Here is a 64579-nt window from a genome sequence, read left to right on the forward strand (position 1 = left end):
ATACTGGTATGTATGTATGTATGTATGTATGTATGTATGTATGTATGTATGTATGTATGTATGTATGTATGTATGTATGTATGTATGTATTTATTCCGTTATTTATTTAATTATTTAACTAATCAATCATTACACTTTTGTCTTTAACTGTATTGTGACTGCCACCCTGCGGTTTGACGGAAAAATACAAGTACCTGTTACTCTTAGATCAGGAAGTCCCACTCTGATCCTTATTTCAAAATACTAAAATGCATAAACAACAAGAAAACGACATGACGTCTCTTTCAAGGCCTACAATTTTAATGTTAAGATAAGGTGGTCATCTATGATGTCGAGCTAATAGAAGAACATTTCGAGAGATTGTGTGTTTCTGTGTCAGAGGGAAATTGATACCCTTTTTTACTAGATGTGTGTGACATCTTAGTTGGATAGACGATTGTTGATTGCGGAAATTGACCCGTGTCCTAGCAACCTGTAGTAACTTTGACATTGTGTAAGAAATGTTAGCTGAGCTTTGTCCAGGTAACAGAGGTATACATCTTGTGCCTGCCTCAGTGGCAAGGCGCAAAGCCTACTATCCTCGGAGCCCGTTTGTTTTATTATTTATTTTTTTATTATTATAATTTTTTTGGTCGCGTGAGTCCCGCACTGTTGGGAGCGCGGAGGCAAAAAGAACACCAACACGTGCAGACAGTTCAGAGATCTATGACCTTATACATGCACAATGTTTTCAGGAGTTTTCTAGTAATACCGATGCATTTATGTGGCAGTGTGACGGACAGAAATAGAGATGATTGAGAAGTTCAAGGTGGATTGTGAGAAACTGTTGTCACACCAGCAGGTGGCCTGTGATCACTGCTATTTTAGCGTCCCAGTGCACAGAAAGGACATCCAGGTGTACAGCAGAACGGACCTACTGCAACAGGTTGGATTTTTTTAAAAACAACATTGCTTTTATTGACACTGCTATCAAAAAGCCACCCACATTGTTGGCAATAGTCAACTGCACTTTTTTTTACAGAAGTTAAAACGTTTAACAATTTGCTGTGTGGTTTACGTGACTTTATTTATTCTTTTATCAATTGCTTCGTTACTTTTCTCTGCTTGTTGTTCCTTGATCCTTTGTTATTTATTTTCTTTCTCGTAATATTTTCTTTCTCGTAATACCTTTATGGTATTACACCCCCCCCCCCCCCCCCCCCCACCCCCGAAAAACAACAAAACATTACTAAACATTGTTACATTACTATTGTCATTTGGGATGACAAGTAAAGAATAGTGTTTCAGGGATGCTGTATTTATAGACAAACAGCTCAATAATACTTCCCATTGTTTACAAACAAAACCGTCTGTTAACACGACTCACTTCAGTATAATCTGTTTCTCTGATTTACTTCCAGTGAAATCTATTTTATGTGAACTTATTTGTCCACAGCCTCTGCTGCTCACTGGCCATCATGGAGAGATCAGCGCCATGACGTTTGGACGGGGAAACTCTCCAGTTCTCCTGTGCTCGGCCTCTGATGATTATATTATTGTCTGGGATATTGAACTGTGCAAGAAGAGAATACAGGAAGGTGAGTGAAGTAGCTCTGGGAGTCAAGTGTTTTACAATATTCACCTGTCAGAAGCAAACCCAGAATATCTTTTCGGGACTACCACAGAGCAATAATGTTGCACAGCTCATTGTCTGTAATTCTTCAGTGAAAACCTTAACAAGCCTGCCATCTAGTGGCACAATACTGAATTAACTTTCCATGCCCGCTCCCCTCCAATGCACCATCTTTCCTTTGAATATAATCAACCTGGTTTCTTTTGCAGGCCAGATTGCATCTGGAATAGTGATTGGGACTTTACTGGGAAAGACTGTTCACCTTTCGTTCTGTTTCTCTGATGAACAAGTGGCTGCTTGCGCAGGAGAAACTACATACATTCTAAGTTCTAAGGTACAAAATAAGGCTTACTTGTGTCTTAGCTTGAAAGTCCTGATATGTAATACAAATACAGGTTTTTTTTGCATCCTAGTTTAATTTATCTTCTGTTGCCTACTGTTTCATAACAGTTCTTTGTTAAAAGGTGTTTAGTGTTGTCAGAATACACGATACAGTAAATTGGTAGTTTTGTGTATCCCTGTTTCACAGATGTTTTGTACTCATTCCAGATCGTATCTTATCTTACCCTGTCTCATCGCGTCCTACCGTACCATACCTTACCTTACCTTACCTTATCTTTTCTCAGAAAGAAGAAGTGATATGTACCTTGGTTAGCCACCAGGGACCTTTAACATCAGCAGAGTTTTGTCCTTGGAATGAAAATCTTCTTGTCACCACGTCAGAGGACCGGACTTTTAAGGTACTCTTTAAAGAGCCATATGTTTTTATTTAGTGTTTGAGGTATGCATTGATTTATGGAAGAAATATCAAATAATTTTGCAAACACTGTAAAAAAAATTGTGACGCTTCATCTGGCCTCTTTTCAGGTTTGGGATTTACAGACTAAAAGTCTTTTCTACCAGTCATTTGTGCTCTCAGGTACCTTGTTTTCCACCTTCTTTTCTGTTTCTCAGTTGATCACAATTCATAAGGTGTAAGTTATATTTATACAATACAGTCAAGCTCAAGTGAATATATTTAAAACAACCTAAATGTTTCAAACGCTACATTTTAATTGTCTTGTTGGGGAGTCGAACCTTGTAAAATAACTGAAAATATAAAACGTTTTTTAGCGTGTCCACTGCTCACTGCCTTTTTCTTGGAGAAGGACAAGCACCTCATCGTTGGCTCAAATGGCGGACAGGTTGGAAAACTGTACACAGATCATTCGAAAGCTTCGAAACTGAGAGGCAAGAGTTAATTATTCTGAAGTTGTAAGACAACTGTTTGTGTTAAGGTGTGGTGCTTTTCTTTTAATGATGACCACAAGTGTCACCTGGTGACCAAAATGGACCTTCACAAGATGGAAAAGAGACATAAAGTTTACCAGGAGGCAGTGAACCGTCATCAAACAGGTGAGATTTCAAAATGTGACACCGGACAGCCGCGTGAACTATATGATTAAATGCCTTTTTCAGCTGCTTGAGCGGCAAGACGTAACTCAGTTGCTATAATATGTTGTCTCTCCCTTCTTTCAGGTGTCGCTGAAGACCCAGACAAAGTGGAAACTTCCAAACCGGTGCTCAGAATTGCTTCATGTAGCCCATTGACAGACACGAATGCCGACCAACCAAAGTAAGGAAAAAAACAGCAGTGGAAAGAGTTTTTTTTTTTTTTTTTTTTGAAGTTGTCTTACTTTTTGACCTACATAAACGATTAAAGAGGTGACAGTGAAGTAGGTCACATTCTGCTTTGGAGCTTTGCTTCACTCAATTAGTTGCAGGAAATGAAAAACTCTGAGGTGGATGTTGTAATGTCAGGATTGAGACCAGTCTGACTCATTCGCTCTCACACTCCACATGCTTTCATGGACCTTATTCTTTCGCTTCACAAAAAAGGAGGAACTTATATATATTTTTTTGTATGATACTGCCAGTAATGAATCAAATTTAAAATGGTTTAGTTTGTTTATATTTCCACAAAGTACTCCGAAGCTATCCCGGAAAATAGTTGCACACTTTTTGCCATTGATGTGTCATAGATGTTAGATTGCCACAAAACCCTGGAAGAAATCCTCGAGGTAAATACCATATCTTTGTGGACTAATTTCCCCACATTGTGCACAAAAACAGAAAACAAGTCACAGGAAGCTTCAGTCTCATAGCTTAGCTGTGTTGGGCTGTCCAAACATTTGATGTTATGATGGGCAGTGGGCACTTTAAGAGCACAGACATAACTCCCTTTGTGTTTTTTTTTTGGACCACTGAGTTGAAATGGACTGTGGTGAGGAAAAGCATGTGATTTCATAGTACTCTCTCTACACCCTCTTTACAAGTACTGCAAATGGTAGGTTAAGTTTAGAGTTGGTTTAATATACTGTTGAGACGGCTGTCCGTATTCACTATTTTAATAGTTTCCATTGGAGGAGCTTTAAGGAAGACAAGGCAGTTGAGTCATGAGGGGAATAAGCAGGTAGACCAGAGGTTCTCACAATGTGGTGCAAGCCTCCCCTTGGGGGCACCAGAGAGCTGCAGGCTGAGGGGCGCAGCAGAAGGAATATTATGAGATCAGGGGATGCCTTTTGTCAAGCAAGAGTTCTTCCCTTTTGATTTTTAAGAAGAAATCTCAATTAAAAGAAGAACATTTGGATTGTGATTAGAGAATTAAAGGGATCATGGTGCTTCAGGTCTGTCACTGATTTTCACAATAACAATTTTAGTAAATGGTAACGTCTGGAAGCATACAGAATTGAAATCACACCAACAGAAATGTATATATTTGAATAATTAGAACAATGCAAAAGTCACATTAAAAGTCCTCATTCACTGTAATGGTTTTAATCTTGCTCTTGCAAGAAGGACACATTGAGCATGATAGTGAAGCACTAAAATGTAAGTCTTTAATCCTCCACAACACCCTCAGCATGCAGCTGAGAGCAAGAGGAGAGATTGAAATAAATAAATAAAAAAGCCAAACTGTGTGGCAGAAGCAGTAGTTTCCATAGTGCTGGGTGCATATAGTGTAGACTACTATCAAGTCAAAGGAAACTTGAATAAAGATCTACAGGCTTTTGGTGCGCGTGCCCTACCTCTCCATCATATCACTGTGTTTTCCTTTTGTATGTGGTTTCATTGTGATTCCCCAAATGATCTGAAAAAATGCTTTTAAGGGAAATCCTGTAACACAGTTTTTCCATATGTTTCTGTGTGCAGGAATGACAGCTGGTTTTGTATTGGAAGCTATGATGGCTTGTATGTGGTGGATCTGGCTACTTCAGAACTCCAAGCAGCACTTTATTTCAAAGGTGGGCTGCTGGTAGAGTGATTAACCCAAGTGTTTTTTTTTTTTTTTTTTTTTTTTAACTGAGTGATTTATTTTAAACTCGATTGGAAAATCACACATTTCTCCCCCAAAAGGCTGTAAAACGTTTCCCTATAGCATAAAATTCGACGTCGGACTGTTTTAACAATACTATGCTTGTATACGTTGGAGCTTTTCTACTCGGTCCGTTCAGGAGCAACGAATTGCCCAAGTAGGGAAATCCTGTGGATGCTTTCCTTCCTCCGCGGAGAAATTGATGGCTTGATATATTTTACAAAGATCTTCAGGAAAAATGTAACGGTGTACAACTCCGGCCCTTTAGATACCACGTTCGATATTAGGTTCATAAGCAAATCCTTTAAAAGTGAATTAAGGATAAAATATCTCGTGCTGTCAGGAAATAGCTTAAATCTGTGTAATTACCCGAAGCATCGTTTATATGCTGTCTCATTTAAATTCTGTATTTTTCAAACCCACCTGACCTACACCACCAGTAAACTAGATCTTGATTACATTTTCCACTTGAACTAGAAGCCTGCTATATGATTCATTTGTATTCTTCTAGATCACCCTGATCTGAGTTTATGTATGGTTGGCTCATGGTCAGTCGCTCCTGCGTGCAACAACAAAGTGAGTAATTTCAAAAATATCTTGTTAAACCAACTTCAACAAGCTGCCATGATTTTGTCCTTTTAAACTACGTAACTTCAATAGTTCAATAGTTCAATAGTTCAGTTTGTCTGAATACCAATTAAGAGATTATGCTTCATCTTTTACAAAATCTGTCCTGAAAGCCTGTATAAAGTCAGATATTTAGGTTCCTACAGGGAGGCTATTCTTATACAATAGCGCAGCATAAAATGCTTCATTCTGACTTATAAATCTTGAGATAATCTCTGATAACAGTTGTAGAAGTATCTTTAATTCCTCTCTTTCTTGCTTGAACAAGCGGGTCTTTTCATTCCTGTAATCAATGTATTTGTTCCACAGATGGTGTTTTTAGTTGGCTCTTTGTTTACTCCATGTGCGGTCCTGCTGGAACTTAGTCTGAGCGATCTCTCCAGGGTCTCGGATTGTGCTCAAGGCTTTTCAGTGTTTTCAAGGTACATTTTAATGGAAAGTTGTTGTTTTTTTTCTTAAAATGTCCTTGCGTGACAGACTTTCCTTTTCCCTTTCCCCTTTTTTTGTTGGTTTTTCAGTTTTGAGTAAGAAAGCAAAACCCATGATGCTTTTGTCTTTGGAAACCATTGTTTTTTTTTTATAGACAGTAGTCAGCAATTTGCCTTTATGTGGAGCAAAAAATATGTTTCATTTGTTTATTCGGTTGGTGTCATTTTTGAGGGGAACAGTCTAAATGCGACACGGATGACAGAAACTTTTCTGTTGCTCACGGAATCATCTGGTTTAAGCCTCGAAACGCTCTATTTGATGACTGCATTTTTCATGTGTCCAAATTTTTACATTCACTTAAAATTACTCAAAGCTGTCAGTTCTGGGTACACTCTTAAACCAGAAAATTAAACCTATTATCCTTTCAATAATTTGATTTTAAGAATGCCATAAATTCACAAATGTCCATCGGGGGAATAAACTCTATTCATTTTGAGGATTACCTGCACCTCCATTAGGGATTACTTAACTAAATCCAGTCGCACAAATAAGTGATAATTTCATTAATTTAATGGCCTTTCTACTTAAACAGAATCACAATTAATGGGCCAAACATAATCATCTCAGCTTGTTGTAACCTGCAAAAACAATGCAGCCATAGAGATTTGTTACTTACTCCAAGCCACTGAGATTTTTATTAGATTTTTGTCTAACTCGCAGAAGAATACACGAGTGTGGCCTGTTTTTCAGTCTGCTGCCTATAATGCTTTCTGACTCTGGCATTTCCATACTAACTTTCCCTATTACAACCATTCATGCCATCTGCCTTTTTTCATGAGTCGACACTATCGTGGTACTGAGAATTAGAAAGCCTAATAATCCATAACGGTGGAAAATGTTGTGCTACTCCATTTCCAGTAACTCTTTTACCCTGTTTCACCCCTCCCTTGTTTTCAGTTCCCCTCCACTGCTCAGATCTCCTCTGAATGATGAGTTAAGGAGGAAGGAACCCAACCCTCCTAAACAGAAAGGTCAGAATTCCAGTTGTTGTCTGAACACTCACCTCTCGCTCATGCTCGTGGAATCAGACTAGAACCACTGCTGTTTGATGACTTTGGGTTTTATAAGTTTGGCCTCTTTTACGGTTCACTTCATGACCCCCTTCTTGTCGGTTTTGTGTGACCTGAGTCGGTGCCTTTAAATTTTGTTTGTAGATTCATAAAACGTAGTTTGTTTATCATGAAATCTTCTGAGAACGTCGACATGATCTGCAAAGATATGGCTGGATAGGATTATGAGCTTTGCATCGTAGCAGGCGCTGATGCATTTGTCTTTCGACGAGTGTCAGATCTCATCTGCCAAGTATATGCCATTGCGACAGGTACTGCAATACAGGTACTCAGTGAAAGTGCTGCACATTTGAACTAGCTCCACGCAGTAGTGGATTTATAGGTAAACTGAGTTTATTTGTGTTTCTCTGGTGTATTATTGGGACTTGACAGCATGAAACTATTCTACTGGAGACACACATTATGCTGAGGTTGACATGTTCCTCTTACATAGGGTGCTGTGAAAGCCATTATTAACTGGATTCCCCACAGTTGGAATGAAAGGATTTCCTGTGCCAGACTATGCAGGAGATCTCATGCGGAGTCTGGAGTTGCCGTGTGCCTGCAACGTCAAACCACAAGCATTTACGGATAACCAACCATGTCGGCCCCATGCAACTCTATGTTCCTAAAGATATTTAAAATATTGTACACAAATTACACCATAAACCCCCAAGATCCCTCAAAAGGAAAATGTTCCTCCATTGTGAGTGTAGCACAAGTCTGAGGGGGCGCTTTCAAAAGAGCTGTAATTGCAGAATAAGTAGGTCTGTTGCCATATGACATTGCTATGTAAAATCATCATGAAGTTAACCAGGACAGCTGGCTGTGTGAGATATTCTGCATGTATTACTTTTCGCGTTATTTCTGCTGACATTACAGATTGTGGATTAAATGATCTTACTGTCAGGTTATTAACTGGCCAGTATAAAAGCAACAAGCATTGACCAACCCTGTATGCATGTTTGAAACTCACTCTGTGTATTTGTAAAGATATAAATAAGCTTTTATATTTGTCCTTTTACCTTTTGGGGTTTTTTGCACGTTTTGTGCTCGCACTGGGATGGATTGTCAACCTGCCCTGCTTTTAGACCAGTTTTAGCCCATTGTGATAGCTATTGAGGAAGCTTTAAAATTATTAATCAAATGAACCATAAATGTTGTCAGGCTTGCAAATAGTAATGGTATCGAGAGTAATGTCCACATGATCCGAGTCTGTTGAACCCGCCACAGATTGTTTCATGACTGATTATTATTATAAGAGACCTGTATCAGACTTTATTTATCCAGACGGTATTTTTTTCTGCTACAAATGGCACATCAACATCATGTAAAGACGATCATTATATTAGTAATACTGGTTTTCAGCTTCTTGCACATCATTTGCTCTACTGTTTGCTCCTCACAGGTCCAAAGTGAAGGGTGGGTTCAAGCATCAAGGGTCTTGTTCATGAGTAATACTAAGAGCGATTGTGAGATTGGCCATAAATTCAAATAGGCAGCCGCAGTAATGCGGTTGCTGTACTGGGCTGTTGTGATGAAGACGGAGCTGTCCTGGAAGACGAAGCTTTCTGTTTACCAGTAGATCTACATCCCCGTTCGGGCTGCACAATATGGGTTGATTTGTACATTTCTGATATGTGAATATAATTTTGAATCTCATGATAGAGAGGTAAAAAAGCACATACTTATATATATGATGTTTACGTCTGTGCTTCTGACTCTTCATCGGTTGCAACTGGATATGGAGTGAAATGCGATCTGTCATGTAGAAATTCAGTAGGGCTGTCTCTGACTGGAGAAATATGTTGACAGCGTGACTGCACAGTGCAGTTAAACACAGTTTATTGCAGTTCAGTCAGTCTTCTGCACTATGTATCCTTGTGAATGTTGATATCACAACGGCATTAATAGTCGTCTCTACTAGGTCATTACCGAAAGCATGACATGTCATATACAAGCGGCAGAAATAAGTTCCTCCCCCACACAAGCCCAGGCACCAAAGTGTTGGATTGTCGGCTGCTAACAAGACTCCATTGTAAAGAGTGCTTTTCCCCATTTGAGCTGCTGCTGCTGCAAAAGAGGCTGAACATCCTGATGCTTGGAGGCGAACCAAAGGACTTTCAGTATTATGAAAGATTGTTGTTATGAGGCTGAGGTACACATAATGAGCTATAAAAGAAGTACGAGGCCAACTGCTGTGATTTTATGCAGATATAACCTGAGATGGAAATTTGCCTCAGACTCTCGCTTCAGATCACGTCGAGTGTAAAGTCAGCGTAAATATCAGATTTTTATTGCCGTGTAAAAGTAAATGACTGTTATATATCAGCAGGGGGTCAATAGGGCTGTTGAGTAAAAATAAGTGATTGCATCTCAATGTAATTAGATCTCTGGCCTAAAGCGTTTAACTTTCTGATATTTAATTGAATTTGAATCAAAATCACTTCTCTGTCTGGTTTTTGTTGATTGAAATCATGATGCGTGACTTTTTCAGTGAAATTATAGCTATAATAAAGTTGATTTCATTTGCTGTTTTTGGAGAAAAAAAATAAGAAGAAGAAAGGAAAATGGAAGCGATTAGGAACCAGTTCTGTTCAAACATGATAAACAGTACAATATTAGGAGGAAAGAGCTGATGAATTTGGTGGTATCAACCTGCAGACATTCAAAATCCAAAGAAAAGGAACAAATCACTTGTTTAATCGTTGTCACATGTAATTTACAGGGAGAAAAAAAAAGTCCACACTCCAGCGAGTGTTGGCAACGCTGATCAAAGATGAAAAACACTCCAAGATAAGAAACAGTTTTGAAAATAACCAGATGTGTTTCTCTTGCACTGGGTGGTTTCAGTCAGTAGAATTTTCTGCGTACAATTCAAACCCAACTTTGTTTTAGGAGCTTGAAAGGATTATTCAAGATGAGGTGGCTCTGGGTTTTTTTGGGGGGGAGTTTGATGCTTTTATGACTAAAATGAATGAATTGAATCATCAGTTTCTGATGCTATTTTCTTTCAAAGAATTTGGAATGAGTTTTTTTTCTTTAAAGCTCTGTAATTACATAAGTTATTTATTCTCTTGTATGTATTTATTTAATTTTTCTTTATTTTCCGATGCACCTAAAGTTGTACATTAAAGTTTGTGAAAGTTTTTTTTTTTACTTAGTTTGCTTTCTATTTGACAGGAGAGTAGTTTGGAAAGCTTGACATGTTTTTAATGGATGTGGAAAAAGTGAGCTCAATGTAATATAGTAAAGGCACTGACAGGAAACAGGGAGCCAAATGAACCATCCCACAGTTTTTGGCTGATGCGCCTAATTTTTACAGCGCAGTGGTCTCCCTATAATCCTGAATCCTCCTTCGCTTGTATAATTTATGTACACCACCCAGGTGTCAGGAGTAGATGTATTATATAGATAATGAATAAATATAGTTTAGTTCACGCATGCCAATGACTGTTCTAATGTTGCATCTTTCCATTTGGGAAGGGTTCATTTCAATTTTGCACGTATACTCTTGTTTTTAGATGATCACTTATACGCTGGTTGGTTTGTGTTTCACCAAACTTCTTGTTGTTTTACAAAGGAGGTATAAAGGACAAGCCTCTGGTTTTCCACTCAAAAGTGAAGTCGTCTGGATTCACTTGTGCCCCAAGGTAAGTTACCTTTTTGCCAGAAAATCTAATTACATTTTATTAGATTGGCTGGATCTTAAGCAAGCAGCAAACTTTTGCGAATATTCGAGAGAAATAAGGACGGGAAGTTATTTTTTCCATATCTTATATTTCTTGCTTTTCTTAAGGGAGGGGGGGGGGTTCCACTAATATTATGGTTTTGGGGGCCTCCCTGGACTGGACAGTATATAAATATATATCACACATGTAAAACCACTTAAATCAAAAGTATCCACAAGATGCTCTCTATCATAGCTCTTGACTTTTATGGGTACTTAATACTTAATCCTTCTGAACACTCTACGGGCTTTGAAAAATTATCTTTTTTCAGTTACTTTTGAAAAAAATAAAAATAAATGTTGAAATAAACTCTGATGAATGATATAAACAGATGCATGAAAAATGACAGCAAGTAGTCCAGTTTGTCTGTCCTACATTTCAGAACAACTATGTTCACCCCCAAAACAAATGTGCCGAAGGTTTCCTCCTCCAAACCGACGAACAAAAAAACAAGGTACAAGGTGTTTAGAAAGTTATATATATATTTATGTATAGCTGTATAGCTATAATATATCTTTCATCAGCATTTGTGTTTTTATGATTTAGAGGTCCACTCCTTCAAAATTACCCGGTGGACAGTGCAGCACCAACTGTCCAACGTATCGAGCGAAGCGTTGTCAACAAACAAGTCTCGTGTCTTCAGTTTTCTGGTGAGTGAAGCCCTCTAATTCCTGATTTGATTATTTAAATGTATGTACACAATTGTCATATTCAACACGACTTAACACAGTCAGAATGAATAAACATGATTAGTTAACACAACCTTCAAGGCCTAATGACGACTAACAAGAATCGGTAGCATTTGAGATTTCCATCATCAGCTCTCTCTCCAACTGGATGTTGTGAGGCACCGAGCCAACCCCTTATGGGTGAAGGCAGTAGACGCTCGGAGTACACAGTGCAAACACAGTGAGGCAGACGGTCGGTCACATAGGCCACGCTTTTGGAATGAAAAAGGGAAAGCAGAGTAACCACCGAAAACTCGTGCAAGCACAGGGAGAACGTGCACATGCAAAGGAAGTCTCCTCACTAAATCCAGACTCAAACACAGGACATTCTTGTTTGAGGGCAAGAGTACTAACCACTACACATACATTAAATAAGTATTTGTCTCCAATTATTTCTTTAGTGATTTGACAGGGACGTGACTCAAAAATAGCCCTAACCGAGTGTAAAGTGTCTTTGTTCTTTGTTAGGCAAAATACTTTCCATATCAGTTGTTTGGTCACATAAAACAATTGGTTTTCTTGTCTCTCCCAGGTGATGGAAAACAAATCCTGTGTGGTCTTGGCGACAGTTCGGTATTATTGTACAAGTCCTGCCTCACTGGCAACCCCTCTGTCTACATAGGTGTGTGAAACTAACCTAATTATTTGTACTTCATGCTGTCCTTTAGATTTGACCTTACGCCCTCCAGTGTGTCTGTCAGCATTTGCTGGAATGTCTTAAAAAAAAGCCTCACAAGGTTAAGACCTTAAATAACCGTAAACCATGATGTTTTTGGGAGACAGGGAGGACATTTGTAATAAGAAGTTTGTCCTCAGCTCTGCCTCATTTTGAATAATCGAGTGAACTTTGATCGACTTTGAATAAGCTCTATGGCTTAAGATGAAAGATTCCATGAACATTTAAACTGACTCACCCAGCTATCACTGTCAGAAGTGTAGATACACACATGATTTCTGTTCCCAGTTTTTTAATCATTTTCCAAATCAGGAATTTGTTGCGTGTTGTTTTGTTTTTGTTTTTTGTGATAGGGTATATTGAAATCAAGACACATGATTAAGATATTAAAGAGTTGTTGGGAGCAGTGGCTCTGCTTTATTATCTACAATAGTGAAGCAAATAGTGAATGAAATAAGGACACATCTGAGTCGCATTTGATGACTGGAGCACAGCTGGAACACAGCCACCACAGGGGGGCAGCAGAGATAGGAAGAGAGGAGTTGAGGTGAGGTGTAGGTCACCACAAGTCCTCCCGCCTTCAGTCTGTCTTGCTTTCTGAGCTGTATGGTTAAAGTAATTACTGAACCCCACATTGGTACACGGGGTTCATTGAAAATTTCTGTTTTGGTACACAGGACATAACAAACCGGTGAGCCGTGTGAGCTGGAGCCTCAGCAGACAGCGGTGGTTAAGCGCCTCAGACGACCTGTCACTGCGAGTCTGGACCCACTGCGATTCAGAACCTGCCATTATCATGGTGAATGTCCCATGCTTATGCACATGTACTCCCATTCTGTTTTTTGTTTTTTTATCATCCTGTCATTCCCTGCCACTCTACTCTTCACCAACACCACTCCTTTGTCCTGCATTAAGTCTCAAGGAAACTTTCATGCTCTCATTCTTAGTCCAACTACTAACCATAAAAAAAAAACTAAAAAAAACTGTGAAATGAGGACCAGCTAGAGTGACCTCATATTGCAAAAATGTCCTCTCTCTGAAAGGGCTAAAAACTCAGATTGGTTTAGAAGTAAAACAAACTAACTACACACACATGTTGTACACATTTTTTACTTCCACTTGTGTTTTCGGAGGCAGGTTTGATTGCTTAGAGGATTTGGTTTCCCTGCCATTCAAGCCTGGTATTGTATCCACAATGTATCTTTTATCCATTTGTTGTTCGTGAGATTGTATTTTCTCAAGTTTTTTTTCCCTCTCTGAATTTGATGATCGCCCTGTGAGGTAGCTCATTTCAGCAGCTCACACAAGAACAGATATATTTAGGTTAATTAGGCACCTATAAGGGGCTACTGGTTGCTACTGACAAGTAGTTTCTTGCTTTTTTCCACCTACATGTTGTTTATACACTCATGGTATGGGACTTATTATGCTTTTTAGGACTAAGGACGTCCTCATTAGGAAAATCAATTCCTTTTAAGTGGAAGATTTATCTCTGGTTAGGGTTTGGATAGTGGGAGTTCCGTTTGAGTTTCAAGTGAGTCTGAATGAATGTAGGTCGATGCAATGTCTGCAAAAGGCATGAAAACACAACATGACTGTGTGTGTTTTTTTCATGCATGTATGTTGGAATGGCATGCATACATTTCAATGTAATGTTAAAAGTCTATTTTTGGCACGTTAGTAAAAAGCCAATTCTTTTTTTTCTCGTTCTGATCACAGTTACCACATCAAAAAAATCTAATTAATGCTATGATAAAATGTGTTTTTGGCCTGGTTATATCATCTTTGTCATTGGAAGCATCTGTGGGACTCAGAGCATCCAAACTTCTGATTATATGCAGGCACTGCTTACTTCACCGGGTATCACATTTAATGGGACAGTAAGAAGTGTGTTTCCGATGCCAAGCGAAAACAATGGTCTGTCCTTACGAACTAGGGTCTCCCCGTGCTGCTGATGCTAACCATCCATGCTTTCCTTCACTCAAGGAAATTGTTTTGAGCTTGGCTGTGTCTTCAGCCTTCGACTGCTTTTGGTTCTTGTGATACAACTTGGAAACAAATAGGAGTCTTTTCAAGGACAAGAGCTAAGTCGGGGTGAGCCAGACTTGCAAATAGCTTTGCGTGGGTATTTTTCAAAACTCAGTAAAAAGGAATGAGAACTGGCTTCCTGATATTCTTAAAATTAGAGTCCTTATTAATGACCTAGTTGTTGTAAAAACGTGTCTGCGATGTCCAAACTGAGCAAAACGGATCATGACATAGAAGGTGTGCAACACGAATGATACTAAAAACTGCATCCGGAGATTGCCAACTCTCATTTGAAATTTAGCAGGTTCCTTAACACATGTTTGTATGGTGCTAGTTTTGCAGGCTTGTATTGTTTTCTGAATTGAACTAATTGGTTAATTCCAGGTGATATGAACTATGCGGCTAGTCTATTTAGAATTAGTTTCGCTGTACAATACCTTATTGAAATAAAACGTTTGTTGACACGTTTTTTTCCAGAAAGAAGTTGATATTTTCCCTTTAGGCGTGTATGTTCTTACATCGCAAACGCATTAGTTCCCTCAAGATATCACTATGTTGTCTCTATCTTTCTTCCATTAGGGCAAAAACATGTTCTCCAAGCCCATCAGAGGGGCCCAGTTCTATTATCTCGACAAGTTTTTACTTTTGGCATCTGGACCTTCTCTACACCTGTACCTGTATCATGTGGACACCACCAAAGATGACCTAAAAAGGTAATCACATGAACCACACTCCAAGTTGGCCACAGCATTCAAAGCACTGACAGATGAAGAGATGAACTCGGATTTTCAGCATATTATACAAAATTTGTAATGACATCTTTCCATTGGTAATTGTCAGTAAGTGAGAATTCAGCTCAGGGGTCAGTGGTGGCCAAGAGGCTGGAAGCGGACTTGAGTATCAGGAGTTCACAGGTTCGATTCCCACAGCGGACAGATCATCACTGTGGTTCCCTAAACAAGACCCTTGACCCCCATCAGGTGCCTGGAGCGCCCTAATGTGGCTGCCCACCACATCCTAGGAATAGGATGCAGAAAAAATAAATTCCCCAGGGTGAGTTCAGTGAGTTTATTAGCTCATTTGGGTTACTTGGACCACACAAGGCGGTGACGCAAAGTGCAAACAGTGGGTTTGGTGATCCTATCAGATGGTTTTAACATTGCCTTCAGATTCACCATATCTCATCATAATGGACAAGAATTGGCAACAGTAATTATGAAATGAGAAATTAAGTAACAGGCATATAACTGAAATATTTGATATCTATAAAATTATATATTGGCTATTTTGACAATGTGATATCTAACCTGTATGACTATTGTGTCATTGACATATTAGCACAAGCACTACTATTTTAGAAAACAATTACCCGTGCTTGTAGGGTGGAAGGCATTTCTCAGGGATTTAAACCAGCTATTTTCAAATATTTAACTTTCAATAAAATAGAATACAAACCAATGTTATTGCAATTGCAATTTTCCAGATCAGGTACACGGATGGCTTGTGATGGATTCATTTCAAATACCTTCCGATGTTTTATGAAAGAAAGCATTGTTTTTGAAACTGGCTTTGTAACTAATTTGATAGGAAGCTGGATTTATTTAGTGGTTACCGCAGACAGTTATAACCTCTAGGCACCACTGCCCCAATTACAGTACAAACTGCTCGACATTTTACTATAAGCTGTCAGGCCTACTACTGTATTCTTTACATCCCCTTTTTTAGGAGCCTATTACATTCTGTTGTTTACTCCTTTGCTTATTTGCACAATCTATTTTGGTAACCTAAAAAAACACAAGCGATCATCAGTTGGGAAACAAAATAATGGGTGATGTGCTTTCCTTTATGCTTCAGCCGTGTTGCTCAGATGACTGAAAAGTGATTTGTTTTGTATAAACTTCATTTACCTGCTTGTTGACTTAAAACTGATGGAACCTGCTATTTTCCTTCTTAGATATAAGCAGCAAGGTGTCATCAAACTGGCAAGCCGCGTTACCACAACATCGGCAACAGACATCACCGCCATGTCTTCAATCAATGATTTCTTCTCGTGTATCCTTCTGCTTGCTGTCATTGTGATGCAGTTCGGATTGCTGAACAAATGAACGTATCCCCGTAGTATTTTCACTTGGAGCATCTGGTTGGACTAACTTCAAAGTGAACCACTGCAATCAGTATGTGCTTCATAAAAATCTTCACGTGTGGCTGCGGGGCTTCCACTGCTGATTTTTTACGTGTAAATGATCGAGGTGTCTTCTAATTTTTTAGGAATGTCTGCATTCCAGCCCCTTGTTAGTGTTTATGATGCATTTAGCTTCCAATAACCCACAGAACAGAGCTGTGTGGGAATGAGCGAGATGCTGTCAGACGATCCTCAGCTCTGTTGTGCTTTGCAAGGCTGAACTGAAACTACATGGGCAGTAAGTTTGATATAATGGAGTTGTATGAATATATACGTAATTACATTTGTATATTATGAAGAACAGAAATGCCAAGAACATCATACAAAAAGACCAATTTGAATAGAACTACTGTATTTAAAATGAGGTTATGTTATTTATAAAGTACAGTTGGTGGTAGTTAGATAGTGTTATTCCTTTAAATTTTTCCGGAAACCCAGTTTTATTGTGCAAAAAATAGAAATCACTTTGCTTTTCAAGATGAAATGATGTGTAGGAAAAACAGTGTATGGTTTTTCATATTCTGAGTTGTATTGTGGATTACTGGGAATTTCTGAGGTGCACTGATTAAGATAAAGGCTTTTGTAAGCCTACATGCATCTCCTGACCTTTAAAGCCACATACTTCTGTATCACCGCATGGAACGACAGTAACTGTCTGCCCAAAAGCAAACTGATGCATTCAGCAGTCGTAACAGCTCAACAACTCCTCTCAGTACCGGCCAATGAAACTTTGAAATCAAATCCATTATTTCAGTGTGGAATGCGGCCTCAAGAAATGAAAGTTCATGAAAAGGAATATGAATGTCACAATTTCCTATGATAACTTCTTCAGACATTGTCCTGGTGGCTGGCATTGATAGGTCCATGCAAGTGTTTGACATGAACAAAGCTGCAGTTGTCTGGGAGATGCCTGAAGCCCACAGCAGAGCCGTCCACTGCATCACACAGAATAAGGTGAGGTCAATACAGTGTTTCCATGACAAAAACAAAAGGGCCCCGAAAAGGAGTTAAAATGTTTCACGGTCTGTGTTTTATGTGATTTAGATTTTATTTGTCAGACACAATTGTATTGTGTTCAGTCATAATGTCAATAGTGACAACACATGTGGAATGACATATGATACAACAAATCAATATGCAATCCTTGATTTTTAAGTCAAGCGAAGCAGCAATTGGTGGTTCTGATTATTTTTCATTTTTCGGATCACAGTCTTTATTTCAATTTAATGGGAACTGGAATATCTGCAGCTGGCAGTGTCCCATGACTCAACAGGAACAGAATTTAGTAGTAGAATAAAAGACTTGAAACCAATGAAGAAGTTTTATGTCTGACCGCAGTTAGAAATTACAGAGTGTGACTGTTAGAACACAAAAGCATTGCTAAATACATTTATTTTATGCTTTTCCCCTTTTGATATTGGAAGTATGATGGTAAGCCAGGCTTGAATTCTGACAACAGGTCTTGTTAAGTCAGAAAAGTGGACAGCTGAGGTTCTTGTGATTGGGATAACCTTTTACCCTCTACGAATGGATAAAAGCAGTGACAGCACATCAGCCCATAAACTGAATGACATTAAGACCGAACCGACTCGGCTATGAATTTGCTTGGCTTGGCATCAACTGGTACTATGAGTTTCATCTTCCATCTTACTCGCGAAGGGTCTACTATTTGGCAGATGTTACAGCGTTACATAAACCATCGGAGTGTTTCGTGAGTTATATAAGACGGATCGACTTTTGGGGAGTAACAGTGTTAGTTTGCGGCGTGAATTAAAAAGGTCATGGTTAGAAGAATGTCCTGATTATCTAAAAGTTTCCATGGCAGGCAGACGTACAGGATCTACTATCATCAGTATCATTCATCTTGAATGTAAGTCCCTGCAGCATCAGGATTAAGATTGCCATAGGGGACGGTGGCAGGAGATTCCATGCTGGATGATGGCCTTGGAGTAATGCTGTTCCATGATGCAGTGTGGCTTTTTATGGCCTTCCTCCCACATCGCTGTCTTGATTCAATGTGGACCCAATTTGCTGGTGCCTAACAAGTAGACAACTTGGGCCTGGAGCTACATATGTGTGAGTTCTATTGAACACTATTGCATCACTTGAACTAAAACTATAAAAATCCAGTGACTGCAATTCGACACATGATTCGCATTTCTGTCACTTTCCACTTTACAGTGAAAAGCAGGTAATAGTTTCCAGCTTGAGAATGTTTGCCAGCATTGTAGTGACAATAAAAGAAAAAACCTATGTTTTGATTGCAAAAATAATGGAAATGATTAGCCTCCATACAGATACTCACGTAACGTGTTGGACGGCAAAAGGGTTAGGGTTGTCAGAGAGACTTGTACTTAATGACCCTAAGATATTGACTTTAGTCACTTCTGCATGTTGACCTCTACATACTCCACATTCAGACCAGCCTGGATTAGTTGGATAGACTGCAGCTAGTGGCATGGATTAGGTGCATTAATGCATTCAACTGTGATCCACTCTTGCACACAGCTGACTATATTCCTTCAGCCCAGAGGTGCCTGTTCTTTGTCACGCCAGCTATTGTGTGCTACTCATAGTGGAAGGCCTGTGGTGTGTTGTTTCAGCTTGGCTATTGCGTCAATGTGGGGTTCTCCGCCTGGGTGCCCGAGGGCCTTTTGGCTGCTGCTGGGTCAGTACCTGTGGATCAGAGGGATTGCCCCTGCCTGCAGACTGCACTCACAATGTCTCTTCCCTCCCCTGTCGCTGTCTCGTCCTGAGGCGGACCAAACATCAGGACTTGCAGCAAAAGAAAAGCAGCTTTTCCCACTTCAAATTTCCATCGGCCCCTTGTGCAAAAATTCACCTGGAACTCATCAGTGCAGAAGACTTCTCGGAAAATGGAACTGGAAATGCCCTCTCAGACTCCCGTTCTCACACTCTAAATGGAAATCTAAACAAAAAACACCCCCACTGCTGCTCTCTTTCGCTCTCTTTTCCTCTCCCTCATTTGCACGTTTTACTATATCGTCTGATAGTCTGATTTCAAAGTTAGATATGGAATTTATACACAGATGTGCAGTGGAAACTACAGGTTGGGCTGAAGCCTAAGTTTGGGTACAAAAAGCATGGAAAATGACACAGGCAATTTAACAATTTCGAGAGCCCTCATGTGGTTACATTGTTTTTAAAATCAACTTGTCCTTTTAAGTAGAATAAATGCTACCTGGAATAATGTTATGAAAACTATTTGCCAGTGACGAACGCACAGCCACAGAACTTTCCAGTCGTGGACAAAAAGTGAAGTTGATTTATGACTTATTTCAGTCAAGCATTTACTGACTAAGCTTTTTTTCTTTGTGCATATCTTGAAGGGATCTGCGTTCAGCACACAGTCTCCAGATTCATACGACCTCTTTCTCACCAGTGCAGCCACAGATGGCGTGAAGATTTGGGACCTACGTACAACAAGGTTTGTGATATGATGGCACCGCTTACTCCATCTGAAAATCTGCCCATCGACATTTTCCGGGGATAAACATTCCTCTGTTGTTGAGTAGCCTATCAGTTATTCAAATTCCAGTGTGCCGACGTTTTACTTGTCACAGATGTCCATATAAGGCTGATAATTCAAGGAAGCCGTTTCACATTTCAGATTGTTCTTTTGGGTCCAGTCAGAGGCATTATTAAATATTTCATCCTTTCATGTCTGAGAATGCCTTCATGTTTTACTCTTCATTCCAGACTCCATCAGAGTCTGATTGTTATCGGAAAAGATATTTGTGCCTCATTTCCAGGTCAATAGTTTTTATCAAGCTCCCTTCAACACATGCAGTTCCCCTGAGGTGAAACATATGTATGTGTGATATGTAGGTCATTCTCTTTTGTGTACACTTCCTGATTCATTTCCGTTGTCATTGGTGACAACCATGAAATTACCTACAGTTCTAAAGTATCACCTCACTATATTTGTTTTAACAGGAGTTTGGCAGCCAATGGCAACAAATTCAGTTAATAGTTTCATGTTCAATACAATCTCCAAAAACCGTGTTACCTGGAGGATGTGGCTGAAAGAAAGTCCTCTCTATCGGCTCTATCTGAAACTGACCTATGTTGGATTTCCATACTGGGCATAGACTGCCCACAACTTCACACAAAATGATCTTCAGAAATGTACGAAGCAACTTTGTTGATTGGTTGATGATCTCCTTCGTTGATCTCTTACCTGACCTGAGATGACACACTCTGTGTTCTGGGAATTTGGGTGTGCAAGGCAGCAGAGATTAGCCGGATCAAGACATGACAAGACACACAAGGAATTGTGAGGTTGCACTGAGAAGAAGACCCTGACCGCAGTGATTCCACTTTTATCTCAGTGACATGTTATCGCCTGAAGTGGAGGAGGTAGTGGACTTTGTGTCTGAATGTCAAATGAACTCTGGTCAAAGCTTCTGTTGCGGTTGCAGCAATGATGCTTGCACTGGCAGTTCTACAAACTGAGACGGACTAAGTCTTGTCTTTCAGTTATCCGCTTCCATTTCCTTTTTTTAGGTCACCAAATTAGCTTAAAAACTCCTTGGTGGCTTGGTCTATTGAATAATTCTAATATGTATGGAAATGCTTAAAGCCAAAGAAGCTGTGGGGCTGTTGTTGTTGGACCTCAGGTGTAGTATCTGTTTCCTGGTAGACCAGTGTAGTGAACCACGTTTTTTAAAAAGGCAAATGGAAAGTCCATAGTAACTCGTATTGTATCACGCTTTTTTTGGATCACAGAATCACAAAACTGTCTTTCCAGTGTGATAGAAAGGAGAGCCTCATATTGAAGAGGTAGATCTTATCTTTTCTCATTCACGCAGTTTAAATAATGGATATGTGATTTTGGAAGTCCAGTCGACATTTGTTTGAGTTTTTGGCCTTTGAATGTGTTCTGAGACATTTTGTTGGATGTGCTTAAGCAAGCATAAGTTACATAGGTCACTATTCTGGGCTAATAGGTCTCTACACGCTTGTTGTGAGAGCTGTGGCCTCATACTTGGAGTTGAGTCAAACTCCTTTTTCACCTTTGCAGTCGCAGTTAAGATGAGTTATCTTTGCTTGATGGCTGGCATCATCCTGGACTGGGAAGTAGTCACAGTCAGACTGTGACCCCACTCAGACTACCGTATGTTGGTTTTTTTTACATGATAAGTGAATCAGCGTTAATTGATAAAGTACACTCCTGTAAAAGCAGCCTGCTAGCAGCACTTTGTTAAATAGGAAATGTTTGTCATTTTGTTGAACTGGACTTTTCAACGTGTTGGAAGAAACATCTAGAAATCTCTGAAATTCATCAAGATTATGTTGTTTATGCCCATAACAACTTTAATTATGTCAAATCAGGCAGGAAGAAACACGTTTTGAGATCAACCTTCATGGCTTTTCATCAGTATAAATTTTACATAAATCCATGAAATGTCAGCTGACAGGCATAAAATAAAATTACTTAGGAACTCAACAAGACCAGTTTAGTCTCACAAATCTGGTTGAGTAAATAAACTTTCATGTTTAGTTTGACAGCAATACTCTGTGAAGTATTCTGTGTTATTAGGCTTCAAGTTCGCTTCAAGTTTTCTTTTTTTTTAATCCTTTCCAGTACTTGTATTTTGTGATGATGTGTTCAGAGCAGTTTTAGGGTCTATCCACCAACATTCAGTATGCTTTAAAGTCAGACCCTCCCAGATGCTGATTCCAATATAGGGAACAGATGGTAATCTGTTTCTCTTCATAAAGTGATGTATTTTCCCGAAGTGGGATGGAATTTGCATCATTCACAAATGCAAGGAAATCTAATGCGCTCTGTCAATATATACATAAATACCATATTTATGTATGCTAAAATATATCCAATGCTATAACAAAAAGCAAACTTTCACCTGATATGCACTGATACAGATAAATATGGTGAAATTTACTGGCAGCATGTATGCAGCTATGATTAGCCCTCTGATTACCTTGATGACTGACACTGAATACCCAGGTGCATTTAGTAACTGTATAGGCTTCCATTCAAGTGGATCCGACCCTGTGGTGCAGTCTGCGTTAGTCATCAGGAAAATGTCGAACACTCATCACTCACACAACATGGAGCCTGTGTGTATGTGCGTGTGTGCGTGTGTGTGTGTGTGTGTGTGTGTGTGTGTGTGTGTGTGTGTGTGTGTGTGTGTGTGTGTGTGTGTGTGTGTGTGTGTGTGTGTGTGTGTGTGTGTATCTCATGCCCGCATCTCCCCTCCCTCAGTGAAAACATTAGATCCACATTCTGACCTAGAAAACCAGTTGAGTGTTTACTCCAACCTGTTCTGCTTTTTATGCGTGTGATAGAGGCAGGTTGTGCCAGCTGTCCAAAAGTTGAAAAAACATTGCGTGCACTGAACTAACAACAGCAAATCGTGGTATTCACCACTGCTATAATAATGATTGTCAAACATTTATATATGATCAGACGACTGTGATATGAAATTTAGGTCATCACTAAATAGAGGAGAATGACATAGAGCGGAATCAACACATGAGCTGCAGTTTAATGCCACAAAGGTCATTGTCAGTGTTTAGCAACTCGCGTTTTGAGCATTTTGTGCCTTTGCATTCAGTGCTTGTAAGTTTTGAGGAACCCACTTGTAGAAGGTACATTATATTCCTGAAGAATCACCAGTGAATATGACCTACTTTCAGTCCAGTGTAATTGCATTAGCATGTGAATGTTAAAGACATGCTCTCACCAGATCCTGTCAAAGCCCTGACCTGCCAACGCACCATAGAACTGGGCTCATCTTGCTGTTAGTTGCATTGTAAAGACATTATATGCTGTTGTAGATCAAACAAAATAGAATAGAATTTGCATGAAGGGACCATTTGTCATTTAATCTTTTCTCTTTTCTGTGTTTTGCTTGAGTAAAGCTCTTTCACATGTCTGTGTGAAGCATGAAGTCTAAGTGCCATTTTCTTTCTGTTCCATTTAATAGTATGTGACATCTTCCACTGATGTGACTAAACTCATAAAAAATCACATTAGTGCCAAAAATATACCACTTCTTCACCACTGATTGTAAAAATGTTTTAACAAACTAATGACTCAGTATTTTGTGGGGGAAAAAAAACCCCATTGTCTTGTAGATTAAATTTTACTATTTAGTAAACAGGTCCGTAGTATTGTTGTTATATCATGACATACAATATAAAACTTCTGGGATCAAATAGTCTGCCTCTCTCTTCTATATGATCTATTTTTACATTCCAGATCTGATAATCGAAATTATTTCGTACCAAAGTGTGCCATTCCTTTTTCAGGTGTGTGCGTCGCTATGACAACCATGTAAATCGCATTCACCCGTGTTCTGCTGCCATCTCACCATGTGGCCGGTTCATTGCTTCAGGTTCTGAGGATAACGCTGTAAGTAATCCTAATCCTTGTTTTTTTTTTTTTTTTTTTTTTTGCATCCGCATAATGTGCATTGTACTTATCTGAATGCAATTTTACACTTAAGGTTTTGATAAAATCGATGCAACAATTCCCCAATGTCTTCATGTGAAATTGCATTGAGTGATGATGAGGCAATTGGAAAGTAATTCATTACAGCAACATTATTCAACCGATAGGAATCTTCTCTCAGATTAAATGAGAAAAATCGGACCATAAGTCAGTCATTATAACTTACTTGGTTACTTTTTTCAATAGTACATGGATTAAAAAGTAGGGTTGCAGCCACAACTTTACAAAACAGGGGCATACCACATAGAATGTGTTAATACTGAATTTTCTATGAGTATAAATGTAATCTTGGATTGGAATCAAGTTATGAGTTCATCTAACCTATTGCTTAGAATAAGTATCCACTATGTTTTCAAATAGCATTTAGTCTTATGTATACATTTAAATTGTTGGTTTATTGTTATAATAGTGTAATTGACATAGAGCAATGCAATGTGAGTAATTGATGCAGTGTGTGGATTTGTCATTTGAATTCTTTGTGACAAAATGTCACAGAAAGCTTTCAACTACTTTCACAGAACTTCATAGGATGATTGAGCCTGAGCAAGCTGCATTGTGAACCATTGTCAGTTGATATGTGTTCATGAGTTTAAAGCAGCGATTGCAGCAAAGTTGCATGTTCCGATGAAAAGCTTCAGCAAGTGCGACTTCTAAATCCTACAGGTTACACTTCAAATGCTGCCCACTTTGCACTCTTTGTGGTTTTGCCCCATCTTAATACCCGCAGATCAAGCGTAATCCTTCTCTTCAATCTTCCTTCTGTCTCAGACTTTAACCTTGCCAACTTGGCTGCCACAACTTTCTCAAAGTGAGCACCCCAGTTTTTTACCTCTTCACCCTGTGGCTTTCTGCTGAGTCATCACACAAATGTACTTGACCTCATGAAGGTATAAGACAGCTGGACAACGGCAGCTCTTTTTTTTTTTTTTATATCACTTGCACCCCGATTTAAGGTGAGGACTGTGCTTCACTCACATTGTTTCATTGGATTCAAGCCTTTTTCCAAAGGAGTCAAATTCAACAATCATGTTGAAGCCGAACTGTTTAATTGCTTTTCCAGACGGCGGCTTCTTCATTCTTTGAGGACTTTTTCAGGAGACAACCTCCCTTTCCTTAACCATCTCTCTTTTCTTGTGGTCTGTGTGCTTGTTGACAGCAGTGGAATAATATATGTATGCTGGTGGTTATCATCAATTATGGGGACTCAGCACAGTGTGGACATATGAGAACGTCTCTATCGAGATCGGACATTTCCAGCATTTCTTGGAAATTGGAAAAGTATACGGTAGTGAGCAACATCGTATTTATTTGTAGCTGTCCTGAGATTTCTATAAGCCAGACGCATTTGTACTTGTCTTCATATATCAAAAGGCAATCGTGGAAAAAAAAAAAAAAGAAGTTGAATACTCTTAAAAGACTCCCCAGATCATATTACATATTTTCCAAAGACGGTTATGATTTCAGTGTTTTCAAAACAAGACTGTTATACATATAGTTGACAGTCTCACTCGTTTTATTTCCTCGACCTTATCAGGTGAATTGAATATATAGAAGACAACTGTTAATTGGTCAATGAAGATGTATGCCTGATGATTCCGTTTTCCTACCGCACAATCTTTTGGCCCGGCTCTCTGCTTCAGTAACTGCTGACAAACACCGATACGTCGGGGGATCTCTGTGATATTTAATCATTCCTGCGAGAGCCTCTTTCTTCCAAGTAACTAATTCCCTTTTCGGCAGCACACTGTTCGTGTGCTTCAGACAGGAGTCACTCTAAACTTTTTGACAGAACTCCCTTGAAGAGGCTTTTTTTTTCAGGGAAACGTAATAAAAAACAGCCTCAGGAATCTGATGAGTCGTCGTCTGGTAACAAACATCTGGACATCTGTTTTTATCTGTGGTCGTGGCTCTGAAGCAAACAGATCTGTCTCAAAATGTACCGATCATATTCAGGAAAAGAAAACTATGCTTACAAGCTGATAACGCAGTCAAATATTTCTTTGCTACACAACCCTTATCAACTTGCCCTTTTTTTTTTTCATCTAAGGCTAAATGTAAAATTCACACTTATATAACACCTCCAATTGTATTTGTTGAAACAGAGCAGAAGTGATACGTGTCCATTTAGATGACAGTGGCTTATTCAATCAGTTCAACAAGGTCATTTTGATGTTTAAAATATTTCAATTATTACAGTTTTTACACAAAAGCACAACACGAGCTTGAAACCTATCTCAAGAATTGCAACTTTTTTTTCCAATAACTCTGAAAACTTTGCTAAATTTAGATGTCTATGAAAGGAAAAGGTTATCCGAGTCTCGAGTATCGAGACTTAATTAATGTGATCACTGGTGCTACCTGTTCGGTTTCATACTCAGAAAGTATGGAAAACTGGGACCACTTGCCAATTGTTCTCTTTAAATCTTCTGTTGAACGTGTCTGCAGATCCATTTAGGTTCAATCCAGCTGTTAGGCTCTTGGCACAGACACTGAATGATCTCATATGACCGTTACGCGTCTGATTACTGATATCAACCGGAGCCAGGTCTCCCTGTGCAGCCGATCACTGTTGATGGTGTCTGATGGACATGACATAAACCTTAATCTGTGTGAGGATTCACAGTAAACTCTGATGTATATGTCTGTCTAGACTCATGAATGGACAAACAATCAGGAGCAGATGTACACAATGCTAACTGCATACTGTATATGCAATACGATTGGAATCACAGCAAAACCGGATATGTACAAAGTTTCTTGCGATTCTTTCCTGTCTTTCAATTGGCTGCCAATGGATTCCTTCTGATTTCAATATGCGATTCATCTTCAGTCTGCACTGCCTTGTCCATCGTGTGGAGGAACTGTTGAGGGGCCCCTCTGTGTGGGGTTTGCATGTTCTCCTCGTACTTCCAAGGGCTCTCTCCCACAGTCCAAAATGATTTGTTTGAGGATAATCTGTACATCGCCACAATGTTCCGCGTTCTTATTTTTTTTGACTTGTGTGTATTTCAGGCATACGTGTATGACATCCGTAGCAGTATCTACCTGCATAAGCTCCAAAAACACTCGGACACTGTGCTCAGTGTGGCTTTCAACCCTGCGACACCACAGGTATGAATCTTTTTTTTGTCTTTGTGGTTAAGTTATTATAACCAAACTTACTCTGTTATTATAACCCCAAGTGAGGAAACCCGAACATTTTCATCTATTTAAATAAAACAGACGCTTTTCTCTACTTTCTGTTCAGGAACAACATACTGCTTTAGTAATCCAGGTGTAGATCTTGATTTGTCTTCATCTGCATCCCAGGGTTTGATTTCAACTTCACTTCTATTATTCTTGTGCATGCTTTCAGCAGTTAGATCTATGCCAGTGCAAAATATCAAGTTGTCACATAAACATCTGTAAGAATTCCTTTATTAATAACCAGGGGGTATCTGTTTTCTGTGCAGAAGCTTTAATGAAGATCAACCTTACTTATGTTTTACTTTGCAAATGTGAGCCTCTTCTGATAATAACGGTAACAAGTAGGGGGGTACATTCGAATTTCCTCCTTTGGAAATAATATAACTTTAACAAATATGGTATCTAGTGAGTTTATAAAACAGACCTGTATCATTTCTGCTTAATTGGTGCTCCATGAGTGGAGAAGGAATGATATCCTCAGGCTGAGGTCACATAGCAGGGCTCTGTGAGACAGTCCCGAAGTTTACAATTTTGATAGGTTGATAATCTCGCAAAAGAGTGAAATGCCACAAAATCTATACATCCATCCATCTTCGATAGAGCTTTATCCAGTTCAGAAGCTCAGGGCAACGTCACAAAAATGAAAAGCTTGATGTTTCGGTCTCGTGTATGTTTGGTTACCTCTATGCTTATTTGTCTTTATACATAATTTTAAATTGCTAACATGTAATCCTTTGTAGAGCATTGAGCTGGGGAATGTCTGAAGTAGATCTACATACCTCATTGAGACAACAAACCAACTTCTCCCCAATGCGTCTCCCATGCAATATAACCATTTAATTTAAAATCCATATTCCCCAAATCGCTCTGCGGGCGGAACGAGGGGTGGTCTGTTTACAGTCCAATCAGATAATGTCTACTGTTTGTCTGTGCCATAACCCTGCGGGATCAAATGGCTTGCTGTTTGTACTGTGCCGATTCGCTTGTGTGACAGGCTCACTGCTGGGCTGCGATTGGATAAACAGTCCCACAGGTGTTTTTACAGTCTCACAGTAATAGAGGAAAAAGGTGTATCCCAGGTTGTGCTTGTTCAGTTCATCAATTGCCTTGTACCTTTTGTGTTTGGCCTCTTATGAAGTGTTTGCAGGACTCCACATGTTTTACTGGTGCATGGTGTTGTTTGATATTACCTGAGCGGGAAATGCTCAAATGTTTTATTTGTTCTCTTTTTTCATATCGCCCCCTTTTATGAGCCACTTGGGCCACCTTCTTATTGTAATTGCTGACGTCCATAGGAATTCAAGAGCTACAGGGAGTCCTTCCAGAGATAACTGGAAAATACTTTTGACTGTCTTGAATTGACATTGGAAGGAAATAAGGAGTCTGAATTTACAGTGCTACTTCATACCATATCCTCTCTGTCTCTAACAAAACCTCCAGAGCATTTCTTGAAGAGCACCGGCTTTCCGTAGAAATGTTTTACCGTTTTGATAGTTTAGTCTTTGGAACGGTTCAAGGTAAGTAGATGTGCAAAAGAAACATCTTAAAATATAATATCTGAACCATACTGGACATCTCCTGAGATTTGTTGACTGTCTACTTAAGTCAAGGCACATGTTTTAAATCTGCATGTCCATCTGTCTAACTCAGTTCTGTTCAACCTTGCAGTACAGCATTGCTTTTAAATGTCCAAGTTTGAAAGTGGAAAGTTTGGTCCTTGGCCATTCACTGGCTGCAGTACAGTGATCTGCAGAGCTTGAAGGCGCACTTCATCAGTCATAGTGTACTTTCGCGTCAGTACTTGTGCACATTCTGTTTTATTTGATGAGACATGCGGTCAAAGCCGAACGTAAGACTAATTAGGACGACCTGGCACTGAACAATGAATGTATTTTCCACCTCAGGTGTGAGTCAATTAAAATGTTGTTCTTTTTTTTAATCCTGAACATGCACGATTGTATGTAAACCGGTGAAATATTAACAAACACTGTACAAATCATTCCTACATGGAACTCCAATTCAGTATTTACATCAGTGGTTAAGGTGGTTATTGAGTGTACATTATGAGCCTTTCAAAGTAGTTTTTGTTAACTGCATTTACTATAGCTGCACTTATGTACTCATTCCTGGCCTTTACTTGATACAGTTCTCTGCCTTGGGTTGCTGACAATCTCACCTAAACCTGCGGACGTATTAAATTCACAATTGAATTGAAGAAAACGGGAGTGTTTTCCTCCATGAAGAACCATGGCAAAGCCTCCTAACTTAAAAAACTAACAACAACCTTAGTCCAAGGCTAACAGTTGGTTTGACAATCATGATGGTGCTGAAATATATGAGGAGCTTTGCCATCTAAATATTTACCCAGATACTGTCTGGGCCATGTGGGTATGGCCCGCCATTTCTGCTTTTTTGTTGAATTCTAACTTGAGTTCACTTTATGCAATCACAGTTTCCTATTACCCAAGTGTTCTATCGATGAATAGTTTTCTGAAGTGTTTATCGTTGAGTGCAGAGAACAAACAGCTGAGGACGATCACTCGATTTCGCCACAGAACTCTTCAGGGTGGTTTTGATAAAAACCTGTCAAGGGAGGCAGTTTTGCTCAGTTGTCACTTGAGATGGATCGGTTACAATGCATGCTCAGTAAATGTTATGATTATACCGACTATGCTCTTATGACTTCTCTCCGTGCTAAGAATGGATCTTCATCATTCAGACCCAACATGTATGCACTCCACTCTTTCAGTGTGTGTTTCTTTTTTTCTTCACGTTCCTTTGCGAACCTCATACCCAACATTGTTCAATGGCCAGTCAGTTTTAAAACAAACAGAGTAAATCTACAAAGCATCCCCAACCTGTGCTTACTTTGCTTCTTAGTCACATTTGAAGTGCAGATGTGCAATATATTTACTGCTGTGTGAAGCTTCTGATGTGAAACACGGGCAGATAATGGAAGGCATGGGGTTTTTTTTACTCATTTTTCACTCATGTTTTCCACCCTAATACTTAAAAGACCATCAAGCAGGCAGATCTACCTCTGGGGTACTTTCCCTCAGGTTTATTCCTGTACTTTACCCTGTAATGAGAGGTTCCAGTTTTTATTGTCACTTCACTTTGTTGTCTTGTAAAACTTTGTGGGATTTCAAGTGGCATGCCTCTGTAAAAAAAAAAAAAAAAAAAAAAAAGCAAGGTTCCTTGTGTCAGATGTAAATGTGCTACCCTGAAAGTAAACTATCAAATTAGAGCAGACGTGTTCTCAAGCATGCAGCACAGTGTTGTTGTAGTTGTTGGCTGGAAATTAATATGGATGTAGGGTGTAAACCATGCTGTGTGCCAAAAATCAAGACAGTGATGATAAGGTGGTTGCTGGATTGATGGGATCTTTAGGAATGACCAAAAGCCAAGAAAATTTGACAGAGATGATGAAACTATGAGAAGCAGGTTACTGGGTCAGTTTAAAGAAACAGACATTAGGCCGGGCTCTGTTTGGGTTACTCAGATCTTTGTACTGTCTCGTCTAAAACTGCACATAGCTCAGATTACATTCTTCCACATCACCAATGTTAACATCTTTAAAGTATTTCCCAGATTTAGGTTTATTAGATGGATGGAGACCTATTCAGGGACATCTGAGTGTGCTTCTCATGTTAACCTTTATTGTTCATTTATGGACTGCTTTGAATGCTCTGAGAATGTTGTGGGATATTTAAAGGGATATTTAAAAGGTGACCTATTTATTTGAACCTTAGAAAGAGAAACATGTTAAACACTCCTACTGAAGCATAGAATAGACTCGTCTGTGTTACTTTAGTTTCTCTGATAGAAGAGATGCCTCGCCAAATAGTGTGTTGAATCAATAATTCCCGAAATGTCTGGATTGATCTTCACACTGTTAAAGTTCATATTAATCTCATCTTTATGCAAGTGTCCCAAATACCTATGTGTGAACGTTTGACTCACTCATTGACTGTTTGGTTGACAAACCAACACAAATGGATATTCAACATGATAAAAATGGATTATGTAAGGGACTTTTTAAGATATTATGCAATAACTTGTTTCAGTAGAACAACATGATGCAAAAAAGAAAAAGAAAATCTCAATTGTGGTTCAGAGTGCGGGAAAAAGGAGCATTTTTACTCATTGTCTTTTGCCATTTCTCCTGGTTAAATGTATGCAAAAATGACAAAAAAAAGGATTTTCAACTGAGGCAAAGCCAAGTAGTTTTAATAATGTGACCACACAATGAGAGGTGTTTATGGTTAGAAATACATGCAACCTTATGTTAATTTAGTTTCTGTGAAGGTGTCTTTCAACAACACATTGAACTTTTTAGAAAGATGTTGTAGTTTGACACATTTAGGTTTTTTTGTTTGTTTTTTTAATATACGTGTGTGCGTTTGCACGTGTGTGTGTGTGTGTGTGTGTGTGTGTGTGTGTGTGTGTGTGTGTGTGTGTGTGTGTGTGTGTGTGTGTGTGTGTGTGTGTGTGTGTGTGTGTGTGTGTGTATTCATTGAAACAAGATTTGCAAGCTTGGCCAAATATACTGTATACATATGTTATTTGATCTCTAACATTTCAGTCTTTGGAATCATAAAAATGTTTGTAATCTCTCTCTCTCTCTCTCTCTCTCTCTCTCTCTCTCTCTCTCTCTCTCTCTCTCTCTCTCTCTCTGTGGAGTGCTTTGGATCCTATTTGCTCTTTGTGCGTTGGAGTGCAGAGCAGTGACCGCTTACTGACACAAGCAGCTGTCGGAGAAAGTTACCACGTACTATCAGCCAAACTGAGCTGAACAATGAGTGAATCATCTCGCTGGCTTTTTCTCATCATAGGTTTGTCTCCACATGTCCGCATGCACCACCTTTGTTTGTTTCAGTCCCTTTAGACCTTTTGTACTGTATCATTTTATTTGTGGCCATTTGGTGTCTGTAAAGTTAATCTCAACCCTCTGCAAGGAGGGATTTTGACATTAAAGCTTCCCCTGAGTTTCCCTTCAGGAATTCTGCATAGTACGAACTCAAGTAAAGGATGTAATGATGTCATTTATTAGCTGACTACACAGAAATTAATCTCCTCAAGGATTTATGCTTTTTGTGATTTAACAATGCTGAGAAGACTTTAAGCTTTGTGACATTAGTTTTTTTTCTATTAGACAATTCATTTTTATATCTTCAGTACTGTTAGATGTATAATACATATCAGGAAACAATCCTAGACACAGTTAAGCTAAGCTGGACATTTTATGAACTAATTTATGGGTTTAACAGAATTTGTTGGTCATTAATATAAATAAACTGTAACTTGCAGCAACATACTTAAGGATTATATCTCCTTTTACCTGGTTTTAATAGAGTGTAATAAACCCGCCAGCCTTAACGCGCACGTAAAGCTAATTCCTTGAATTTCCTACTTGCAGCAGATTTCCTGTATTTAATCTATCACACTTCAGAGTTTTTCAATAGTTTCCACCATCACATTTTCTTCTTTAGTTTCTCTCTCCATGTTACAAGCGTGCTCTCGTTTCTTCTTTGAGTTGTTTTTCTACCATAATTCCTGGAAAACGTTAAGAGAAGCATTCACAAACACAGCACACTGCCAAAGATGACAAGAACAGACTCCAACTCTTAACTTTTCTAGTTGTCTGCTGTGTTCTGTTAAAGATCTCTAAAATATTTTTCATTGTTTATAGTTTTTAAATGATTACATTATTATAACATCCTCAACACATTTGGCTGGGTCTTTGCTCTTTAGTCTTTTTCTCCTTCTTCTTTATCTCCTGGTTTCTTCCTTTCCTGACCTGAGAGAGTGAAACCCTGAAGTGGTCCGAGCAAATACAGAGGTGGGCTCCGCTGTCGGCTCCAGAATGTCACACGAGAGTGTGACACAGACTGAGCTGAGACAGCCTCCCTGAAATCACCCGGCCTGTTCAGCACAGCTGGATCTGCAATGAGCAGGAAGTAGAAAATCACAGGAGTCATCTTTAAGGACCAAAAACCTTTCACATGGAGCAGACAGAATTTCCTCGGTCGCATGTGGTGTGGTGAACTCTTTGTCTAGGAAACTTGCTGAAAAGCAATTCACATGGGCAGTTTTTACATTGACATAGTTATTATAGCGCATGATATATCTTGAAAACTTTATTATGAGCTTCAGATTCATGGTTTGACACTTTGAATATATAGTACAATTGATATACTCTCACCAACTCCATCATCAGTTGGACTTACAATCGAATGTGATCCAGTTCAACAGCTTTGCTATAAATTCTGCCTTGTTGAGCAGAATAGGACGAATGCTATTAAGTACCTTGTTTGTTAAAAAGATATCTATGTTGGTTAAGATTTGGTTTGTTTGCAAGTTTCCGGTAAGACATATACAAACTGTATGTAAACTGTATGTTTCCAACACAGACGGAACTTGATTTTCTCTCAAACTACTGGCATTGAGCTCATGAGCATGTGAGCGAGTCGTGGAGAGCGTCTGCTCCTCTGACGAACTTTCCTGTGGTGCTTCCTTCCCCTCTTGACATCTTCAGTACAGAACATCTTGCTTTTCTGGCACTTGTGTACTTTGCACTCTACACCCGATGAATGATGAGCTTTAGGAGGGGAAAACACACTGCTCTCTGGTTTACCAAGCTTTTGTTCGGAGCGGTTTGCACAGATGGACACTTTTGACACAAGTGTTTACAATTGAACATGTAATCCATGTTGCATTCTTAATTGTCATATTTATTCCTCCTTTGAACTACTGATTTGTGGTCTTTCTGTTGCATTGAGCCAGCACACCTGAAAATAACTTGACCCAGCACTCAAACTCCCGATCTGATTCTCCTCAGGATTCCCAAGAAGATTTCAATGAGACTTTGATAAACTGACCCCTAAAAATACAACCAAAGGAAGAAGCAGCCCAGATTCTGGAAGTTATTTGTCATAGTTGACCTGTTGTTCCTTTGATCGGAGGTTTTCAGAGCAGGACATGCTTCTTCTGGAGAGTGCCAGCAACAGGAAGAACAGTCTAGAAGAAAGTTCTATGATCATCTGGTCAGCTAACTTTAGTACGTTTGCGTGTTGATTTTAAGTATCAATAGTGAAAAAAAGAGTCCATGATGAGAAGGGAGTATATTGATCATTATTTAGATATTGGGTGTTAAGAGCAATGGACACAGGAGATTATTATCACTGAAAAAGACAACTGAACAGCCACATCACATATCCTGAGATGTGCAGCTCTCAAGATTTCTACGTGTCCCAAAGTGTACCAGACAAACCAAATACATTTATCAAGTAGTGATTACAAGACTACACATCAGACGCTGTAAATACATCTTTACTCAGCTTGTGAAAACAATGTTTCTTAGAAGTGCTGCGTTGAGGAAAACCACATAACTCACTTGCAATGACCCATCATGACCCCATTCTGTACGTCTCAAGTAAATCAGTTTGTAACAAGTCCTGACTTCTAACCCCTCAACATTGCCCAAAACCTTCAGTCCTCATCAGCTGGGCTTGTTTCAGCATAATTAAACAGAGGTTGAAGGTTGCCGAGCAGGAATGTGTTGCACTGCTGTTGTTTGCTGCACGTGCAAAACATAAAAAATTCCCCCGATGCTGTTATTGCCTTTTTGGACTCTGCGGTTCAGTTTCAAATAAACACTGCGTGTCTGACATGAGTGTAATGCCGCGCCGATAATGGATTTGGATGATTAGGAGAGCTGTGGTGGATGAAGGAGCCGTTCTCCCACCCTTCTAGGCAGGAGTTCTAAGCAGCTATTTTAACAACCCCTGGGGAAGGATCCAGACAGCTTGTCTATTGTTGATCAAGGTCATTGAGCCAGAGGTGTTGGTGAAAGAAGACGGCCTGAAGATAAAAGAGATTATGAAGAGAGCTTTCAAGTCATTTGTTTGAGGGAGTATCTTGGACTTTCCTCTTAAAACACGAGAGCAACAGATAGTTGTGTAGACATGAAGTGTTTTTGCAAACTGGGTCGCCTCTTTGAAGACATCCTGCTCTTTTCACATTGACAAACGTCTTCGGGTCCATAGGAGAGAAGTTGAAACTTCCCCCCCTCCAAGGGGCATTAAATCCTCTGCGATTTAGTACGTTTGAGTCATCCTCCGACCTCCGCTGCTGTGACTCCCTTTCCCAGCACAGGCATCCGCTTGCTGGTAAAAGGTTATTTCTCCCGCATAAAACTCTTTTAGCACATGGAGAAAAAAAGAATGTTGGACTATTGTTGTACCAAATGTGGTTTTTATCACCAATTGGCAAACTTTTGCTTTCCATGGTCTGTCGTTAATATACTTAAAAAAGATAACTCGATCTTTACGACCACCGAACATCCTTGAAACGATATCAACCCAAGTATTTTCACGACATCTTTTACTTTTAAATTGCAGTTCGGTGTTTATTTTCAGTCATGCAGGATTTGTGGAGTCTTTACGGGGTGATTGAGGCGTACGACTACACTTGACTTGATGTGATTGAAGAGAAGAGAAGAGAAATTGAAGTTTGAGCTTTGTCTTGAATTCGGATTTCCATCTTTTTCACTCTTTCTTTTTAAAGATTTGAGTAAGTGTCATGCTCTCCGTCCTTAGCCACAAATGAAGGCTTTTCCTCTATTGCTATTGCTGCTCATCGGCTGTCTGAGTGTTGAGGTAACGTTTCCTCACACTCCTCTGTGCTTCTGGCTGATAAAACCAGATGAGATAATGTGCACTTCTTACTCAGAATTGTAAAGAACTGATTCTTTGCATGTGTGCTCAGCTGTGTGCGGCATCGATGGGATGGTTTGGGCTGCGGCGCATGAGTGTTTGCATGCTGGGTGTGGATCACTGTCAGTTTATTGATGCCTGGTTTTGCTAATCATCTGTAAACAGTTGACTCACAAAGACTAGCACTGGCAGGAACCTCCATTCCCACTACTCCTCATTAAAATAATGTTATATAACAGCGTTTTGGGCCGGCGGCTTCGTATTTTTCTGATAAATCGCAGGTATGGAAAATCCAGAATTTCAATGGGAAACAGTCTCCTCCTCGATCTCAGTGGTGCTTGTCTCCTTTAACACAGCAGGTGTGCTGTAATGCAATAAGAGAGAGGTGTGACAGAGTTCATGAGAGAGATGGTCCACCGAAGTTGAAGCTGAAAGTGATGTCTGATTTCTTTTTCCTCTCTTGCAGCTGCTGACTGGAACTCTGGATGGGAAGCTGAGGCTGTTTTGTTCCAGCAGCGGCTCTCTGTTGGACTCATGACACCAGCGCTGCTGTGCATTGCGTCTCTCTCTCCACGACTCCATGATTACAAATGAGACCTGCAGAGAGCATGCAAGAGCCTCATTAAGGCAGTTCAGCTCAATTGCTGAGATTTCACTCTGAAAGGAGAGTGTCAGTGTTGGTTTTTTTTGTCTCATTAAACTGAACAACAGGAGCAAAAACAGAGAAAAAAAAATAGATTTGCTGTTGTGATTTCTTCTTCTGCAGTTTATTCTACTTTGTTAAGTTTCTACGTTTTTCTGTTTGATTGTCTTTTTGCCAGATTCAGTAACACGACACAGTAATGACACAGTTACAGATAATTATAGCTAAATTTTCCACAAATAATTATTCGGCAGCGTTCCTATTGGTCGCACATGCTGGTTGCTGAAACATCACATTAGGTTTGTTCAGTTTGTGGAACAGATGTACTTCTATATCGCAGCCTGTCACCACCCCTCAGCAGATCAGCTATGACGTCAACTGGGTGCAACCTCTTTGGCTGCCAGACACACAGATGCTCCTACTGTTCATACTGACACACCCGTACACATTGTTTGAGCTGTGCATTTACTGCTTTTGACCTCCACCTCAACAAAATGTCAGCAGCGCTGATACGTGAATTCAAACACGATAAAATTTCACTCAGAAGTTTAAATATGGGAAAATTTGCATTGGTGGCTTTCAGGGTTTTTTTTGCTTTGAATTCAATTTCAATTATAAAGACCCATGCATTTACATCCAAATTTGAAAAAGCCTTGCACAATATTCTTTAACGTGAGACAGCTACTTTTAACTGTCACATGTGTACTTATACTTTGATGAGTACTTTTTATGCCTTTTTACTGTTTTTTAACTAATCTAATTGTGACTAATGCTCTGAGTAGGATTTGCTTGAGGTACTTTAATGGTAGCTGAGAATGATCGAAACAAACTGAATTTATTCCATTATAGTTGGCAACAGCTACTTATTTGCAGAAAGCTTCTCGAAAAGTTAATAGCAAAATATTATTTCATTGACATTTAAATGTGGGAGGAAGGTCAAGCCTCTTGTGGTCTTGCAGTGAAGCTCTTTACTTCTCCTGTTGGGATGTTATGACACTTAGCTCAGCCTACGGAAAAACTGGAGGAAAACTTTGCCTATCTATTGAGGAATGAAATTTCAAGCATCACCCATCCCTCATCCATTTGGGAAGAAAAAAAAAAACAACCTGTATCTGATGCATTACGTGACGCTGATGTTTATGCTGATGATAAAAAGATAAATCCTCTGATAGGATGCCGGTTCTTAACTCCCTCAGACAGTGATCTTTCAGAAGTCTGCTCATCTCCGCACGGTCCCCTTTCCAATATCCTGCCCTTGATTTACTTTAATTTACTTTATCTTTTGGGACTGGGAGATTTATTCAATATCAAGATTTTTGTGCGTGCACCACCAGCCACAGAGCTTGAAATATAATTTCCAAGCTACGTATTAACAGCTGGAACATTTCCAGTTCCCTACAAACTGTCTATATTTGAGCATGAGGCCATCTAGGATTTATGGGGAGATAGATAATGGTTTTGTCGTGTGTGCCATGTTACATATGCATGTGGATCTGTGTATGTTTTAATGCCACAAAGATAGGTATGTACTGGCAAGCTTGGTCCAGTCCTGTCTTAGTGAGCTTTAGTGTTCCTACTGGCTGTGTGGAGTGGAGTAAAATCTAATAAATTGTCTTTGGAAAATTAGATTTATGCTACTGTGTTTTTTCTCCATTTGTGTGCTGGAATGTACGTGTGTGTGTTTAGTAGACAGTATCTTCCCTTGAATGAATTAACTGACTACTGAGAGCCAGTGAGCATATTTCTCTCCAGCCTCAGTGATATACTGGAGTGTGTGCACACACTCTCTGTGTGAGGTCATTCTGGGTGCACTCCCTGCATCGATCTCATGAGTTAAGAATGACGTGTTTGTACTTGAAAATAAAAAAGCACTTCAAGGACAGCCACACCCGTACGTCATAACGCATTCTCCTCCAAAAGTTTTCATCTCTCGCAATACTATGTCATTAATTTGACCAACATAAAGTTAGTCTGAGTTCAACTTCACAAAGTACGAGTACACTGGATGGAGCAGATCCTGCGAGGGAAAGATACTGTTCGGAAAAAAGCCCCAATTCATGTGTTTATTTTCCATATCAGCATCATCTTCAACTGAAATGTTGAGAAATGTAGGGGCGCTTATGTCACTGTGAGCTCTCTGGTCTCTGGCTTGGCCTTCACTTTTCCCCACTGACGTAAAATATACTGAACATCACGAAACACATGCATTTTAATGATCCTCTGCAGAGACAGCGACCAAAGACTCAAAGTTGAGGGAGGGAACTATTAGTGCGCATGTTAAAAACGGCTGTCACAGAGCTGTGACTCATGCAAGTCCAAACTTAATACTGCATAATGTGTTATGAAACTTTCACATGAGAGAAGCAGCCAGGCTTATAAATATTTAAGATAAACTTTGACATGTGTATTGTTACTACATTTTATGGAAGATAGACAGAACCAAACAGTATTTCAGCTTACTGGCAGCCTTCTCGAGGAGAACTTTATATATTGCTGCCTTTAACACCTGGAGTGCACTACTGCCAGAATCAGACCTGATGTAAATCCTCATAACGTTTCTCATGTTTTTTTGTGTGTTTTGGTTATGTTTAACTAGTTTATTGGATTGTGTTGCCAGTATAAGACGACAGAGTACCAATTCCTCCACAATTGTAAACAAATTGTGAAGATGTTGGTGCTCGCCAGTGTTGTTCACAACACTCAGGGTCATCGTACAGAACGGAATGTTCAAAGTTAAAAACAGCAACAACATAGGTTCTAAGGTGGGATTTGAGAGTCCCCTCGGATTGAATGTTTCTGACGCAGAGAGGCTGAAGGCTCTGGATCCCACGGCAGTCAGGTGGGCTGAATGAGAAGGCAAATCTGAGAGCATGGATGCTTGACTTGATGTGGAGGAGTGAGCTTATGAAAGACCTTAAACGTAGGAAGTAGAATTTTGGAATGAGTGTGTCAGTGATTTGAAAATGAGAGGGGTTTTTGGAAGACAGGTGTTATATGATGGATGGATGGACAGTGGTCTGGTGGTGATCTGGGCTGCGGTGTTGTTAACCAGTTGGGAGAAGAGTTTCATGGTTAGGTTAGATAAACTTTCCTCATTCAGAGCTGTCTGCAGCTGTCTGCTTGTTGGTCCTTCATCTAAACTGTTTTGATGCAGATTTTTCTTGTCATAACTTCATCAATCCATTTCTGTCAAGAACAGGTGTTATGCAGAGTTTTGTATGACTCCCGAAATGTGCATCCTCTTAGACCAAGTGCTTGCAATTGAAAATGTCAGAACAACTCCAAAAAAAAAAAAAAAAAAGGGGGGATTTCTGTGGCTGCCAATTGCAACCACTTTCAACTAACTTATGTAACTTCAGCTGAAGTCAGTGTCATTTTGCTGAAACACAACAGTGCTGACAGCTCAACTGATGTATCATAGTAACACTATGAAAGTACCCCTACGTGGTTATTATTAGGCTATACAAATTGAAAAGCACCATTAAAAGTGACGTACCAGTTATTTTCCATGTCTCTGCTTTCTATTTTCAGTTAACTAACCTTTTTCAAGTGCCTATTATCAGTAACTTGTAAAACACTGTTTCTCAAAGTTGAAATTCGCTTCCTGGACCCTGCGGGCGTCTGTGGCTCATTTGACAGAGGAGGTTGTTTTCTGGTCCAAAGGTTGGTGGTTAGAACCCCATCTCAGCCTGGTTTTAAGCAAGACGTCGTACACCAAAGTGCTCCGAATACCAATGCAGCTGTCACTATCCTTCTGTGCCTGTCAGTGGGTGAAAGTCACTTTAAAGTCTATTTACACATTTAAAAAGTATTACTCATTGATTATTTACTGAACATCATGATATTATTAAAATATGACCCCAGAGTACCTGAAGAATACCCCACACAGGCCCAGGGAGGCACGAAAAGGCTCGGACTGGGATATTTCTTACTGTGAGACGATAGAGCAAACCACTACACCACCATGGACATGCACAACATCTGTAAATCCTGACTTGTGGTGCATGATAGGACGGTATATGAATGTGACAGATTTTGATTTTAGGTTTCTATTTTACTGTTCAAATCCATCATTCCGTTGAGTTTTTCCATTTTGAAGTTCCAGCAACGACTCCAACTAGTTTGATTGGAGCATGAGCACCGACAGCCTCAGAAACTAAACAAAGACCTGAGTGTGGAGAGGAAAAGTTCATCAAAGCCCACTCACAAGAAAAAAAAAACAAAACCCCAGAGTCACTGAGTAGCACCCAAAATAAACATTTAAAAAGAGCTGCGAGGTGAGCAGAGCGTGGTACCTGTAACATCGCCAAATTAGGTCTCGCCACAGAAATACTTGGATTCATTTTAACATTTCACTGTAGATCAATCTACATAAACATCAGGGGGGAAGAAACACTCCTGAATTTGTTCCCTTTTATGAGTCACGTGTTTGTTTAAACACTTTGTGGAAAAGACGCAGGTGTCAGCAGATCTGTGTTTGTCTTCATGTCTTTTACAAAAGACAAGGGTGTATTTTGGGCTTTGACTGGTGCAATAACATGTCCCAGAGTCGAGTAAACCCTTTGTGACTGCAAAGTACAAGATAAGTTCGAAGTACCACGGTGAGCAGAAGCTTTGATTATAAAAACGACCGTGAAACATCCATACGAAGCCACACAGAAAGAGGGAAATCGATGTCTCTGCACTCGACAACAGTCTCAGAACAGTCTCAAAGAACAGTCCCAGGCTTCTGTGTGCAGACAACGACGGAAATCCAGATTAGTTGCAGATGGTGTCATCCAGGGTACAAGGCATAAACATCCAAGTGCTTAACACTCTGATAAATCAAAACGGGACCCTCGTGGAGTTAACAGGGAAAAATGGGGAAAACAGGAGCACGTTTCGTTAGGTGCCAGTTCGCTGAACAAAACCACGTTCCCTTTTTGAAGTGTTAAGCTTTTAAAAGCTCCCCTCGTGTATTATCTATTTGAGTATCAGTCCTGATGTCGGAAAAAGGTCGAAAATCTCAACTGCTCATTCAGTTCCGTGCAACAAACACTCATATATCTCCACGCACCTAAATTAACGGTGTCAGTCAATTTATTTCAAAGACAGGCCCCCAAAGCCTCAGCAGGTCATGCCCTAATTGCCTGGTTAGTATCCTCACAACTCAGCCAGCTTTGTTTCCTGACACTTTTACCACCGTTTTCATCATATGCGTCACTGAGTGGGCAGTTTACTTGTAACACGAGACCTTGTTCTAAAATTATTGCAGGTTTCTCTTAATCTTTTTTTCCTGGAGTCACTGGAACAGAGCTGCCGACAGATCATCAGCCTCACACAGACAAGCTGAGGAGTCAAGAAGTTCGTCTGGACGGGTGAAGTCTTCTCACTTAGTAGGTTATCAGCTCTAATCCAGTGGGATTTACTCGTCATGATTAACTTTACAGTCTCAAGTACAAGCGACTATACAAAGATACTATGGTTAGCATTTCCACCTCACAGTGACACTAACCTTTTTCACAGTGGATGATTTAGTTGTTTTCTGACTTTTCCCATTTCCTTTTCATTACATATTTGACAAACTTGAAATGGTCAACACATTTTTGCTTGCAGATGTATTGAAACTAATGATTGGTCTCAAAGTTTAAACAACCTTTACAGATATGCCTGGAACTCACGTGTATATTGGATGAAGATGCGTATGAAACAGAAATTTCACTCAGTAACAAATCAGCTAATCATCGTCATTGAAAGAATTTGAAATCAACTCAAGGGAAATGAGTCATTGCAACAAACTGGACCTACGTATTGAAATAACCTATCAGCAATGAAAGCAGCTCAGTTATTACAATAGTTCACTTTTAACTTACTGTAATGACTGCTGCATTAAGCTTTAAGAGTTCACAATGTCTCCATGATTAGCTCTTTGAGCGTTTTTTAAGCCATTTTTTATGATTACTATGATGTCATACTTTTTAACTCTTCACCTTTGACTTCTTCCACAAAACAAATAAACAGAAAAAGCTCTGAATAGAATGATGTGATCAAAGTTAGGACTCCAATTTAATGTGCTGGCAGAGTTTGGATTCACATTAAAGTGAAGCAGAGAAAAGTTTAAATATCTTATGTCCCGTTCTGTACTTAAACTTAATTTTCAGGTTTTGTTGCTTCCAACTAGCCGTGGCTATCACCTGTCTAGATAACTTAAATTTGAGAAATAACCTTGTATGAGGCAATATTTTTCATATTGCGCCAGGTTTCTATACCCTCGAATGAACTCCAGCTCGGCAGCAGAGAAAATGTCTCAGAATTGCATTTGCGTCAACAGCGAATGTGCTTCAAACGGAGGCTGCATCACGTTGATTCGGCCTGAATGCTTGAAGCTCTCTCTGTACTGTCATGAGGAGCCAGCGACAAAACCTGCGCTCTCTAATGAGCTTTCCTGTGGAAACTCTTAATTCCTGCTGACTGCACCTGTCTTCACCACGTTTTCAACGCTTGTCCCGTCGTGACAAAATCCAACATTTGGTTACTTTTTTCTCTCAACAGGTCCAACAGGTACAATTCAAATGTTTTAATTTCAGAACTCTGCTCAAGGAAAAGCATGATCTCTATCTGGTGAAAATGTGTCGTCATCTTACTGTCAGCGATCTATTATTTAGTTTTTTTTTAAAAACTTTATCACTTTGTTTGACTTTGATCATGTTTAAGAGATAAAAAATCTCTGTTGATTTAGGCTCTCTATTTAATTTCACCTGACACACATCGTTGTTATTGTCAACTATAATAGAGAAACAGACATGAGTATCAGATATTGTTGCCATTTTGGTGTTTTTGAAAAAACAAACAAAAAAAACAAAAAACAGCGCATGAGCGTAAACTATTCAAATTTTATAATATCACATTATTGAAAAATTACATAGTGGGATACAAATTGAGTTCTATTTCACTACAATATAAAGAATTACAAGCTGCACACGGCAAAGTGAAAAATGCTCAAATGAAAAAATAAAAGGCATTTATAAGAAATCTGCAACAAATCAAACAATGAAGCCAAAGCATTAAATCAAATGATATAATGAAATGTGTTTTGGTGCATTCAAATTGTTTAACTGGTACATAACTTTTACTGAGACTTTTATGAATGGACTATTTTGCCACTTCATGTTGAAACACGAACATGTCTAACATCAGTAAGAATCTATAAATCCAACATGATCTCATCAGTAAACTGTGGTTATTCATTTACCTTGCAGCTAAATATTAAAACAGTTAGTTCGATGTTGTCCCACTGTTCTGTCACAAGGATCCATTGAGGCCCATCTTTGTTTAAATCAACTTTACCGTGACAATGTGTTTCTTAGTTGATCTTTGACTCATTTCAAATTCATTTGTCACAAAGTGTGAGGAAACAACGTGGTTCATAAAAACAATAAAGAGGCAGGCACAAGAATAATAATACAGATAAGAGAATACCATTGAAACAGTTTTCTTTTTTTTGTTATCAGCTGCAGTGTTACCATTAGAACAGAAAGTGTTTAGGGATTTAAATGATTTAAAATTGAATATAAAGACAGGATGACGTTGTCATACGGGTCCCAACTGATTTACATTGGGAGGTTCTTGTTTGCAATGAAAAGGATTCAGGGTAAACTTTCTATTTTGTTGTAGTGAAAATAATCGTGATGGCTTTTAAATGTCCTTTGGGGATTTCTATACAAGTTACCTTTTTGAGCCGTGACGTCACATTGTTACTGTCCAACCACCAGTAAAAACAACCACTGAAATGTTGTCAGCCATAAGATGCTTTTACCCAGTACTTCTGGAAGGAGCTTCGGTGTGAAAAACTGTTGTACTTTAACACAATTATATACTGTGTGTTATTATCAAGTGTTTTGGTCGCCTCCATCAGCCACAACCGAACGGGATGAGTGACAAAGTCTATGGTTTGTATATAGGCAGTGGAGATTCAGCTGTGCTGCTGCACCTTCTGTGCCCAGGGACCCAAGGCCAGAGCTCCTCCTCCTTCTCCACCTCCTCCTCCTCCTCCTCCTAAAGAGATTTCACTCTTACTTTTCTCTCCCTCGCTCAGCGCTGCTCATTGAGTTTGCGCTCACTGTCCACACACATCAATCTTTCTGATCCGCATTGTTGTTCCCTCCAGATTTCTTTATGATACATTGCACACATTTTCTCTAAATTCAACCCAGAAATCTCACAGTTCAGGGCCTCATAAATTTTCTCATTGCATTTAACCAATCTGCTTCAACTCCACACATTAGCAGCACACTGAGGTGGGGAAAGTCTGAAATCTGGAAGTCATTAGCAAATAATTGCATCTCAGAAATGAAAATATAATTGTGAGAAAAGAGGGAGGAAGGTTAACAGCAGACTGAGCTTATGTAATCAGCATCTAAAATGAGTTTCAGTGTGACTAAATTAAGGACAACCAAGCATGTCTTATATTTTCAAATTCAATATTCTTCTTAATCTTGAATTTCAACAAAACAATTTGAAGAAAAAAAAAAGTCTTGAAATCAGCCTTTGTTCCATAAATGTATCACTAGGCAATGCAAATCTGACATTCTCAGACCCTTGCAAGCAGCAAAGGCAATAAACTGTTCATCCTTCGTCTTAATGGATGAGAATATCATTAAAGCTCCGGCAGAGCGACGTTGTTTTTCAGAGGAATCCCTGAATTTTGCCATCATTGGCACAATTTGACAATATGAGGATAATATCACCCCCCCAAAAAACATTTTGTAGCTTTGACTTCATCTTTATACCCCACCCAAAAAGCTTTGAGACAAGGAGAAACCAGACATGAGCTATTTCACTTTAATGCAATGTCGAGTCGAAGCCAATTCTTAAATTAAAACTAGTATTAGAAGCTTTGAAAACTGAACATGTGTTGCTCTGGAAACAAGAACTCATTTTGCGCGAGTTGATTTTTGTAAACTCCTGCGTTGTTCTGCTGCATACTTTGGCGATGATGGTCCTCCGGCAAGATCCCTGTATGAAATCCTTGATGGCAATAAAGGTCGTCTTCTCGTAAAAGCAGGCCCTTGTTTGTTGAAAGCGCAGGATGACTGGTGGAGCACATTAGCCCGTCAAGTGCACAGTTAGAATTTCCTTCAAAGCCACAAAGTCAAACTGGCGGTCTCGAAGTGCAGCGACGTGATGATTTATGGCGCGCACAGATGAGCTTAAATGTTTTCCACAGTTTTCCAGGCTCCCCTGTTGACTTCTTAATTGCCTCGCAAAACTAAAGAGAACAATTCACAGAAGTCTATTCTGTAAAAAGGACTCCACATCGAGCTCGTAACCATCCGTCTCAGTGTGTGAGGAAACGCTGCGTGTATCACGTCAGATGAAAAACATGGGACTTTTTCTGGCAGAATATCTCAGTGATATTTCATTAAGCTCGAGGCGTCCGTGCAACAAAAGGTGACTCTTTTTTTTTTTTTTATCTCAAAACGCACATAAAGAAACACCGATGTCTCTTGCTCAGTTCATTATTCCCACAAAGATCTGTTTTTGCAAGACATCTCAGTTTTCCCAAACCTTCTGCATCCCAAAGGCTTTGATTGGCGGTTCATGTGACACATCAGCTACAAGCCATGCTTTTTTTTTCCCCCCTCCAGGTCAGACAGGAAGATGCGTTGTGTCTGAAGTTCGTGGAAGGAAAATAAACAAGTGCACACAACTGTCTGAACCAAGGAGCGAGACAAAAACAAAAGGGGATAAATGACAGTGATATCTAACAGGCTTGTGTTTGCTTTGGAAAAGCAACACAATGTTTTGACAGTGAAAAAGGGTTGTTGTGACACCCGAAGAAGAAAAAGTCCCTGTGTCCGTTGTTTCATGGGGATTCACGATGGAATGGCGTTGCCTACGGCTATACGCAAAGCATTATTGTGCATGTGACCGAACTCTGACTAACGTGAGCACAGTAACGTGGTCAGGGATGAGTGGTCTTGTGCAAGTAACAGAAACTACCAATACGGTCTCGTTAAGGTACGGTTTGTTTCAAGACTGATAGCGTCCGAAATTAGGAACCGCATTGGAGATCTTAAGAAACCACTGCGTTGTAGATCACATTTCAGCATCCACATTGGAGTCTTGCGTCACTTCTGATGCTCGTCAGTCCAGAGCTTTTCCTCAATCATGCGTCCAAACATCAACCTGCCAGACGATCCAATCTGGCCCACGGGACGGGTTTGCAAATTATCACAATAATAAGGACATTAAATTTAATTCGTCAATAAAAGTAACAGCTGTTGTTGTAATGTTTCAGTCAGAATAGAGGTCATATTCTGTTGCGGGTGTTCCCCTACCTTCTGCCCATTGTAAGCTCTGATGGTGGACAAGCAGTAGGGGAGATGATGGCGGTTGTGACGCCTCAGACAGAAGATGGCAACTACGTTTGGAGGCGACAGATCAATGATGCAGAAATGAAAGCTCGACACCTGACGCATCATCTCATATGTGATTAAATGCTAAGCTGACTGTGCAGAATCCCTGTATTCTGATATGTACAATAGGCCTTTTTCTCACATTAGTTTACAGAGTGTAATCATTTTCATTTGCTCTTAAATCATTATTCAAATGTTTAAACTGTCCTTAAAAATATTGCTATCATTTCCCTGGCTTTTTCCCAATCGAAATCAACCTGGGGCATATGTTTTTTTCCTGAGCAGAATGCATCTGCATTATGGTTCGAAAGGCTAACACTGATATTGCTCAACTGTGCAAAATTGGGTAAATAAACTGGAAATGGCTGCAACAACTTCGACCAAACAAAGATTCTGTTGACATCACTGCCATACCCCAAGCAAACAAACAACAGTAACTGCCCTGTAAATGCATAATGGTGACAATAACATCTTTAAAAATGTTGCATCTCTCCAGATATTTAGATTTTGCACATTATAGTACAATTGCCACGCGAACAGAGTCCTCATTTCATCTGGGAGATGATGCAAGTATATTTTACAGTGCCAGTCATTCGGGCCAAATTTGTTTCATTGGCATTACTCAGCTTCTGGCGTAATCAACTTAAAGGGGATGGTTGGAGTCAATTGTAACTAAAAAAAAAACCATACCTACCGTTTTATTTTCATCATTCCCCAAACTATTGTATTAAAATATTGCATGTTACATGTGTTGCTCTGAGCATTTCAACCATTTCAGATGCCAAATTTCTTCATTGGATGGAGACCTAGAATCATACTGAACATTGTTTCTTTCTCTTTTTTCTTGCATGTACAGTATGTCTTGTTTCGTTAAGTTAATTAAGTCTGAAGAACTTGATTCATTTAGTTGTCACCAATAGAGGCAATTCAGTTAAGTTGGTCCAATTATTGTCTTTTTTCAGTGTGACATTTATCACCTCTCTGTCTTTGCTCATCCTGATGACTGGTGTTGTTTCTTCTGCTTATCAAAATGTACTATATGAAACATTTGAGCATTATAGATCTTAAAGCATTTTCTATCAGAGAACATTGGTGGAGAGTGAAGGAGGACTTGAGGACGGTTGGTGTGACAAGTCGTAGATCGTCTGTTGTGTTCGCTGCTGAAGATGAAATTCAACTCGGGGTTTCAGACGCGCCAAGCCTGTAAAAACAGCCATTAGACACTTTAATCGGATAACACGATGCTGCTGATTACTCATTTAGATGGCACACATAGACCTTTATTGATGCTCATCTTGAAACACTACTGGTGACAGTTGCTGCCACTCTTAATGAGCGGACATCAGTGGAGCGTCTCAGCTTTTTCCGCTCCTGACAGATTCAATCTGATGCACTCTGGTCAGTGCTGAAGGCTTTTCATCATCGGCGAGCTTGTTGTCTTCTCATATGTCTGACTAAACGTCCACCAATTTCTCTAAATTCAGCCAGGTCAGTGAATCCGTCGCGTTGTTGAAAGACAGCCACCCTGTTTGCTCTGAAACCCTCTGTTCTCTGCCCCCCCCCCCCCCCCCTGAATTGAATGCACATTTCCATTTGACTCATGCCTTTTCGCGGCGATGCTTCCTATTGGTACACGAAGGCCTGCCCACAGTCAGGAGCAGAGTCCCTCCACAGGGCTCCAAGAGGGAGACATTGTATCAGCTTCTCTTTTCCTTCTGCAGAAGGAAGCCTTGGCAGAAGGTTGATGATCTCCAGGCACGAGACGCCGCTTTCCAGCAAAGTGGGAGCAAAGTGGAAGTATCTGTTGTAGTAGAGGACATTGTCATGTTCTTTTTTTGGGTTCACATTGCTGACACAGCTGTGATTCTCATGATGAGTTCTTGATGGTGGTAGTTTTTTTTTTAAAAAGAATAGAATAGAATAGAATAGAATAGAATAGAATGTCAATACAACAGAATAAAATCAAATAAGTAAATTAATATTATTACTATAGCCAGAAGAATTTAGGTTTATTTAAAAGTGCCCATGTGTACCTCAAAGAGTCTGGGTCTAGCTCAAAGAGTCCTGGTGTAATCAAACAACCTTGGTCTACTTTATATAGTCCAGCTGCTGTTTGATGGATTTGTGTGTTGTTAAATAGTCTAATTTTAAGAGCCTGTGTCTTGTTTAAAGAATCTGTCTTCATTTCATCAACTTCAGTTCTGCTTTAAAGAGTGCTGGTCACATCTGAAACAATCCAGGTGTAATCAAAAGACCACAGACTTCAAGTCTGAGTCCAAGTGTGGTTTCAAAGGCCTGGGTCATGTGTTAAGTATCTAGGTTTAGATTTAAGGCAGAGTATCAAACATACAGCCCTCAAAAAACAGGGTTCAGTCGAGCCCATCACATGACCATGCAAAGTGTGAAAAATACAAACACTAACTGTCATTTTTCAGTGTTTTAGAAAGAATAGCAAACAAAACGACACTGATACTCAAGATGAGAGCTCAGTGATGGAGCAGACAAGTCAAGCCTTATTGACAGCATTATTTGGAATTTGAAGGTTTTGAATGAGAAGGTAGATTAAAAAAAAACATATCGTGGACAGTGTAAACACACAACTTTCTGGTTTAGTGAAAAAATATTAAGTGAAATGTCCAAGTTTTCCTTGTGTATGTTTAAATGTATGTATTTTTGTACTGCATGTAAGTGGCCCCTGAAATTAGCGTGACACTCGGTCTATTTCAGAGAATGTTTTAAAAGGTTCAAGTTTTATTAAAAAAAAAAAAAAAAAAAAACTTTTGTTTTCCCCACAAAGTTTTATTTACTCAACATACAGTTTCTTTATTTCTACAAGTCCTTGCAGACTTCATAATGTATCTGGAGTATCCAGTGCGGTTTGTGCCACTGTTTGCTTCCCCCTTCCTCATCACGGTGCCTGGTCCGTCCCGGGGGGAAGCAGCCCGTCCCCTCCATGCCTTGTCCAGTGAAAGTGAGGCAGCACCAGCAGCGGCGCAGTGGGAAGGTGGGACAGGCAGACAGGGAGGAGACGGTGGGCATCACGGTGCGAGCCCCCCTGCCCCCACCCACACACCCACCCATATACCAGCCTCCGCGTGCGAGCACGGGGTAAGCAAATTACGCCATCGGAAGATAATTATGTAACTGTGCGTTAACTGGAGATCCCGGACTGCCGATACCCGGCTCGCGCTTTGATTGACGGGCGCGCCGCGGGCGCGTGTATAAAGAGGCGGAGGAGGGAGCCGCGGTCAGTCAGTCAGTCAGTCACTACTGAGCCTGGAGACTGTGGATGGAGTCGAACCCAAGTGGACTTTGCTTTTTACGCACGGGCTTTGCAGGAGATACCAACCTCTCATTCATTTAAGCATCACTTCAAAACGCCAAATAAGTCGAATTCTAAACTTTTTTTTTTTTTTCATTATTATTTTTATTTCCTAAGCGCTGGATATTCGATAGATCATTAATATATATATAAAATATATATATAAATACTTAACTCTTCGGGTAAGTGAAGCTATCAAGACGTTACAGTCAAACTTTTACTTAGGATGTTTGGATTGTTAGAAACGATTTGAAACCTTTTTATATATGAGATTAAATCGCACACAAACTCACCTTTACATGATTTACATGATAACTTTGATAGGCATTGATAGTTCGTGTCTTTTTACGAATATTTTTCTTCCTTCATAAATGTATTCACCTGGCACATTTGCATTTTTAATGACTTAAATTGGATCCAAAGAGATACATTTGATTTAGCAAGTGGATCATTGAATCTGCTGATATGTTGTTTTCTTTGTTTCTGAAGGAGATATGATACTCAGGAGTCTCTTTGTGTTGCTCTTATCACTAAATTTCCACCAAGCAATACCTCAAGGTAAGTGAAAAATGTTACCATCTCCAATCCTGAGAGAAAATGGTGATGGATTCGTTTTAACATTAGTATTTTATTCATTGAAGCTCACTTGTGCAATCATTCATTCCAGTTAAATGTTGTTTTTTTTTGTTAATGATGCTTAAGATTAAACTATTTAAAAGTTTACATTTCTTTATCAAATCCATTCCTTCTTTTTTTAACTGACTGATAAACTCCTCATTTCCACTAAAGAAACTGTAATTTCACATTTCTCATTGTGTGCTCTGCAGATGGTGAGCAGGAGGACGAGACGTCATTTGACCTGTTTGAAATCAGTGAAATCACACGCAAGACCCTGGGGGCCAAACAGTTTCGGGGCCAAAACATAGATGCCCCCGCTTACCGCTTCATCCGTTTTGACCACCTGCCCCCGGTGAAAGCCCCCATACTGAAACAAATACTACGGCAGATCCAAAACAACGAGGGCTTTGTGTTTGTCGCCAGCATACGACAGGACCGCGCCTCGCGGGGCACCCTGATCGGTCTGGAGGGCCCTGATGGCCGCCGGCAGTTTGAGATCGTGTCCAATGGACGTGCAAACACTCTGGACCTGGTTTACTGGGTGGACGGCTCACAAAACGTGGTTTCATTTGAGGATGTGGATCTATCTGACTCGCAGTGGAAGAATATGACGCTTCACGTTCATGGGGAAAATGCAAACCTGTTTGTGGGCTGCCACCTGATAGACAGCTTCATCCTGGATGAGCCTTTCTATGAGCACCTGCAGGCTGAAGGAAGCCGCATGTATGTCGCAAAGGGATCCATTCGGGAAAACCACTTCAGGGTAAGAAGAAATCTGGGACTTTTAAAGTAACTAAACAGAGATTTCCCAGGATCTGGGAGCCATCGTTCCACAGCTTTTGTCACCTATAACCAGCTTCAAAAACAACTTTGTGGTCTTTGCTAAGCTTATAATGTAAGCTGGGTTTAAACAGCAGTTTCCAAAAGTAGAGACTAACATATCCCCTCTTTAAAATCTGGCAGAGCGTCACCCTCATCTCTCTCTGTGTGGAAAATACACTAAATTTAGCCTCTAAACTTTCCCTTCTGTGTATGAAATGTGGGTGAATGTACAGTATGTGACAGCATCAAAAGTGAAATTCTATGCTGGAGCCTGAATGTGTTTCCACCTCATGCTTGTCATGGGTTTAGAAATAGATATGCCAACTCTAAAATGCACGTGATGAAAACCCCAGTAGCTGAGACTGATCTTTTCTCCTGAAAACAGGGCCTCCTCCAGAATGTGCGCTTCATCTTCGACACCTCGGTGGAAGACATCCTCCTGAGCAGAGACTGCGAGGTCACCAAGCAAGGTAACGGTGGATGTTTTTGGTTATTATTCATGCCCTGGTCCAATACTTTCTTCCACGCTGGATACATGAAAGCCAATTCGACTTAATGTGATTTTTACAACTCCAAAAATGACTTAAGATAATTACATTTGCAAAATTGATTCAAGTTTGATGCCTTGCAGATGTGATTTGGAAACTGTCTCTCATGCGAGTTTCAAACACAAGCAATCTGTGTTTCGTCAAGCGTGTTGAGCATCAACCATCTACTTCTCTTTTATGGGTTTGGCTCATTTTTTTTGTGTCAAAAAGCTTGCAGGTTGGATACGTGGCTGCCTCCATGACCATTTCTTTCAGATTTTACAGACTCAGTAGTGTCGACGCAATGGCTTGAGGTCGAGCAACGTGCACGGTGAACAAACGGAGATACAGATGCTTACATTTATTTCCATTGGCAGTGGACTTGGGATATTACCCTGGGAAAGAAAATAGAAAACAGAAACTGAATGTTATTCTGTGGAGCAGGGAGCTTCCACCTCCAGATACACACACACGCACGCACACGCACACACACACACACACACACACACACACACACACACACACACACACACACACACACACACACACACACACACACACACACACACACACACACACACACACACACACACACACACTCACGCACATTGAAGTCATAAATTGGCTGATTGGGTTGCTTTTTCTTAACTGAAGCTTCCCTCACATGAGGGACTCCTAAGACCGCTTGATCCTCAGTGGGATTCACTGAAAAAGCTGCTGCAATTAAAGAAACACAGATATCTGAGTAAATATGTACATAATCATCCTTAGCAACAAACCTAAAAGCTCACCAGTGTTTGGTTTGCTGTGACAAAACAAATCCATGTGCAGTGTTAGTGTATGATCATGTTGTAGTTGCAGGAGCTTTGAATCCCTGCGATGATGGAGTTTATTTGTTTAACCACTGCCCAGAACTTTCTTGCGTGTTGACTTGTTAGTCAAGCCTCTATAGTGGTGAAAATGTGTGTCACACACACAAAGCAGCACCTGTAAAGTGTGTTACCCTGCACGTTAATTAGCTGTATTCAAAAGAATGGCCTTCACATTTAAAGAAAACAAGATGATCATGCATACTTCTTCTTATCTTTTCTACAAAACTGGGGATGGCCGTCAGAGCGAGAAGAATGTGTGAATGCTTTTACAGACGAGCGAGAGTGCATTCACACACACACGCTCCCTGTGTGAAGCCCTCCTGAGATTTGAATGACTCCAACAGACTAAAGAGGAAAGAAAACATAACGCTAGCTACAGTGGGACATCCCTACTCAATGTGGATGACTTTGTGATTTAGAGTCCCCAGTCTGCCATTAATCTTCGCCAATTTACATAGCCAGATCCAAACCAGTTGCAGATATATGATCTTCCTCAGCTGAATGACAAGGCCTCCTATGGAGCTTTGATATGTGTCTTCTCTGTTAGTTTTGCATATCACAAATTCATAAAGTCAACCTGGCTGCAGTTGAAGTTGAGACAAACTGAGGAGTCATTATATCATAAATTCCAGTCAACACAATCTGCACTGTCCCACTCTGTTGGCTTTTTTTCTCTCTCTGTGTCTGCACAAAGGATCACAGCTGGCAGACACGTTACTCTGAGCTAGACTTTGTGCTCCAGATTTGTTGATTATGCAAAAAAAAAAACCTTAACATTTCAGCCTCAGTTCGCTCTTCAAACATCCCTGGAGTTGAAGATTGCATTCGCTTTCACAACATGCACACTATGCCTCCGTGTTAGTGATACATGCTTGGAGCTGGGAATTTTCCTGCATTAGTTACCGAGACAAACGCCCCCCATATATGTGAAATATGATCGAGACTGGTATTAGATATTATCATTGTAAACTCATCTGTGTGGTTTTTCATTCGCATGAGGAATGCCCAGATTTTTGTCCAGCGATGCCCTTTCTGTCCTCCCACAGCCAACCCTGCCACCCTAAGAGAACAGCACCATTTCAAACAGATGCATCATTCAAGCCTAACACTGTTGACTGGACATCTGGTTTTGCGAAGATGATAAACTTTGCAAATACCAACATTGTTGGGATCCTTTGGCAAGCTGCAAAAAGACAAGAAACCAGTGCATTGCCTATGATTCAACCACCATACTGTATCTCTCCATTTCTTTGTCCCATCAGCCGTCCGTCTTGTTGATTCACTTGGTCTGTTTTCTGATTCACCCCGATATCGCCTTTGTTTGTATTTCCAGACGATGCCAACATTGTGAGCGAGACCACCGAAATTCTGGATGTGAGTCCGTCTATCACCACAAACATAATCGGACAGAAGACGGATGACTTGGGGGCAGAAATGTGTGAACGCTCCTGCGAGGAGCTCAGCACCATGTTCCAGGAGCTCAAAGGCCTTCGGATCGTTGTCAGTAACCTCATCGACGGCTTGCAAAAAGTGGTAAGAAGCAACTGGCTGTTCTTTTCTTCCACAGTGTAAATCAACTTCATCCTGGCTGCAGTCGGTGTCTAACAAAGCAGCCGCCTGTTTTCCTGCTTTTTATTGGCCAAGTTCATTGATGAATGTGAAATGTGTAAACATTTTCTGTGCGAGGGAGAGCCGCTTGTCATTTTAGAGAATAATGAAGATTTTTAGGAAAATAAATGATACAATACGCAGCGCTGCAGCCAGAAAGTAGAGAGTTTGAATTGGGTTACTAGGTAACCTACATTGGTTTGAAAGCAAACATTAAGTAGCCGGGGGACTGTTTATAGAGTCGCCTGTGATGGCTGAACCCGTTTGACTCTCGCTATCTGTGGCAGCGTGAGTCAGACAGATTTTATGACATGTTACATGTGGATATAGGAAGTGTTCCCCTGGCAGCGATGGGGTCCAGTCTAATGTCTGGCTTTGTTTAAACAGCCCATGTGTTTCCTCAGGGAGCCTCCCAGCAATAAGAGAGTCTGGGCATGAACCTTGGTTTTAAAAAAAAAAAACAGCGACTGGTATGAGAAGGGTCCCTGAGGCTCTTCCAGACCGAGTGGTGTCTTAGATTTTAGTGTGTGTACACTGCTGTCTGCCTTTTCCAACAGAAGGATGCACACAGACACACAAACCTTGGCTGTAATTTTTCAGCTGACAGTTCCCAAATGTTGAAGAGTCCAGAGATCTCCAGGGCTCCAACTGGGTTAGAGGTTGTGATGTGCATAAGTCAGCACTGGACAATTTCCCTTGAACCATAGAGGACGTGAAGGACATTTAGTATGCTGCATGAATGAAAGGCAAAGTATTCATATAATAAGAGTGACTTTTAATATATTTGTCTTTTTTAATCACCAATATTTACCTTTAAATCAAGACTTGGCTGAGTTTTTCTCTTTCTTATGAGACTTGTTGAAGATAACTAAGTTGAAGGGTTTACACTTGTAGGATGAGTTTGAAAGGATAATAGGATGCAACATGATTTAGATTATTTTGTAGTAATATTGATTCATGAACCAATTTTTTAACTAAAGCCCCTATAACTTTCGCATGAGTGAACAGGACCAGCGCTGTACAGGAGTAGCACATGCTGTTACTCTTCCCACCTGATAAAAAGTGACCTAACACTAGAACTCTTAAAAGAAACAGCTTGTCAGCATTTGTGCCCCCCCCCCCCCCCCCCCCCCCCCCCCCCCCCACTGCTACCAGCACGCCTTCATCTCAAACGTGTCCTAATCCTTTTTAACTGAGCTCATCTCTGACTGCAAATCTGTCTGCTGCTGTATGTTCAGACAGAGGAGAACACGGTCATGAAGGAGGCCCTTGGGAGGATGAAGGACACTAAAGAGAAAAACATGTGCTGGCAGGATGGCCGCCTGTTTGATGATAAGGAGGACTGGGTTGTAGACAGCTGCACCAAATGTACCTGCCAGGTAGTACCAAGTCACATGGAATGTTGCACAGGTTCACTGCGCTTACAGGGAATTCTAACGAATCTCTCATACTCACTGATTGCAGGAGTCCAAGATTGTGTGTCACCAAATTACGTGCCCTCCGGTGGCCTGTGCCAGCCCCTCGTTTGTTGACGGGGAGTGTTGCCCTGTGTGTATGCGTAAGTAGTTGGAACCACATCGGCACATAAACACAATTAAAAACATGCACACAATTTTATGTATGTGTTATTTATAATAATGGTACAATATGCCATAATAAAAAAAACAATAGGCTTTGCATATTAAACTTTTTTTACTGCAGAACAATTGCAGCACTTTGTCTTAAAAGCAAACCACATATTTATTGGTAGACGCCAGGAATGTCTACTGTGGGTCCTTCAGATGGCGTCATGTGATTAACAGTCTGAAATAAAGCATAAAAACCGCTGTCATTTTTTTTTTTTTTTGTCATAGTTCTATTTGAACAAAATATACCTAGGAGTTGGTTTTGTGTAAATAAAACAACAAATGGAGCCAAATGTGTCTTTTATTTCTTTTAGCTAAAGACAGCGAAGACGGGTGGTCCCCCTGGTCAGAGTGGACGGAGTGCACCGTCACTTGTGGTGTAGGAACTCAGCAGAGGGGCCGGTCATGTGATGCAACCAGCAACCCTTGCACAGGCCCATCTATCCAAACCCGCAAGTGCAGTCTGGGCAAATGTGACAGCCGCGGTGAGAATATTTTTTCAGTGTATATCCTGTCACTTCATTTTTTATTTCAATATGTGCCATCCAGTAGTGAGCTGCCTTAAAGTGCTGTGATATAATCCTGCTCAAAGTATCTGCTCTCCACTGACAGTGAAATAAAACAAACACTTAGTTGTGGGAGGGTGTAACATGACAGAACTGTGGAAAATCTCAGCTCAGCAGATGAGATCCTCCAAAATACTAAAGCCTGAGTTCACGCCTCCATAAATCCAGATCTGTCCGAGTGTCGCTGAATCACAGAGAGGAGCAGAATCGCACAGCGCAGGGTGTGCCCAGTCCAAGTAAAATCCAAATAAATTGCTGGCTGAGAGGGTGTTCCACAAAGCAGTGACTCACCATTGCCTTTAATAAAATACATAATAGATTATAACTTTGACAAATGAATGTCCTACATATGGGGTGATTTTGTGTGATTTGGTCCTGGCTGGTGAAACTGATGAGATGAGTACCAGGCAATCCAGTCTGGGCAGCTGGATGACCTAACATTGTGTAGAAAAAAACTGAATCACTGGGAATAGTTGACGAAACAGCCCTGGAACACAAGAATGAAGATCACAGTAATATCTGTAGTTATGTAGCAGTGAAAGGCGCTTTCATATTGCCAGTGAAATTCAGCTGTAAAACATCAGTGAGAGTGTGAAAATATGTTGGCGGCTGCAGCAGAGAAAGGCTTTAGTGAACTTTGATGTGGTTAGAAGCACTGCAGGTAAGATTTCCACAGTGGACTAACTCAAATTTCAAGTTTCCAATTTCAAAGAATCCATTAAATTGTGAACGTTTTCATAATTTACTTGTACATCTTTTCATTTAAGGTTAAAAAAATGATCATTAAGTTTTGCATATTTAGAAGTTGATATGCCTTTTGCGGCTGTTGTCCCTTCTAAATTAAACAGGAGTCTGTGTGGCCTCTGAACTCAAATCAGTTGGACACCCATGAAGTAAAGGATAAGCATCTGTCATAGCTTGCAGCTAACATTACACTGCGTCTGTGGGAGAGACCGGTTCCATCTAACCACTCGAAGATATTTTACCCACAGTGACATAAATACTGCTGCAAGCATGACAGAATATCTTTGAAAGTGAGCTTCTGCTGCCAACATCACATAATATTTACTCAAAAATCTTGTGGCATTTTTTTTTTATTCACATCACAAATTATACATGTCTGTAACTTTTTAACTGAATGGTGATCTTCAGGGTGACACAGGACATGTGTGGTTTGGTGATCTCTGTTTGATACGTTTGCTGTTTGATGTCCAGTTCGCCAGGACGGAGGGTGGAGTTTGTGGTCCCCGTGGTCGTCCTGTTCAGTGACCTGTGGAGAGGGACAGATCACCAGGATACGACATTGCAACGCTCCCGTGCCACAGCTGGGCGGCAAAGACTGCGAGGGAAGCGGGAGAGAGACGCAGGGCTGCTCCGCCCAGCCGTGTCCCAGTGAGTGTGTCAGAATTTCCTTCATGGAGGCCAAATATCTGAGTCCAGCAGCCAGAGTCTCTCGGGCTTCACACACAACCCTGAGGCAACATTCCCCGTGTGCTTTGAACTGGCCTCCTGTCAGTCTTTTCAAGAAAGGTTGACCTAGATCAGCCCAGCATGTTTTCTCTGCCGGTTTTAAGTTCAAAGCTTGTGAGGTTCAGATTTTTTTTTTAACTTAAATGGTTATTCAGAAGAGTAAAAATCTCTGACAGATAAATAGAGACTATATGTATTTCTGGATCTTCTCAGTCGATGGTGGTTGGGGACCGTGGTCTCCCTGGGCAACCTGCTCGGCGACGTGCGGAGGGGGAATCAAAACACGCTCGCGTGAGTGCAACAGCCCCCAGCCTCAGTATGGAGGCAAGAAGTGTATCGGGGAATCCAACGACAGTGACAGCTGTAACAAGAAGGAGTGTCCTATTGGTGAGCATCACTCATGTACAATTACTTCAATGGTCCAGATTGTAACACGGTATGCATTACTGGAAGCATTAAATATATGTGGGACGTGCTTTCCTGCAGTGCTTCCTTATTTTACATTTAGGGCCGAATTCCACCAAAACTGAGAGTCTGATACTTGTTACATTAAGATTATACTGTTAAGTAGGTAAGAGTAGTTAAAACCAAGTCTCGTTAGCATCGCCCTGCTCCACTTGAATCACCTGACATAAGAGCCAATGAGGATTTTCTCCTGGCTTTTAAGTTGTAGTAAGAATCACTCTTGGATAGTCAAATGTTTTCTGATATTCATATGTATCTTAGGAAAAATCTAAATCTGAATTTTATACCTGTATTTCCATTTTCTAAGCTTAGTGCTATAACTAAAATTACAATGTAACACTAAAAACAAGCTGATGAAAAAAGGGATTGTTGTCGCCGCTTTGAGTTCAACTCGTAATTTGATTATGCATGCACTTCAATTAATTAGTAATTCAAAAGAGCATGATTATGAACACATTTAAGGTGGACCAGCCTGTGTTTGGCATGGTGATGGAATTTAGCAGCTTTTGTGAATCTCCAGCAGCCATATTGCCTTTTTAAGAGCATGTACGCTTTATTGGCATATGTTATGTAGGATAACATATTTATTGAGCCTGTGTTAAACGGAGTTTCAAGAACTACATGTGCGCTTGCTTGTTTTCGACAAGTAATTTCTTCAAGTTTGGTAATTATTTTCATAGTTTATATTAAAAGCAGTCTGGGTCACACAAAAAGATTCTAGAAATTGCCAAATAGAGAAAGAAATATTTCTATTTTGTTCTTCTTTTGTAAAAAAGGGTTTTCGTTGAACTTAACCTAAGGTAATTGTATTGACTGTGTTGTGATGTGATGGGAAAAATCAAATCTACGTCACTTGGATAATTTAGTTGCCAATATTTAGTTTTTCAGGTTTGTCTTCATTCCTGTTGTCTGAATCCCACACAGATGGTTGTCTGTCTAACCCTTGCTTCGGGGGAGTGGACTGCAGCAGCTCGGCGGATGGATCCTGGGCATGTGGTCCGTGCCCCGCTGGCTTTCGTGGAAATGGTACCCACTGTTTCGACGTTAATGAGGTAAAGCTCGGCCAACGTGCTGCTGTTTGACGCTTTCCCTCGCTGCGCCTCGCTGACGACTCTGTTTGCCTCCTCCAGTGTGACATTGTGTCTGACGTTTGCTACAAAGTGAGCGGAGCGCAGCGCTGCGTCAACACTGATCCTGGTTTCCACTGCCTGCCCTGTCCAAAGCGCTACAAGGGCAACCAGCCCTTTGGCATGGGCGTGGAGGCCGCCAAGAAGAACAAACAAGTGAGCTCACTTTCAATCAGGACCTTTAAGTGACCGATGGTTGGACGCCTTTCACACAGTAAAGCCTTGAAGAAGTGAGAATGGTAACATGTGGTAGAGGACAAAACATGAACTTTGTTTTGCTCAGGGTAGATTTTTTTTTTATTTTATTTTTTTAAGAGCAGCTGTGTGGATTTTTGTTTGTCAGATCCAAATTTATGAATGATTGAAGCAGCGGCCGTGATGATTTATAATCGTCATTCTTGCAGTGAGATTGTTTGCACAGTATTGGAGGGAAAGCCCTTGGACACCATATATAAATACAACTCACGCAGGAAACGCAGGAGAGGAGAGTAACTCCTAACAACAAACATGTGTCCCACATCTCTGGTCATTTCAGTAGAACAGCATTTAAGATTTGCTTCTTATGTTGAATGAGAAAGTACTGTCAGTCAAGTAAATTGCAAAGCTGTTATTTGCAGTAAAACCAACAACCTGGTATTTCCTCTTTACAGCCACAAAATGTTAGTCCCCTCAGAGATAATATTACATTAACCTTTTCACATTAGCTTCTCAACATGAGCTACTCAACTGGCAGAGCTGCTTTCCTCTCTTATGTGAAGCTTTTTAAACTTGCCATGCCACTTTAGCTTCGACTTGCATGATGTCCCTGGTGGAGCGTTTTGTTTCTCTTTAGCCATCTGCAGCTGCCTCTCGATTTGAAGCCCCAATTGTGCTGATTGATTTGGGAAAAGGGGAATTGTCTCGTTGCTCCATCTTGTAGTTTAGATCAAAGGCCTCTTCTTGCCGTCACTTTGGGCCTCATGAGCTCACGGAGCGCCATCTAAGCTGCAGTTTGGTTCATCCGCTGGTAATGAGTGGCAGCTGTGAATACGTTCGACCGCACCAGCAAGTCTCTTGACATCAACGGTGCCCCGGGAATCATGCAACTTTGAATGTGGCCTCCAAAATAAGGGGATACCGAAAGCAGAGAAAAATAAGCCTTTGCACATTTCATTCTGATGTTAACGATTTCCATCAAACAGCCCCGCATTATTCTTCTTCTCTCCAGGTGTGTGAGCCAGAAAATCCATGCAAGGACAAGACTCACAACTGTCACAAATATGCCGAATGCATCTACATCAGCCACTTCAGCGACCCGATGTATAAGTGTGAGTGCAGGACCGGTTACGCAGGAGATGGCTTCATCTGCGGTGAAGACTCAGACTTGGACGGTTGGCCCAATCAGAACCTCGTGTGCGGTGCCAATGCCACTTACCACTGCAAGAAGGTATTTCGCTGAACTACGTCACATTTGATACAGATCATTGAGCAGTGACTCGAGACAACACCGTAAAATGTTCCATCACAATATTTCAGGACAACTGCCCGAACCTTCCCAACTCTGGACAAGAAGACTTTGACAAAGACGGCCAAGGCGACGCTTGTGACAAGGATGATGATAACGATAACATTGTGGATGAACGGGTATCAGACTTTTTTTCCTTTGGGAAAACGATCTCTTGTCATAAGTTGAAATCCATTTTAAGTCCATGCTTTACAGGGAAAAAATTCAAAACACAAGTGCATCCTGTCGTTAAACTGAAGCGTATTAAAGAGTTCCTGAACATGACATATAACCCCCTCCCACAGGACAACTGCCCCCTTCTCTACAACCCTCGCCAGTTTGACTTCGACAAGGATGAGGTTGGTGACCGCTGCGACAACTGCCCGTATGAACACAACCCTGCACAAATAGACACCGACAACAATGGAGAAGGGGATGAATGTGCAATTGACATCGACGGAGATGGTAATGTATATGTTTTGTAATTCGTGTTTCCACAGCAGCCTATGGTAATCTTTAAATATTTTAATCATGGCAAAAAGTACATTACCTTTTCCCTTCTTATTTCAGGAATTCTGAATGAAGGCGACAACTGCCCCTACGTGTACAACACTGACCAGAAGGACACCGACATGGATGGAGTTGGTGACCAATGTGACAACTGCCCAATGTTGCACAACCCCGATCAGGTATTACACCACCACGCAGACCAGGACATGTCCCAGTGCAGTCTATAGATGAAACATTAATACAGTACCATTTTTTCTATTTCCAGACTGACGTAGACAATGACCTGGTTGGAGATCAGTGCGACAACAACCAGGACATTGATGAAGACGGTCATCAAAACAATCTGGACAATTGCCCCTATGTAGCTAATTCCAACCAGGCTGACCACGACAAGGACGGCAAAGGAGACGCGTGTGACTACGATGATGATAATGATGGGATACCTGATGACAAGGACAACTGCAGACTTACACCCAACCCCGACCAGCTGGACGCCGATGGTGAGGATTTGGGTTTGTTGTTGGACGTTCAACAAGTTTTGATGCTTTGTTTGAACACGTTGTGCTAAACACTCTCTCCAAATACAGACGAGAAAGGCCAAAGAGCGCTTCTTATTTACTAGTGGCAACTTCATTTACCTTAAACTCTCAATACTTTACTTGTGACGTGGAAGCGTAATGAAGCTCAGCTGTGTGCTAACTGCACTTTAGAGTAAACGGAGTCCAGCCTGGTATAAGACACTTATTGACAACCGCAGCTGTATTTTTTAGCACACCGATCATGTATGGGTTGTTTAATAGCTTGTGAAATAGCCCTTCATTCTCTGCCTGCTTGTCTAAATGGGCTCCCTCGCTCCCACAGACCTCATGCACCCGTTTCTTTGTGCTCGTTACTCAGTGGTGCTGAAATTAAGCCTCAGTATGGCTTTTCCCAGATGCTTTTCAGAGTTAGCAATTAGTTTCACTGGGCCAGGTGTGAAATGTGGTGGCTGTGGAAAGAGTCAGCGAATACGCTGGCACAGTTGATGTCATTCTGCATGACTTCAGGAGGGCACACGCCAGGCTGCGAAGATTTTTATTTCTTTTAGGCTTTTTCCTGTGATTAATCCTTAGTGCCCAATTTAGCCTGGGTTACCTGGAGTTTGTACAGCTGTCGGTAACTGGAAACAGACGGCCGAGGACCAAGGCTCAATGCTTTCACACTCTTTACTGCCTGTCAGATAGTGTTTATTTGATAGGATCGTTTGAGCCCCCAGTGCAAAAACAAAGACGATGACAGAAGGCAGCTCGCTGCTTCCATGCAGTGTCCCTCATTATCCACTGGCATCCTTTCCACCGTGAGTTCCTGGCCTGGAGTTCGCCTCTAATAGACTTCAGGCTTCAGATAGTTACAAGTATCAGTGAAAGTTGTCTCAGCATGAAAAGATGACTGATTTAGTTTAGAGGACTTGGCATATGTATTAAAGCCAGTTTCTTGGGAGGAATTTCATTTTTTATTTTTTTTCCATTCCTTTTTAATGTTAACTTGGAAAAGCTTCTCGACAATCACTGCAGTGGGAATATTTTGACAGTCACATTAACCTGCCATGGATTTTTTATTTTTTTTTAAATCAAAGGAAAAAGTCGGGGAATTGTAGTTTGTCATAAATTCCAACTATAAATCAGGTCATACCTGTTTTGTTTTTTTTTCCTTATTTATTCGTTCCTTTAAATAGGTGATGGACGAGGAGACGCCTGCAAAGACGATTTTGATAATGACAGTATCCCAGATATTCTGGACGTGTGCCCGGAGAACAGTGCCATCAGTGAAACAGACTTCAGGAAGTTCCAGATGGTCCACTTGGATCCTAAGGGAACCACTCAGATTGATCCGAACTGGGTGGTCAGACACCAGGGCAAAGAGCTGGTTCAGACTGCCAACTCTGACCCAGGCATTGCAGTAGGTGAGCAGCTCACTTTATCAGTTGTTTCATGTTGGTGATTCATGTGTAAAATATGAAGAAGAAAAAAAAAAACTCCCTTTGACTGTGCAGAGCAGAAGTTTAGGTCACTCTTTTTTCTTCCCCCATTGCAGGTTTTGATGAGTTCAACTCGGTGGACTTCAGTGGAACGATGTACGTGAACACGGACAGGGATGACGACTATGCGGGCTTTGTGTTCGGCTACCAGTCGAGTGGGCGCTTCTATGTTGTGATGTGGAAGCAGATCACACAGACTTACTGGGAAGACAAGCCCTCCAAGGCCTTTGGCATCTCCGGCGTCTCGCTCAAAGTTGTCAACTCGACCACAGGCACAGGAGAAAACCTCAGGAATGCTTTGTGGCACACAGGCAACACTCCAGGACAGGTGGGCTGCAGTCGAAATGCTGTGCGGCCACTTTTAAAGGCTAAAGCAGCTTTTGAAATTATGTGTTGTGAACTCTTTTCACGCAGGTACGGACTCTGTGGCACGACCCCAAAAACATTGGCTGGAAGGATTACACAGCTTACAGGTGGCATCTCATCCACAGACCAAAGACTGGTTTTATAAGGTAAATAGCAAAGTTAACCACAAGCAGAGAACCGAGCGTTGTTCTGTCTCTGTGGTAGGTACCACTGATTGCAGGCCTTCCAGAGACCTTACTTTAGGTATTTTAGTCACTCTA

The 64579-nt window shown here is 40.4% G+C and overlaps 2 protein-coding genes across 5 annotated transcripts in view; both read left to right on the forward strand.

Moving 5' to 3' along the window:
• Positions 1-790: 790 nt before the first annotated feature.
• Positions 791-36465, forward strand: wdr27 (WD repeat domain 27; the record flags this gene model as incomplete). The annotated part of the gene is given in 24 exon segments (XM_080481033.1): positions 791-925; positions 1436-1577; positions 1822-1946; positions 2239-2352; positions 2480-2531; positions 2726-2796; positions 2890-3007; positions 3131-3227; positions 4805-4907; positions 5904-6016; positions 6981-7054; positions 10716-10785; positions 11246-11317; positions 11410-11513; positions 12124-12213; positions 12945-13066; positions 14875-15008; positions 16250-16347; positions 17310-17431; positions 19828-19925; positions 23777-23879; positions 26991-27089; positions 36348-36410; positions 36412-36465. Coding segments are annotated over 24 exon segments (2373 nt in total).
• A 13518-nt stretch (positions 36466-49983) lies between these two features.
• Positions 49984-64579, forward strand: part of thbs2a (thrombospondin 2a) — a gene marked incomplete at its 3' end in the record, with an annotated part of 17584 nt that continues 2988 nt past the window's right edge. For 3 of the 4 annotated variants that reach the window (XM_080481802.1, XM_080481800.1, XM_080481803.1), the window contains exons 1-20: positions 50290-50425; positions 50733-50801; positions 51071-51624; positions 52069-52153; positions 54416-54615; positions 55929-56069; positions 56155-56248; positions 56630-56800; positions 58097-58273; positions 58565-58738; positions 59741-59868; positions 59947-60099; positions 61151-61369; positions 61459-61566; positions 61732-61891; positions 61997-62115; positions 62202-62436; positions 63651-63878; positions 64010-64281; positions 64368-64465. In XM_080481802.1, coding sequence (XP_080337928.1) covers positions 50738-50801; positions 51071-51624; positions 52069-52153; positions 54416-54615; positions 55929-56069; positions 56155-56248; positions 56630-56800; positions 58097-58273; positions 58565-58738; positions 59741-59868; positions 59947-60099; positions 61151-61369; positions 61459-61566; positions 61732-61891; positions 61997-62115; positions 62202-62436; positions 63651-63878; positions 64010-64281; positions 64368-64465 — 3380 coding nt within the window. In that variant the 5' untranslated portion in view covers positions 50290-50425; positions 50733-50737. Of the gene's footprint in view, positions 50030-50289; positions 50426-50732; positions 50802-51070; positions 51625-52068; positions 52154-54415; positions 54616-55928; positions 56070-56154; positions 56249-56629; positions 56801-58096; positions 58274-58564; positions 58739-59740; positions 59869-59946; positions 60100-61150; positions 61370-61458; positions 61567-61731; positions 61892-61996; positions 62116-62201; positions 62437-63650; positions 63879-64009; positions 64282-64367; positions 64466-64579 lie in introns of those variants that run through there. The other variant, XM_080481801.1, reaches the window with a different exon arrangement.

Source organism: Lipophrys pholis (genome assembly GCF_963383615.2).
Source record: "Lipophrys pholis genome assembly, chromosome: 15".
Lineage (NCBI taxonomy): Eukaryota > Metazoa > Chordata > Actinopteri > Blenniiformes > Blenniidae > Lipophrys > Lipophrys pholis.